At 41.5% G+C, this 72,089-nt stretch overlaps 1 protein-coding gene across 1 annotated transcript; it reads right to left on the bottom strand.

Moving 5' to 3' along the window:
- Positions 1–37,137: 37,137 nt before the first annotated feature.
- STMND1 (stathmin domain containing 1) lies at positions 37,138–59,901 on the bottom strand. The gene is made up of 5 exons (XM_003788374.3): positions 59,821–59,901; positions 51,550–51,715; positions 46,686–46,837; positions 38,240–38,371; positions 37,138–37,566 (listed from the first exon to the last, which is right to left on the bottom strand). Exons 1-5 carry the CDS (start codon positions 59,899–59,901, stop codon positions 37,306–37,308), a joined length of 792 nt encoding a protein of 263 aa, XP_003788422.1. The 3' UTR covers positions 37,138–37,305.
- Between the last annotated feature and the right edge of the window lie 12,188 nt (positions 59,902–72,089).

Here is a 72,089-nt window from a genome sequence, read left to right as displayed (position 1 = left end):
GGCCAGCGAGTGAAGCTTCATCTACATTTACCCATTGCTCAGATCACTGCCTGAACTTTGCCTCCTGTCAGATCAGAGGTGGCGTTAGATTCTCATAGAAGCACAAATCCTACTGTAAACTGTGCCTGGGAGGGTTCTAGGTTACAGGCTCCGTACGAGAATCTAATGCCTGCTGATCTGAGGGGGAGCTGAGGTTGTGATGCGCTCTGGGGAGCAGCTGCAAATACAGATGGCACCGTCTAGTTGCAGGAAAATAAGCTCAGGGCTCCCACTGATTCTGCACTATGGTGAATGGTATGATTATTTAGTTCTGTATTACAATGTAATAATAATAGCAATGAAGTGCACAAGAAATGTAACGCACTTGAATCATCCCCAAACCCCCACCTGGGGTCCATGGAAAAATTGTCTTCTATGAAACTGATACCTGGTGCCAAAAAGATTAGGGATGGCTGATGTATACCAGGTGTCTTATCATATGCAGCTCCAGGAAGCCAACCGATACTTCCAGCATGTTGTGTCGACGTCTTAGCCACAACTGTAAGTGCATCTAAGGGAGGTCTATTTTTCCTCTACAGTTATTGCAGACAACAGTATTGCCAGTTTGATATGGTCCAAATGTTTATGTCCCCCAAAACAGATGTTAGAATGCCAACTCCCAAAATGACGGTATTAGAGGGAGGGGATTTGGGGAGGTGATTAGGTCATGAGGTCATTAGCATACACATTAAAAAAAGCTACAGAGAGCCCCCTCACCTCTTGGCCATGTGGAGACTCAGTGAGAAGGTAGACACCTATGAACTAGAAAGCAGGCCCTCTCCAGGCCCTGAATCTGCTGGCACTTAGATCTTGGACTCCAGAACTGTAAGAAAAATAGCAGAGCAATTGTACTAATATGCAATTGTTTCACTACACAAAACAATGTCTACTTATTTAACAGCTCAAGTAAAAAAGTCCTCTCTGCCTTTCTAGGCTCCACAAATGGTTTGTTTGACATACCTCCAGGCTTCCAGTTTTCAACCTCCACCCCCTCCAAAGCCAATGCGATACATTTAGATGGAGTTTGGGTTTTTTGTTTGTTTTTACACTGAGGTTTTTTATTAAGGCAACACTCCATTTCTAGGTACCAGTTTCTGTTTCAGTGACCTGTTACTAAGATGATGACACAGCATGCCGAAAGTATCAGTTGCCTTCCTGCCGCATATGATAAGCCACTAAGTTGGGGGTATATAACTAGTCACCCCAAAATTTAGTGGCTTAACACAACAATAATTCATTGTTATTGTTTTCTATAATTCTATAGATTGGCTAAAAGATTCTTTTGTTGGTTTTACTTGGGTTCACTTATTTGACTATTTAAGTGACTTGACCGGAAGATGGGCTCAACCCTGATGCCTGGGACAGTCTCTCTTCATATGGGGGAAATACTAGGAGCTGTGTGTATTCCATAGAGCTATTAATGTTCCATCCATCCACCTTAAGGACCAGCATTACTGACAATAGGCTTTTCAATAGTAAAGGAGAAGCCAGATGCCAGAGGTTAGTAAAATGATATCGTCAATGCATTAAAGCAAACAAGAAAACCCCCATCAGCCTAGAATTCTATACCTGATGAAAATATCGGTGAAGAATGAGAACAAGAAAAAATACACACACACACATATATATATATATATATTTTTTTTTTTTTAGATAGAGTCTCACTCTGTCTCCCCTGGTAGAGTGTCATGGCATCATAGTCCACAGCAACCTCAAACTCTTCAGCTTGAGAGATCCTCTTGCTTCAGCCTCCCAAGTAGCTGGGACTACAGGCATCTGCCACAATGCCTGGCTAGTATTTTTCTATTTTTAGTAGAGATGGAGTCTCGCTCTTGCTCAGGCTGGTCTCAAACCCCTGAGCTCAAGCAATCCACCTGCCTCAGCCTCCCAGAGTGCTAGGATTACAGGCATGAGCTGCTGTACTCAGCCATAAATATATTTTTAGATAAGTAAAACTGGGCAAATTTGCCACAAGCCATTGCCCACTAAAGGAAATTATACAGGGTGGACTTCCTATAGATGGAAAGTAATATCAGATAGAAAATTTGAGATGTAAGATGAAACAAATAACACATAAAACAAGAAAGCAATATCTTAAGGGGTTGAAAAATAAAACAGATTTCAAATGTGCTCACAATGACATCTAAGTTAGAAACAGGATAAACGGAGCTAAAGGTGGTCTAAGTTTCCTGAGGTTTTCCTTTTTCTTTTTTTGTGCTCAGAAGGATTAACTTTAGCCTTTGTTAAGTAGGTGTGTCAGGATTTAAAAAAAAAAAAGAAATATATAATTGATTGAGCAAATATAAAGCATAAAATTATAATATATGGTTGATATAAATCAAAATATACAACTAATTACATCAAATATAAATGAACCAAATGTTCAAATTAAAAGGCAATAATTTTAGAAGGTACAACTTAATCATCTAATCTCAAAATATAGAAAGCATAGATCGCCAGTTTGAAATGTAAGGAGACAAAACAGATCAATAGCCATCGCAGAAGGTTTTAACATAGAACTCTGAGGAACAGCATATTAGAATTCAACAGACTATAGAAGGTTTTAATAACATGATTAATAAGCAATTAGGCCAGGTGCAGTGGCTCATGCCTGTAATCCTAGCACTCTGGGAGGCCAAGGTGGGTGGATTGCCCTGAGCTCATAGGCTCGAGACCAGCCTGAGCAACAGCGAGACCCCATCTCTAAAAATAGCTGGGCATTGTGGTGGGTACCTGTAGTCTCAGCTACTTGGGAGGCTGAGGCAAGAGAATGGCTTGAGCCCAAGAGTTTGAGGTTGCTGTGAGCTATGATGCCACGGCATTCTCTCTACCAAGGATGACAAGTGATTCTGTCTTCAAAAAAAAAAAAATTAATAAGCAATTAACGTAGATAAAAACTGTACCCAGTAACATTTTTTCCTAGCACACACACAGAACATTTATGGCAAAGGACAAAACAAGATGATATGGTAGCCCTAACATATTTTGAAGAATGAGATTTTACAGAGTTTAGTTCAATAGCAATGTAAGTAAGATAAAAATCAATAACAAACATAAATAGGAAAGCCCATATTTTTAAAAATTAAAAAATATACCTCAACACAACACATGGGTCAAAGAAGAAACCATATTAGAAATTAGATAATATTTTGAACGGAAAACTAACACATATTTAGCTGCTAGTGGAACACAGCTAACACGATTCACAAAGATAATTTTAAATCTTAAAAATATATTAGATACAATTCACACCTACAAACAAAGGCTATTATAGCAAGTCCCTGATTTGCAAACATCCAACTGATATGTGACTTGCACTTATGAATGGAGGCTATTACAGGTTAATTACATACAAATTCAATTTAGGATTGAATCTACTGAACCTATCTCGTTTGTAACCTGGGAACTCCCTGTATTACAAAGAAAATTGCTATAAACATCCACGTACAGGTTTTTACATGAACACATTGTGAATTTGCTTGGGATGAATGCCCAAGAGCATCATTGCTGAGATTAATTTTAATATAAAAAAATTAAAATTAGATAAGAAGAGAGGATAATAATTAGAAGTTAGAAAACAGCGAAATAAGCTCCCTAAAAAGACAAGAAATAAAGTGCAATACATGAAGGAAAAAGAACAGAAAAATAAAGTAAAAATCACCAATAACAGAAATGAAAATGAGTTTCCATAGTGTATAGTTATTTTATGAGTAAAAAAGAGGATAATGTAAACTAATTTGTTTTAAAGTTTTTGAAACTTTATGAGGGGTGTGCAACCTGTGACTGCTTGCAGATTATTTGAGGACTGTGTTGCTTATCTGAGGTGTAGGATATCATGAAAAGTATGTGTGCTCATCAGCTTTCATTACTGTTTGTGTACTTACTGTGTGGCCTAAGACAACTCTTAGTCTTCCACAGTGCAGCAGAAAAGAAAAAAGGCTGGACACCCCTGCAAGTCCAGATCTTAAGTTGATGCCCTTATTTCTTACTTTGCCAAGAAACTTGAAACAATCCGAACTTCTAGACTTCTACAGCACAACCTGCTCCCATATGAGAACCCTCTTCTGCCACCATATCCTCCCTGCCTGCTAACATAATACATTTTAGCCTGAGCATTGTGGTGGGCACCTGTGGTCCCAGCTACTTGGGAGGCTGAGGCAAGAGAATCTCTTGAGCCCAAGAGTTTGAGGTTGCTGTGAGCTATGAGACCATAGCACTCTACCGAGGGCAAAAAAGCAAGACCCTGTCTCAATAAATACACAAATAAATAAAAACAAAAATAAATTCAAAAAATAAATAAATAAAAATAGAAAAACTAGCCAGGCATTATGATAGGTGCCTGTAGTCCAGAGCTACTTGGGAGGCTGAGGTGAGAAGATGGCTTGAGCCCAAGAGTTTGAAATTGCTGTGAACTAAGATTATGCCATGGCACTCTACCCAGGATGACAGAGTGAGATTCTGTTTCAAAAATAAAGAAATAAATACAAAACACAATAAATTTACCCATGCTGCTTGCTATTTAATTCCTCCACTTGTGCACTAGATCCCATCCCTCTGTCTTACTGAGGACTTTGTTTACCAATTTTCTCCTCTTGTAACCTATTCACTTTTTTTTTTTTTTTTTGAGACAGTTTCACTTTTTGCTCAGGCTAGAGTGCTATGGCATCAGTCTAGCTCACAGCAACCTCCAACTCCTGGGTTCAAGTGGTCCTCCTGCCACAGGCACCCACTACTATGCCCAGAGATTTTTAGAGATGGAGTTTTGCTCTTGCTCAGGTTGGTCTCGAACCCCTGAGCTCAAGCGATCCTCCTACCTCAGCCTCCCAGAGTATGAGGATTTTAGATTTGAGCCACCATGCTCTACCTCTATTTTATCTTTTAAAAAACTCAGTTCTTTAGTTCTGTCTGTGGAAATACTGAGACAATAATGATTAAGCTCATAGCAATGTATATCCCCAGCAGCCAGACTGTGATTATGTAATACCATTTCCCACTAAAAAGAAATAGTTACTTGAAGAAATGACTGATTCTAGGCCTGGGTGGGGAAATGTATAGGAAGAGCCTGAAATAACTTTCTGAATCAGAGAGCAAAGATGAAAGGAAGAGATTAAAGAGTACTAAGCCATGTCAAAAGGACTCGTGAGTCAACCTGAAACGGCTGCTCTGGCTAAAGTTTGAACAATTTTAACATTATTAAGGATAACAACTTATCCTTAATAAGTTGGATTGAGGGCAGCACTTGTAGCTCAAAGGAGCAGGGCACTGGCCCCATATACTGGAGGTGGTGAGTTCAAACCCGGCCCCGGCCAAAAACTGCAAAAAAAAAAAAAAAATGTGTATCAGATTGAAACATATAAAATATGTTATAATCCACAAATTCATCGTAATACAAAGGAAAAAAGAAGTGATTCAAATTATTGACAATTGGTTACCTGTGAAGAATGCTGCTAAATCAACTAACTCATTAATGTAAAAACCAGTAGACAAAGGAAAATAATCAAGCATTTATCCTGATGTGTCCATATGACCTATACCACTGGGTAACTAAATGTTAGTTGAGAGTGCTATAGACTGAATGTTTGTATCCCTGCCATCCCCATAAAATTCATATGTTAAAATCCTAATTCCCTAATATAATGGCCTTTGGTAGGTGATTTGGTCGTGAGGGTGGGGCCCTCATGAATGGGATTAGTGTCCTTATAAAAGAGAATCCAGAAAGCTCCCTTGTCCTCTGCCATGTGAGGACAAACTGAGGTGAAGGCCATTTATGAATCAGGAATCAGGCCCTTGTCAGACATGGAGTCTGGGGCCCCTTGACCTATGACTTCCCACTCTCGTAGAGAAATCACCACACATGTGAAAGAGATGTCATTCATTTCAGCTAAGTTTCCTTCTTTCACCATTTCTATCCTCTAGAAGCCAGAGTTTATTGATTCATGGATGAACAAGCTGAGTCCCATAGCAGGTGGAACTTCAGTAGGAGCTGAGAGCAGGCTGGGTGGAAATTGTTTCAGCTGTTTTAGTCTTGTCTCTGATCATGTGGCTCTGACACTACACCAGCTATATCAGGCTGGGCTGACATACAAGTTTCTACAGACTGGGTGGTTTAAACCAGTTGTCCCCAACCCTTTTTCGCACCAGGGGGCTAGTTTCATGGAAGACAACTTTTCCACAGACCAAGCCGGGGGTGGGTGGGTGAATAGTTTCTCGATGATTCAAGTACATTACATTTAGTGTACTTTATTACAATTATTATTACATTGTAATATATACTGGAATAATTATACAACTTGCCATAAGGCAGAATCAGTGGGAGCCCTGAGCTTATTCTCCTGCAACTAGATGGACCCATCTGAGGGTGATGGGTAGGCTGACATCAAAGTGTATTGCTGCTATAAAGCCTGCCATCAGATGCAGCTCAATAGTCACTTCCACTTGCTGATAGGATTTTGATATGAGTCTGCAAGCAATTGATTTATTGTGGTCTCTGTGCAGTCAAACCTCTCTGCTAATGATAATCTGTATTTGCAGCTGCTCCCCAGCTAGCATCACCACCTCAACTCCACCTCAGATCATCAGATTCTCATAAAGAGAAGGCCAGGTAGGACATCTGAGCATGGAAGCTGGCTCTTTCACACCCCTCAACAGAGACACCTGAGAAGTGTCTTCTTCAACTACAATACAAATTAGAAAATGGGACCTTTACTTTCAATATCTTAAAAAACTTAAATACTTTCCTCCAAAAAAAAAAAAGGCAGATGGACCCAAATCCTCTGTCTTCAGGCCTTTCTCTGCCTCTATTCTTATCCCTCCCTATACAGATCATTGCTCCAACACCTTTCCCTCGATCTACTTTGGTCTTCCTCTCCATCTTCTCTCCTCCAGGGATTTTTCAAGTTCCTACTGCACCTCCACCTCCTAATCCATCCCTGCAGTCTCAAGGCCCTCCACTCTCCTCCACCCCATCCATCTGGGACTTTTCAATGATTCCACCCACCCCCAAGCCCCGCCCAACAGTCTCATCCCTCCCTCCAAAGCAGATGTCATCTTTGCACTGCCCAGGTGGGTCATCTTCCCCTTCCAATAAACCTGGCCTGTAGATGGATCACTTGAGCTTAGGAGTTGGTGACCAGTCTGAGCAACAGTAAGACTCCATCTCCAAAAATAGCCAGGTTTTGTGGCAGGTGCCTGTAGTTCCAGCTACTTGGGAGGCTGACACAAGAGGATCACTTGAGCTCAAGAGTTTGAAGTAACTGTGAGTTATGATACCACAGCACTGTAATGAAGGTGACAAAGTGAGACTCTGTCTCAATAAATAAATCAATAAATAGACCTGACTTGAACATCTCCTCTGCGGCCTCGTCACTGGGCGGCCCGATCACCAGGTGGCCTTGTCACCAGGCGCCACCTTTACACCTTTCATGGCTTAGTTCCTAGGTTCCTAACAGGCCATGGACTGGTCCTGGTAGTCTTACTGAATTACAGCCTCATCTTCATGACTTCCTTTAACCTAAATTACTCCCTTAAAGCCTCATTTCTAAATATAGTCACTTTGAGGGTTAAGGCTTCAATGTATGGATTTTGGAGGAATGCAACTCAGCCCATGGCACCCCACCCCCACCCCATGCCAGTTTCTCCTACTCAGTGCTGGGTCCAAGCCAGATCTCTGCGTTGATAGCCAAGTACCTGAGAGGTTCCAGCTACTTGAATATTTGCTGGTTTCATGACAGCCCATATGGCTTTGCACTGCCTGCCAGAGCTTGGCTGAATTAATTAGATCAAATCAAAGAAGAGAGCCTGAAAGGATATTGCTTTTTGCTAGTCCTTCCCATCACGTGACAAAACACTGGAAGTAATTAATCAGTCACGTGACAGAGAGGGGGAAGGTCGTTTGTGTGTGTGTCGTTTATTTAGTTTCATTTAATTTTGTAAAAGCTTTGTCCGTGAGGGCAATGCACAAAACATTTAACTCACCTACTTTTAAAGGTAAGGATAGTAAACATGGGAGCAAATCTAATGAAATAACAGATTCTGCCAAGGGTAGTTCAAATAGTAGGAGCAGTGGAGAGGCAGTGGGGAGAGGGAAGGGGCAAGAGACACTAAAGAAATAAGGAGTAAAGAACAATAACAGAAAAGAAAGTGCGGGGTCCAGACTGGGGGAAAGGGAGAGTAAAGAGGAAGGAGGAAGGAGCTCCATGGAGCAACAGACACAGGATTCAGGAATAGAACCAATAGTCCAGGGAGGCAGAGAACAGCTTAGAAGCCACTTAGGTTGGTGCTTCTTAAAATAAATACCTCTTTCTTCCCTCTGAGGCTGATGTGAGCTGAGAGCATGAAAGATAAAATCATAATCTTTTCTAATTGTTAGGTTGGCTAACTAGTGTTTCCACTTAGTTCTCCTTTAGCCCTAAATAATCAGTCTGTTCTATGTAGAAAAGCTACAATCCCCAAGGGCATGAAATTAGTTTTGGAGTTTCAGAACAATGCCAACCCAACTGTAGAATGAAATCAAATCAAGGACCAAAATACCTTCATCCCTGGGAGGAGAGCTTTTGGATCAGTGGGGCAAACGTGGCTGGTTGCCCACCCTTCCCTGCACCCCCAGCCTTTCTCCCTTCTAGTTTGCTGAGAAAAATGGTTTTATTTAAATGACAATTGTTCTTCCCAGCTGAGAGAATACATTTCCATAGGCAAGACCAGTTTTGGCAATCCTGCACCCTACTGGCAGTGACCACAGTAGGGGTGGGCAGTGAGGTGTGAGGCAAACCTATGTGAGGGCGTCTAAGGAAGATTTTCGTACAGATACTATAGAGAGTTCCTTCCTGCTCCGGGTGCTGTTATATTAGAGTGCACTCAGCCAGACTGTGACCAGAAGAGGTAGTTCGGGAGAACTACAGAGACGGGGGCCCGGTACCTTGCACCTGCTTTGGTTGTTGTACCATGGAACCAATTCTGACACTCTCCACCGCAAGACTTCTTATCAAGGGGGGGGCAATTAAATGTCTTATTGCTTAAATGCCCACTAGCCTGGTGTTTCTTTCTTGCAACTATGCACACTTAACTGAGAGATTAAATATAGATAAAGCTGGAGGACATTAGTAGGATTACACTCAATTATGAGGTACAGGAACCCCAAAATAGCAGTAGGTCAAAGGAGACAGAAGTTTGTTTCTGACTCATGTAGGCGTCTGGAGGCAAGCAGGCCAGTTGATGCAGTCACAAATGGTCAGTCTAGCTGTTAGCAGCAGCCCATGGCCTTCTTTCCCAAGGTCGCCTTATCATCTAAGGTGGTTGCTCCAGTTCCAGCCACGGGTTCCTTTTCCATCCATCAGAAAGAAACAAAGGGCAAGAAGGGACATAGACATATGGCGATGTCTGTGTGCTCAAGAAACAAACGTCTTCAGGGATCGATCCCAAATGCCTGGTGTATCTGAGGGTCTCTGTGTAATGCGTGGAAGGAGATTCTCCCCCGTCAGAGGTGTCCACAGTGCGACAGCTTTGGGGGTACTGACTGGAGGGAGGGACTGCCAAGCAGGGCCAATGCCAGCCTCAGCAGGTACAGCGGCAGCAGTAAGAAGCCCAGTCGCTTCCTCTTTCTTGCCAGCAGGGCCAGTAGAGAGGTGGAGTGTGTAAGGACTGGGGAAACACCTGGAGCGGAGGCTGGAGGTGGGAGGAGGGAGGAGGAGGCCCGGGAGGGAAGGGGCTGCAGAGACCGAAGAACATTCTTTATTCCTGTTAACGTGGCCTCTTTTTCCCTCTAGGCCAGTGTGAACTGGGAAATGTAGGCCACAAAACTCTGCAGTGTGAGTTATGAATGATCGAGACTGAGCGATGTGGGTGGGAGCGATGTGGGTGGGAGCACAAAGCGATGTGGGTGGTAGACAACAGCCCTGTTGACTTCTCAGCTCCTTGGAGCTCACCCTACTTCCAAAATTAATTCTGATTCTTTGAGGGGTCCTAACAAAGGCACCACTGAGGCTGTGACACTTCCCTGGTCACTAGGAGATAGCTAAGGAAGCAGAGGCCTAGGGCCAAGCTCTCTGGAGAGTCACAACAGGTAAAAATGGATTTGGGTTTGAAGCTGGTCCCTTGGCTAACCTCACCCAACTTCAGACACCTTGTGTATGACACAGGGTGGGCGATCACATCTACCTGTGGCAGGACGGGTTTTCTTTTGCTCTGCCTCTTCCTTCCCTCCTGTCCCTGACCAGCTGCAGTCTAGGTGATGAATGAGTCCATAGGAAGACAGGCCAAAGGCCAAGGCTGTGTTCCAGTGATAACAGTACTGAATGCTATGAACAGCAGTTCCGTTGGTGGGGGGAGTTTCTCCTGTAGGAGACTCACAGTGAACCTGGGCAAGTTCTTACACGGCTTTCCTAGGATGCATAGCGCTGACGTTCAGAGCACCCAGCACCAAGGGTGTCCCTGGGACCCTCCTCACCTGGGCAACCCACACACATAGGGGTAGAACATAGGGTGGGAAGGGCCAAAGGGTCCAGAGGAAGAGAGACCACCCCAGTGTCCGTAAGTACTAACCACTCTTAAGTGTTCACCCTGTGGTTGTGTCATTGAAGCTGTGCCCACCAAGGGACCCCTGACAGCAAGGCCTCCCTGAAGGCCTGGTACAAGCAGACTCCTTGGTCTGGCTTTCTTGTGGCTGCTGAGAACAGTATAAACACAGTTCTTAAAACTAGAAGTCCGAAACTAAGATGTTGGCAGGCCTGGGCTCCCTCTGAATGCTGAGGGGAGACCCCTTCCTGGCTCTTCCTAGCTCCTGATGGCTCCTAGCATTCCACACCCTGTGACAGCATCACTCTAATCTCTACTGCCCTCTTCTCGAGACCTTCTTCCCTGCCTGTGTCTCTTTGGGTCCCTTCCTCTTGTTATAAGGACACCCCTGTTAATAGATTTAAGGCCCACCCTAAAACTAGGATGATTTAATGTCAAGATTCTTGACATTGACATCTGCAAAGACCCTATTTCCAAACAAGGCCACTTCTGAGGTTCTGGTTGGACTTGAGCTTGGACATCACCCAACCTACTCCATAAGCATGGCAAGAGTGATGCTGAGCAGGAGATGAACAATCTGCAAAGTTCAGTGCTTTCTCTGGAATGGGTCCTTTCTCCTCCTGTCTTGCCAGGGGGGATGTGGCTTCTTCTTCTAAAAGTTCAGGCCCAAGGAGTCAGGGATGACAGCTGCAGGTGTCGGCCAGAGAGAGCTCTGGCCCATTCTCAGACGTTCTGTAACTGGGGAATATGCACCCCTTTTTGCTCCTCCCTTGCCCCTTCACCTCTGCCTAAGAAAGGACCTCATTCATTTATTATTATCATTGTTGTTGTTTAGTTTTTTTTTTAGAAACAGGATCTTGATTTCTTGCCCAGGCTAGAGTGCAGTGCTGCTATCTCAGCTCCCCAGAACCTTGAACTCCTGGGCTCCAGGGATCAGAGGGACCTGATTCTGAGGAGCCTGGGAAGGCTTCATTGAGATTATGCTGTAGGGCGTTTTCAATGTGGTAGCCTTGTGTTTGAAGTTTCTGCCCAGGAAGGAAATTACTAGTGGTGTTCACTCAAATGAACGACATTCTCAACTTGTCTAGGAGTTATTGTTAATCACTGATGTGACTTGTGTGTAATTGGATGACATACAACCTCTCTACTGAGTCCTGTTTTGAAGATTCCATCCCTACATTCAAAGGCTTGAATCGCACAGGCACATCACGGCAGCTCCTTTACAGGCAGCCCAGCGAGCCGAGGAGCAGAGAATGGGGTCCTTGTTAGCATTTCCCCCTAGCCAGGCAGCCTGCTCCTATGCAGATGTGCGGGTGCTTTCCTTTTATGTAAATGTCTGATGCACAACAGGGCTCTCCTCTGCCTGCTTTCATCTCCCTCAGATCTGGCAGAGCCCTTTTAAGGTAGGGATCATTTGGCAGCTCTATCAAAGAAGTTGGCCTCCTTATATCAAGAACTAAAAATTCTGACATAGCCCTGAAATTCCTTGAGACAAATAGTTCATATATTTTCAGTCTGATGGTGCATTAATCATGAGTTGTTTTTCTCTTTTTCTGAATGTGATAAAAGATCAACTCAAATTAGCTTAAGCACATGAAGGGATTTAATAGGATACTAGAGTTTTTTATATAATCAAAAGAAGGGCTGAACGAACAACCAAACAGCAAGCGAGGCAGGAACGCAGCTCAACTCAAGGAAAACTGGTCAGAGACCTGACTGTCAGAAGGTGAACCTCTGTTTCTGCGTTTCTCTCTCAGGATCACTAAAGACTGGCCCCAATTTTACATCTTTCCATAACCAGAACTGGATTGGCTCCCTCTCGCTCTAGTCCTGAGGTCCTAAGGTAAAATAAAATGCCAGGACGTGCTGTGACTGCCTCACCTCAACCAACAACTCACTTGTGGATCTGAAGTCCTCACACATCCGGAGAAGTCGTTTCCTTCAAACAGTTCATCAGATTATGTTGAGATCTTTGAATGTGACGATTGTCTTCTCTTTTGTGTAATGCAAATTTAGGTGATTTTACTGTGTGCATGTCTTTTTGAACGTGTCATTTACTTCCTTTGAAGCCCTTTTGGAATGAATGGAAATACTGACCTCAGCAAGAAAGTCTTCTGCTGCACGTCTATTAAAACGGGTTATATATTGTGTTCAGTGCTATTGTGGAAAGGATATATAGTGCTGTGGGCAATCTATGTACATTTAATAAATGCTGTAATACTCTATCAAGCATGAAGAGCTCTGTTCTGTTACACTTTTCATTTGTTGAGGAACTATACTAAAGTTTTAGAGAGGGGAGGAGTCGGTAAAAGTAGCCCTGAACTATGTTCTCATATTTTAAAAATAAGAGTGAGCTTGGTAGTATGTGTCATTTGCCTTTGAGAAAACAAATGTTGGCGGCAACGGAAAAGCGACCAACATTTGTACCCTCAGACTTGGCTTTGTTTAGCTGTTAATCATCCTCTAAGGAGCAACGTCCTTCTCTTCCCTTGCCTTCTCCTTCCCAGTTCCCTGGGGTCACCAAACTTCATTCGAGAATATTTATTTGCCCCTTTTAAAAGATGAAGACAAGGCAGGGAGACGGAGCAGGTAAACCTAAGGCAGCGAGGCAGAAAGGCCTAGATCCACATTTAGTCTTGGCTACTTACTGTGTGATGCTGAACACAACTCTGGGTGTTTGAGAGTTTTAATTTTCTCATTTGTAAAATGGAGATGGCACTACGTAGTATCACACAAGAGTTGTTGGGAGCCTTAAAGGAGATTATCTATATCAAGCGTTTGGCACAGGATTCCTCGGGGCCCAACCACACTCTCTTTGCCCCTTTCAATCCCCATAGGATAAGGAAGAGCCGCACCCACACACCAGCAGTAAAATTAAAGCCCTTTACCCCACAGCTTCCTTCTCTCCGTTGCTCTATAGGAATGGGGACTCCTTGTCGGTTGGCTGGCCTCCTGCGGGGAGCGTACTCATCGCACAGGGAGGGTCCACCTGTCTTCTGTGCCCAGATTGAAGGTGAGAATTTTGTCTTCTCCCTTCTCTTATCTTCCATATTTGTGTGTGTGTTCTAAGCACCGCAGTTTTCTTTGAAGAAACTATCCTAGTGAGAGGAAAGCGTGTGTGCGTAAAAACACCAGCACAGGTGGAGGGCACAGCTCTTTGGAGTTAGGGAGCTGACTAGCCCTGTCCAGGGCTGGCTTGGCCCCTCATGGGTGACAGGAAAGAGAACGGACTGCAATCAGAAATAGTGCCACTCCAGCACCAATCGCCTCACCCAAGAAACCACTCTGAAGGTCCAGTGCATTCTGTTTGCAGAGGCAAGACCAGAGGAGCCAAGCTCCAGGCGGTGCCAGTGAAAGGATGAAGTGTTACTGTGCTTTTTCCTGCTCATTAATATCCAGTTTTTTGGAGGTGACATTTTCCCTAGTGCTAGATGGAAACAAATGTGTCTTTGGCCTCCTCTGGCTCTTGGGTATTGAGCTTGTTTTTTTACAATGGAAGAACTCAAAATTATTCTAAACTCAAAGTTATTCTAATAGTCTGTCTATATCAATGTAAATTCCAGAAAGAAAAATCCTTGAGTCAGGGCCCACAGTTAGGTGAGGATGAACACAGAGCACAATTTGGCATTTACACCTCCTGGATGGTCATGAATCCTGCCCTTTCCAGGGACGTTGAAGGCATGGCTGCGACCAGCTGCCTGTGGAAATTCTGATCTAGCTTCCCGAGAATTTGCACAACCCGCGATGGGCCGCAACTCCTCCCTGGGTGACTCCTCTGAGCTCAACCTGTCTTTTGCTGAATACTGTATATTATTCTAGCTGAGAACTCAGCCACCAGGCCCAGGGCCAGTGATGATCCTATTTCTGTTGAGAAGAGTCAGGAACACTTTCCATTTAATCCTGTCTCAGATAACATTCAGATGCTTTAACCCATAAAAATAAATCCAATTCTTTGAGGCCTAATGTGTGTCTGGGTGTTTATATATAGACAATTGGAGCTATATTTCATTATTGGCTTTAACAGAAAATGCAAGGACTAACTGTCTGTGAGACAAAGCCTGTGAAGGCATTTTAAAGCCTATAATTGTCTTGACAATTGGAGGAAAATGCCGTAGGTTTCAACAAAATAAAAAGGTGGTTTTTAAAAAAATTTCAGATACAAATATTTGGATCTATAGCTGTTCATGCTGTTCGAGAAGGACTACCTTTATTTCTCATTAGTGAGAGGTGAGATAACTGTTTCCGGCTGCTTTTGATTGAGATCTTGAATGAATAGTCTGTCTGTCACAGAATGGGCCTTGAGTGTGTCTAAAGAGATAGTGTAAGGCCATTTACTGTGACAAAAGCAAAAATTTATGAATTTGTCCAGAGCACCACCTAGTGAATAGGTAAATACTGCCGCAGCAGCCTCGGGAACAGACAGTGCATGAGCTCAATTCCTTGTTAAGAGAAGTGGAAACTTTTTTATGTCTAGTTTCTAAATGGTTTTTCTAATTTGCATATGCATTTTTTTTTTGCCTCAGTAAATATAGTGGAGTGAACATGAGTAATCATTTCTTAGGCAAGTCAGAATCTGAAGAAAGCGTTTTAAGGTCATCCTTTAAAAAAAAAAATCAGCTCCCTAGGTGGAGAATCAACCCTGCAGGTTAGTGGTAGTAAGGTAGTGGCTGAAAGTTTCGAGATCTTCACATGCTCTAGTCTTTGTTACCTGTGGGTTTTTTAACAAGTCTCTGTTTTTACACAAGTTAACTCCTAATGACAAAAACGGAGTACAGAAAAATTCCATTAAGTTGATGGCCCTGGTTGATCAAGTTACAGTTAGTAAAAGTACACAAATGTACACTTACAAGGACTCCTTTTTAAAAATCTCAGAGGGGCCCTTTCTATCCAGACCTTTCATTCTCACCATTGTGAGGCTGTGGGCCCTGAGCACCTAGCACTGTGCGCCTTGGGACTATGGGTTTAAAGCAGGGGCCTCCACCGTGGCTGCACACTGGAGTCTTCCAATGAGCTTTCAAAAACACTGATGTCCAGTTCCCACCCAGTTTGATGACTAATAGCGAACATTTACTAACATTTACTAAAATGTTTGATTTTAGTAATAATTGTATCAGTGCAAATTAACATTTCCTCCTGCTTAATTGTAATAAAAATTATTTTAATAAAATCGAGGGTTAATAGTGATAGAGTGAAACTGACCTTCAGTTGTCTGAATCCACTGGGCAACCTGGATCAAAGACGACAGAGTGTTCTTATTCTTCGACTCTATAAATCCCTTTCTGAGAGTCTGTTATAAGGAAACAATTCACAATGTGGGAAAATCTACACAGACAAAGATATTCATCATAGTTATCTCTCACTGTGCAATATCAGAAGCAAAGTATTCAACAATGTGAGAAAAGTTAAAAAATACAAATTATATCCACTGGGTGGAATATTATGAAGTGATTATGAAAACTGATAGAAATGAAGATTGGTTACCCATAGAAATGTTTATGCTCTAGTGCCAAGCAAATTAAGACATAGTGCTATTGGGCAGCGCCTGTGGCTCAGAGGAGTACATATGTAAGTGTACATATGCTGGAGGTGGCAGGTTCAAACCCAGCCCCCCCACAAAAAAAAAACTGCAAAAAAAAAAAGACATAGTGCTGTTTGTAAACTATTATTACATATATATAATATAGCTACATATATAGGATATATATATACCATATATAGTACATACACCATACCATTTTATGGTAAAATATATATAATGGTTATATATATATGATGGTTATATATATATATATATAAAATATATATATATGATGGTTATATGTATAATGGTATGGTGTCTATAATATATATGGTATATCTACCCTTCTCCTGGAAGAATTGCTGCTCTGACACACACACATTGCATTCTCTGCTGGTTGTCCTACAAGAGCTTTAGCTCTTTCATCTAATCTGTCTATCCTTGGAAATAGCTGTTGGTCCTTTTCAATCAGAGGTTGCTATGGGTATGGATGCTTTTTAATTTTTTAACTACCTATCTTGTACTCCTTTATAAGAGCCAGATATCAAGGAGAGGAAGAGCCATTGAATCCAATGACAGTTCTCTCTGTATATTGCACAGGGGAGAAGTGAGGAAGCCATTCAATTCATCTTCAGGTGATCTATTCCTAGGGTCCCATCCCTTCAACTTGAGATTGCCGAATGTTCTTAAAAGAGCTTCGCCAACCACCTCAGAAAGCAGTTTGAGGGTGAAGCTCATTACAGACAGAGAAGAATCTCCAGCTTGAGTAACGCTACCAATGACCAAACAGGATGTACACAAGGAGAATAGCTACCAAGTGAAAAGGAATTATCTTGAAAATTCATGTGTGAGCATTCCAGAACTGGTACTGATACTGGCACTTTAGGATAGGTTATGTCTGAGAAAGCAAAGCTTTTGTTCAATACAGAGGCTGTGGTTCATTCTGTGGCTAAGGATCCCAGCTGGGACCTTCAGATAGTGCCCTAAGCTAGGTCACCGCAGTCCACAGCCCGTTAATTAATACTGATGGAGATAAGTACATGCATTAAGTTGTGGTAGGGAACTTGTTGTCTATTACTAACTTATTATTTAAAATTGTTAAACTATTATTTAAAAAATGATTTAGTCCTAGTTATTTTCTATGTTGTGGCCTGAAGGTTACAGTAAAAGTCAGCCTGGCTCCAGTAGGGCCCCTTTCCATCAGAGTGGGTGGAAATTGTTCTACACAATGAGAAGCAGCCCTCGGAGTGAAGAGATGAAAGGTTACCACTCAGACCTTAAGACTCTCCATTATTGGCTCGGTGCCTGTGGCTCAAGCGGCTAAGGCACCAGCCACATACACCTAAGGTGGCAGGTTCGAATCCCCAGCCCAGGCCCGCCAAACAACAATGATGGCTGCAACCAAAAACCAGCCGGGCGTTGTGGTGGGCGCCTGTGGTCCCAGCTACTTGGGAGGCAGAGGCAGGAGACTCGCTTGAGCCCAGGAGTTGGAGGTTGCTGTGAGCTGTGATGCCACGGCACTCTACCCAGGGGGATAGCTTGAGGCTCCTTCTCAAAAAAAAAAAAAAGACTCTCCATTATTTATTTATTTATTTAAACTATGGTTAAAACACACATACACATGCAATATAAAATTTACTATCTTAAACATTTAATCCTTCCAGGTGGAGAATTTTCTGGAATTGAATACATCCCAGGTGGTCTTTTAATAAACCCAATATGGTAGCCATAAAGTTCATGTGCAATTTAAAATTGACTACTATTGTAAATAAACTTTATGGGCACCCTGGATACCATCATTTACAAACAGCATCGTGTCTTAATTTATTTAGCATTAGGGCATACATATTTCTGTGGGTAACACAATCTTTGTTTCTATCACTTTCCATAATTGCTGCATAATATTCCACCCAGAGGACATAATGACTGTATTTTTTTTAAAGGTTTCTCATGTGGTCTTATACTTTGCTTCTGATATTGCACTTGACCGTGATTGTACGATAGTGTTAAGTATATTCATGCAGATCTCTAGGACTTTTTCTGTCTTGCAAAACTGAAACTTTGTACCCACTGAACAACTCCCTGTTTCCCATCACCCCCTGGGAAACACCATTTTGCTGTCTGTTTCAGTGGCTGTCCGACTACTGTGGACACCTCATATGTATGGATGTCACTCAGCACAACGTCTTCAAGCTTTATCCAGGTGGTAACGTGTGACTGAATTTCCTTCTTTTTAAAGAATAATAGAAGTAAGACTATTTTTCATTACTTGTTTTCTTGGGCCTGTAAACATGCTGAATGAGTCCATCTCATAATAAAAAATAACAAAAATAATAACAATCCCTCTTTTCTCAGATAAACCCTCTAACTACCATTTTTCCTTAGCTCTCATTACCCTACTAAAGCCCTACTTTGACTCATTGTGATCTGGTTTCTGCCTCACCAACTCTTCTAAAACTATTTTCTCTAAGAGTATTAGAATCTTCTAGAATAAAAAACAAATTACTTTTACAAGTGAAGTTTTTCTCCCGCATGAGGCACTCCTAGGAAATCTATGTCTTGGTCATGTTTTCTTCCAGACTTGGTTCCTTGGCCACTTTCTTCATGCCCTCTCCTTTTCACCTTTAATTTTCTTTCAGCTTAGCTTTGTTCTTAGCCAGAGAATCCCTGGACAGAGGACAGAAATGACTCCTAAAGGGGTGGTTCTGCCCTGATGTCTAATTGCTCTCACGTAGGGTAATGCGTTCTACTTGACATGTTCTGCATTTTATTTTGGGACCAGTTAGTCGAATGTGCCTTTCCAGTTTTAAGACTAGGTGTTGCTGTTAGTTCACAATGATATGCACATTGCTGATGTGAATAGGGGGAGGCAGAGCCAGGCTGACTTCTGAAAGTTCTCTGAGATCGTGTCACATGTGATGGGCCCACTCCATCCAGCCAGGGGTACATGCAGCTTCCATGAGATTTGGCCCATGACCCCGGCTCAGCAGGGTAGATGTCTAGGAGGGTTGGAAATGCTGGGTCTTTTTAGCATCTTCCAAAGGCCCCTGAGGTGAGAAGGGCTTCTAATCTAGAAGACTTTTCTACAATTTTTCCCAAGGATGCCAATCCAGGCCCTGGCTCCACTTCTCTGCGAATCAGAAGGCATTATTAGTGAGGAGGCTCAAATTTTGTAAAGGTGCCGCTTTGCTCAGTGACATTTCTGGGGAGGAGAAAGCCGGCAGAAGCCAGACCATGTTGCACCACTCCAGAATCTTTTTTTTTCTTCCCTTGGGGCCTCTTTTTCAAAGTGTACACCATGAAGTTGTCTCTTTTTTCTTGTTTAATTGCAACTGGTAAATTTTTATTGTTTCCTTTTGGCATTTGCGTTTGTTTACAGTATTGTGCTCACTGTGTTAGCTAACAGGGAGAGAATCTATGAGCTGGCTTTGTTCTGCCATTTGTGCCTGGCAGTCCAACAGTACCACCCCTGTCACTGAATTTAATGACTTTTTCTTGGTACTCATCCCTCTCCACCTCTTAACCATTTCAATAACAGTTGACTGTGATCTTACTGGGCCCAAGTTACATGACACGCCTTTGCCCCTTGATCCTGGGATCTCTTTTCTGAGTCCTTCTTCTCACAGACACGAAGGGATTTAAACTGGGTCCAGTCTTCGGTGCTGGCTACACATTAGAATCCCTAAGGGAGCATTCTAGTAATACCTCATTCCCAAGAATTGTAATTCAGCCTGAACATCAATATTTTTTTAAAAAACTCTCCAAAGGATCTGATGAGTGGCCAGAATGAAGAGCCACAGCCCCCCCCACCCCCCCGTGTGGTGACAGCCTGTCCCAGCTTTAAAGCCATAAGGCTACACCTCTCCAGAAAGAATGCGGTGGGAGTTGGCAGACAAGGGGTGAGCAACTTTAACAAGAGGGAAGACTCTGTGAATAACCCCACAAGAGTCACAGAAGGTGTAGGAACTGCAGAGGAAGAGGAGCCCAAAACAGACATGTTGATTCTGTTTGTTAAATTGAGAGTGGGGCTCAGAAGTTATATTCTTTAAAGCCACTGAATTAATTTTGGTAATCAATAAGAGTTCAGAACTGGTACTCCAGATGTCCTTTGCTTGTCTCTTGCCAAACACAAGGTCTCAGAAAGGTTACCTGAACCCATCCTGCCTGCCCCAACTCATGCCCTGGCTTCCCCCCCACTCCAGGGCTGAGCTGCTTGGGACAATCCACAGCGCTTCCATCTGCCTTCACCCACTTCCTCGTCTAGTCTGCGACCCGGGCAGTGCTTATCAAACCTGAGTGTGCATCACAGTCACCTGGGTGCTTTGTGATAGCGCACACAGGCCCCACGCCTAGAATTGTGGATTCTGAAGCGTGGGGCTGGGGCCAGGCATTTGGATTTCCATTGAGCTCCCAGGTACAGCTGCTGCCTCTGGTCTGGAGCCACATTTTGAGAAGCTCTGTACTAGAGAGATTATCCCCAGACAGATGGGTGCATTTGTCCATTGCCTGAAATCCTTTAATGTTTACAGCACGACGCCCCCCGCTGAGCAGGGCACAGCAGGCACTTGAGTTTTGCCAGCAGCACGGCCATCCACGGCTCGGATCTGTGCGAGCACACAGGCATCTCCCTGTTCTGCTGCCCAGCCGTGTTCTTTCACACCTTCAGCCTTTGCATGTACAATTCTCTCCCTAGAGCCTTTTCCTCCTGTTTCTATATCGGGCAGACTCCCACGCATCAGTCAAGATCCTGCTTAAATGTCACTTTCTCCATGAAACCTTCACAGAACCTTTCTCTCTCTCTCCTCTGCAGTCTCATTTAGAGCATGTCCTGATGCATTCTGATGACTTGTTTGGATCTGTCTCTCCTCCCCTAATATGCCCTGAGCCCCAGGGATAAAGCCAAGTTTTATTCATTTTGTCCTTGTGTTCTCTGCGTCCCTCAGACCTAGCACAGTGCCTGGTGCATGACACATGCAGAATACACATTTATTGCATGAAAGAGTGGACAGTTGAGAGCAAACTTTATAACAAAAACATTGTTTTTTTCACTTAGAGTGAAAAGGCAGACTCATCCTTCCGATGGTGGTTGGGCATATCACTTTAGCAGGACCTGGAAACTGATTTCAAGGCTGGGCACTATGGAAGAGATAAAGATTTACAAAAAGAGTTTTCTTAGGCCACTGTACTCTTTGCGTAAGAATTATTACCATTGTTTCCCTCATTCCCCACAGTGTTATCCCCAAAGGGCTTCACATTGTAAATCCTATTAATACAAAAGAAGAGTTTGAGTGTGGTGCCACTCTTCTGAGCAAATCCACTACAAATTATGTTGCCTGACCAACAGCCAGGTAAAAGACCCAGGAAAACTCTTCACAGTGGAAATAAAGGATATGCTGTAATTTGCAATATGGCGACCCAAAGTCCTTCTTGTTTATTAAGATAAACACAAATATCTTAGGGCTTAAAGATACTTAAATGATCACAGGAGAAATTTAGCATGGTTAAAAGAAAATTACAACCATCTATTCTTATGTTGCTAAGATAGTGGCAAGGCTGAGGAAACCCTACGTTGATAAATGATTCAGAGGGTAAGGGGGGTTTTCTGTCCCTGGCTGGTATTTTATAAAACATGCCATTGGGTTCAACCTTGTAGAATTTATGCCATTAGGTGTTGTACATTCAGATAAAAGCTGGCTCGAGAAGAGGAAATTGTTGGCAGAGCTTATCTTGGTGAATGATTTACAAAAGTGTATGAGTCAGTTTGTTCTGAGAGTTTTAAACTTCCCTTCAATAAAACATGAACCAGGGACTTGGAGCTCTACCTCTGCCTATATGTAGTTCAGAGAGCAAAGCATTGTATGTCAGGAGTGAAACACTGCAGGAGTCAGCTGCTGATTCAATGCTGAGAAGTCATTCATTTATTCATTTACTCAATAAGTTTGTATTGAGGGCCAGGCATGTGCCAGGCACTCTGCTGGGCCCCAAGGATACAGCAGATAACCAAACAACGCAAGCCACCGCCCACACAGATCTTTACCCCAGTTGGGCGAGAGGGTCAGTAACCCAATAAATCACTATGGAGAAAAATAAAGCTAGAAGCAGGTTAGAGAATGGTGGGAATGACAAGGCTATGGATTCTAACCAGGTGGTCAGAAAAGAGCTCACTGGTCTGTGGGAGGTGGAAGAGTGACGGAGCAGCTATCCAGGCAGAGGAAACAAGAGGGACACAGGCTAATGGGTGGGACCCCCACCTGCCATGTGTGAGAACTAGCACTAAAGTCACCGAGAATTAACACAAGGGAAGTGTTGAAGAATGTAATAGCAAGCTAGGATGTGCTGGAGTGAGTGAGTGAGTGGGAGAGCAGTTGAAGATGAAGTCCAAGAGAACCTGAGGGGGCCTGTCCATGTATGGACTTGGATTCTGGTCATGTATGATGATTCTGGCTTTTACTTGGTGTTAAATGGGAAATCTTTGTGATGTTAATTAGAAAAGCGATAGGAATGACATGATATCCTAATGGGATTGCCCCAGATACTGTCTGTCTTCAGCACAGACTGAAGGGAGATACTAGTGGTGTATTAACATGAATAGAAGGGTATGCCAATTATCCAGTGAGAGATGGTTGTGGCTTGGAGTGCTTAGGTGGCAAAGAGTCGTCAGATTCTGATGTACAGTAGAACCTCCACAGTTGACCAACTCCCTACAGTGACCACCTGTTTAAGTTGATCTAATTTTCATAGACCAGACATGTACCACATGTAAGTGTTAGTACAGTAGGCCTAGTTCCTTATCTTGACTGCCTCTGTATGTTGACCAGTTTGTTACAGTCCCTGGGGTGGTCAACTTATAGAAGTTCTACTGTATTTTGAAAAGAATGTGCTGCTGATGGGATCTACTAAAAGACTGGGTAGAAAATGTGAGAGCAAGAGAGACATCAAGGACAACTTCTAAGCCTTTGGCCTAAACTATGGAGAAGGTGTATGTACCGTTCGCTGAGATGGGAAGGCTTCTAGAGAAGCAGAGAGAGCTGGATTGGGGGCATAGCAAGCTGGGATGCTGATGAGACATCCAAGTAGAGCCTGGACTTAGGATGTTTGTGTTGAACACAAAACTTGGGGATTCATCTGCATGTAAATGGTATTTTATCCACCAGACGGGATGTGATCACCAAAGATGAGTACATATTATAGAGAAGAGCAGACATCTGAAATCCAAAGTAAAACGTTCTATGTACCCCAGTGTGTAGTCATCACGGATGAAACTCCAAAGGAGTAGCCATCATGGTGGGAGGGAGCCCAGGGAGCATGGCCAGCTGGAGGGAAGTGAAGGGAGTGTTTTGAGGAAGAGGGACAATCACCCATGTCAATTGATTGATGGTGATAAGAATGGAGAATTGTCCAGTTGATTTAGCAAGCATCGACCTTAACAAGAACAGTTTCAGTGGAATAGTGAGGGTGAAGCCACCACTGGAGTGGGTTAAAGGGAGAACAAGCAGGAGAGAAGTTGGCATAGTGGGCATAGGCGACAACTCTTTCAATACACTTGGCTGTAAAAGGAAGGAAAGAAATGGGGTGGTACCTAAAGGGGGAAGGAAATCGTGTCAGGGAAGCTCCACCATTCAAGAATAAGAGCTTATTTACATGAAGTTGGGAACAGTCCAGTAGATCCGGAAAATTGTTGATGTAGAGGATGGGGAGACTCACAGGACTAACGTCCTGGAGTAGCTGAGAAGGAATGGGCTTTAATCAGGGGTGTGGATATGTCTGGGTGAGGACCCAAGAAGGAAAGTACCAACTATGGGAATGATGGCAGGTAGGGAGGTGGATGCCTGAGTGTGGTCGTCATGTTGGAGTGTGTTGTGAAAATACTCTTTGGATTGCTTCTATTTTCTCAATGAACTTTGAAGCCAGATCATCATTTTGATGTCTAGTTGGTCTAAGGAGAGTGAGGTCTTTTAGTTTATACGGAGGAAAAGATCTTTCCAGAGTCATCCGGGGTAGAATTGATGAATAGATTAGGGAACATGCTGGGCCTCCTTGAGGGACCACTTGATATTAGTAACCATGAACTTAATGTGAGATCAGCACAGAGTGGCACTTTAGAGTAGATCCCTAGAGGAACGGAAGTTAAGGAACTGAGAGGTAAGGAAGGACTTGGGAAAAATAGCATACCTGGATATTGAAGTTACCAAGAATTAATACAAGAGAAATGCTAGAGTATGTAATAGTGAGCCAGGAGCTAAAATACTTGATGTATGGACTATTCAAAGTTTTGACTATTGTGCAACAAGTAGAAAGTCTCAAATGCCTTAAAACTCCACCACCAGTTTTGAGTCTATTCCCTACCAAGGCAAGTATTGATTTCTATTAACTATCCTTTGGCGCCACCTGCTGGACACAGACCAAAGCAAACACCAATACGAAGGACGACGCCAAACAGGGAAAGTCCTCGTGATTTAGTAAATTTTCATGGCAGGTGGAGGAAAAACCTAATGGAGAAACGTGATTAATTATTATAGAAAAATCGCCTTGGAATTTCATCAGGAGCAGTAAATTTTACAAATCTTGGTTCCCAAAAGATTTAGGGAAGACATTGAAAAAACAAGAACAAACAAGAAATAGAAGAAAAAGGAATCAAAGGAGATAAAAGGAAGCAGGAATGAGCTGGCAGAATTGTCTCCTCATTCTGTAACTTGTTTTTTTGGGAAATACACCGTCAAATTTGTAATTTTGTTTCCTTGTACGTGTGTTCTGTCCCCCATCTTAAAAATTGTGACACACACACCCAACCACCTTGAAGCGTAGATGCTACATACTTACAAGGATTGGAGCGAGAAGAGGTACTTGAAAGTAAAGATGGTTGTACAACAAGATGGTTATACATAACCCTACTGAGCTGTATGCTTAAAACTACTGAGGTGGTAAATTTTACCTTACATGGTTTTTAGCAATTATAAATAAAAAATAATTTAAAAAGGCAATAAGTGTGAGCCTTGTGGTGATGGAAATAATCTATATCCTGAGTATGTCGATGTCAGTATCCTGGTTATATTATCACACTATAGTTTTTCAAGAAGTTGCCACTGAGGGAAGCTGGATAAAGGGAACATGAGATCTCTATTATTTCTTATACTGCCTGATTAAACATTTTATTTTAAGAAAGAATAAAGATATGTCTTGGTATTAAAAATAAACTGATCAAAGACCAGAAGCATGAAGAAATTAGATATTGGGAATTGAAAGGATGATCATCAGTGCAGCTTTCTCAAATTGAGCAAAGTTATTGACAAGTTGTTCAAATCCCTTGATGATTAATAGTTGGCAGGAGCAATACACCTATGAAGAGACCATCAGATCCACATTCAGCAGTTTTGGGGAAGGCTGGCATACCTTTAAGTCTCTGGTAGAAAACTTCTAATTTTCTTTCTTTCTTTCTTTCTTTCTTTCTTTCTTTCTTTCTTTCTTTCTTTCCTTTCTTTCCTTTCTTTCCTTTCTTTCCTTTCTTTCCTTTCTTTTTTTTTTTTTGCCGTTTTTAGCCAGGGCTGGGTTTGAACCCACCACCTCTGGCAAATGGGGCTGGCACCCTACTGCCTTAAGCCACAGGCACCGCCCTAATTTTCATTTTTTTTTAGAACATAAAATATAAGTTTATTTTATATTAGAGAAAGGGAAGAAAGTGGGGAGAAGAGATGAGAAAGAGAAGAGAGCAGAAGCAGGGAGTGAGAGAAGGGAAGATGGGGGGGTCTCTAATTTTCATTCTTACGAGAAATGACCATCAAGAGGAAAATCATGTACCAGTGATGCAAAACTCAAAGTAAGATGTCAGCAAAATAAACCCAGCATTATGTTAAAGTAACAACACCCAATGGTTGTGTTTACATTGTTACATGCCATCCAATATCATCTGTCCTCCTCCTTTCTGAATGGAACTCAATTTCATTCAGGCATGCATCTCTTACCAACTTGCCTCAGGGAAGGTTAGCCTATCCCCAACTCCAGAGGAAGGTTAGCTGGTCTAAGAACAACTCTCACTTCTTCATCAGTGACTGGTTTAGGACCTGGTCTGGACACAGTTCAGACACAAGGAATGCAAAGAGACACTTTCAGAGTCCCTTTGGAAAATTTCTTTTTGCTTTTACTGGAGAGATTCCTGAGTTGAATATCTTCTGCTAGATCTAAGTGAGGAAGGATGTAGAACCACCTGCCACCAAAAGCCACCCTGTGGCCACAGGGATACTTACCTCAGAAGGGAGCCGATACTGTGGGCAGAAGAGCCAGTTGAGCCCTGGATCAGTCAATCATAAAACTCTTTGTGTTCTAGTTAAATACATCGATATATTTCTTTATTGTTTAAATTTCTGTGAGTTGGGTTTTTTATTATTTTTAGGAGAAAGCATCCTAACTGATAAAATGACTCGGTCATGATATTTTTCTATATTGGCAAAAATGGTGACTTAATTCCATTAATAGGTCATGAAAGAAAAGAGTGTCTGGATATATATTGAAGAACTATAGTAGAACCTCCATAGTTGACCACCTTCCTACATCGACCATCTCCTTAGTCCTGAAATTGTCCTAATTTCCATAGACCAGACATGCATCCCATGTACATATCAGTACAGTAAGCCTAGTTCCTTATGTTGACCACCTCTGTATGTTGACCAGTTTGTTATAGTCCCTTGAGTGGTCAACTTACAGAGGTTTTACTGTATTTGAAAAACTCAAAATTTCTTTTTTTTCTTTGCAGTTTTGGCCAGGGCTGGGCTTGAACTTGTCACCCCTAGTATATGGAGCCAGCGCCCTACTCCTTGAGCCACAGGCACTGCCCCCAAATAATTTCTTTTATTACACAATGCAGAGAAAAATACTTCTAAGTCCTCTGCAGGAAGGCAGAAGCATTTGGGGGATGTAGCTACCTGAAAGTGGCCCTCTCTTCTCCTTTACTACCAAATCCAACTCATGTGGGTCTCTGGGGACAACACCTGCTGAGGTCTCTAGCAAGCTGCATAAAAGCAATGTCTTAGGGTAAGCTGGATTCTAGCAGAGAGAACCGGCATAGGGCTTTCTCTCCCAGAGGCTGGATGATGGCCTGGAAACTCATTTCAGGGAACTTGAGATTGACAGTGGTGGATACGGGGATGCACGCAGACTTTACAGCTAAAAGGAGGCTCTGGAGAAAATCACCATGTATCCTGACGAAGGTGCCTGGACTAGAACTGCTGCCTTTAGGGTATTTAGACAGTCTTACTCAGATACTCCCACCAAACATCCAATGATAACAAATCCTACCTACCATCCCTAGCAAAGACAGATGCTAAGTTTTAATGAATAGAATATATGCCCACAGAAATGAGGCTGCTGGAGGAGATAAATGACAATTTAGAGGGGGAAAGAAGATCCAATAAGAGGAGTCATTGGCACTACAGAAAAGAATTTCTGAAATTAAAAAATATAACTTACCAATTAGGTGATTCCAAAGATAAGTACAAGAGAAATATACTGTGAAGATCCAAACTGGTTACCAGTTGCCTGGAAAAGCAAGTTCCCAAAACATCCCAATGACCAGAGGAAAAAAGGGTATGTAAATAGAGAGGATAAGAGCCTTGGGGAATAAGCCTGAAAACAGTTCTCCTTCAGAAGGAGGAGAGGCAACACTTTAAAATAATAATAAAAGAAAAGTTGAATAGATACTGGAGGCTGTAGACTGGAAGGGTGTACTGATTTCCAGACTACATTGATGGGAAAAGACTCATATCCAGGCAAATCTCAATAAAATTCCAGAGTTCAAAAAAGGAAAAAAAAAAATCATGAAATTTTTAGTCAATAAACTCCAAAATACTTCCCAAGGAAGAGGAGTCTGAGTGGCAGTGGACTTGTTATATGGAATGATAGAAGCTAGTAGAATTGAATCTGTAGACTTCTGAGAGGTAAAAACTGTAAGCCTCAATTTTATACCCAGCCAAGTTACCCCATCTCACAAGGTAAAGAAAGGAATTTGAGGTATGTAAGAATTCAGGGATTATGCACCTAAGTGTTCCCAAATGAAGGATTTTTCTCAAAGAAATACTCTAAACAAACCACAAATGAACCAAACACACATTAAGATAGGGCAAGAAGATGAGAAGAAACTTACTATCTTTACATCTATAACCTATTCTTATCTATCCACCTAAATGAATAAGGGTAGATTGTCATTAAATCTATTAACATAAGTGCAAATATGGACTCTAGAAATAAAACAGCATACTTCTTGAGTAATTTAATATGAAAATAAAAGTATTAAATTATCTCAGAAAAACTGAGGATTGGAGATGGTAACTGAAATCATTCCAAAACTTTCAACTTAAGAGCAGGGGAAGAAGGGGAAAAAATATATTGAAAAATATTTACTGATCTTCTTGAGGTGAAGGGGAACAGGAGAAACAGTTAATTAACAATGATCTGGGAGGGTTCCAGGTGGCTGTTCCCTTTTGGGGAAACCAAGCTTGCTCCCCTCTTCTGACTATCCTTGCCCTTGCCTGGGTGCTGCCCATGCAGATCCTAAAATGCTCCTTGATCATATGAAATAACAAGCTTTGGGAGGACAAGTGAAATAAAATTGCCAACCAGTGTGAAAAATAATACATACTTTAACCAAGCCGGTAGTCCAAGGCCATCTTTGAAGGGCATCACTTTGTTCCTTTGCCGTACAAAGTATTATACCAGAGATGTTGGTCTTTCTAGCAGCTGTTTGCAGGCCAGCAATGACTGAGGACTCAAGCAAAATGAATTTCTCTACCTCGGCTGCGACTAGTGATTATACTTGTTTTTTCTGTTTATAAGGTTCCAGCCTTTCAAGCTGCACAGATTTCCTCAGGTTTGGAGGGACAAAGAATAAACAGTTCCTTTTTGGAGAATTCAAACAAATTGTTCCAAGTCATCCGGGATAATCAATTAGCCACTCATTGTCACACATTTCTGTGGAAAGGGCAGTTCCCCGGCATTGTCAAGTTCCCTGCAATATCAGACACAAGATCCATAATGAAATTTTTTATTTCATTTAACCTATGAGATGAAATTTTATTCAATAAAACAGCTTTTTATGTTGACTGTAGATTATTTACCACAATATATACTATTGATAAATTGAAAATAATCAGAAACTGCCAACAACAGGGGTCCGTTAAATAAATAATGGCAGCATCTTCCAACTTTTTTAGAATTACAAATCTTCTTAAGCAGTTTCTAAAATACTGTCAGCAATTTTGAATGGCACTGAGGAAAAAACTGATTTTCAAGAAAAATGTTATTTTTTTAAACTTTTTATTATGGCAAATTCTAAGTAACAAAGGTAGACAGAATATAGAAGAAGATTTCAAGCATCTAAAAAGGTACTTATCACTCAGCTTCAACAGCTATGAAGTCCAATATTCTGTTACATACATCACTACTCACCTCCTCCACCCATCTGAATTATTTTGAAGCAAATTCCAAACATCCTATAATTTCTTCTGTCAACAGTTCTGTATGAATTTCTAAAAGAGGACCCTATTTTGAAAACATAGTCACAACACCTTTATTGCATTAGCAAAAATAACAAATCCTTGATATCATCAAATATCTAGCCAGTGTTCAAATTTCAAATTGTGTCATAAATGTCACAATTAATAAAAATGCTTTTTAAACTTGGAGCACTATATTAAAGATGGTATTATAAAAGTTCATTAAAGTGGAAATATATACAACTGGGTGTGAGAAATTTTTGGTTGAAAAGTAGTTGTGAAATAATAAGAAACAGGCATATTAGTCTCTGCCCCCAGTCCTGGGCATAGAGTTGGGATGGCCCTTGGAATTTCCTGAGTGATGGGGTACTAGAAAAATCTATTGTTCTAATGTTTGGTCTCTGCCCTAGTTCCTGACACAGATCTCCTAAATCCTTTGGGATTTCCTGGGTAATGAGAGGAGCTTTTGTTCTAATAAGACAACTTTTGGTGGGTTCCTGGGTGGAGCTGAATACTAGAACCAAGCCAGGATTAGAAGCTTGTAACCTTCATCCTCCTCCTGCCCCTCCTGTTCTTGGAGAAAATAGAGGGTCTGGAAATGAAGTTAATAATCCATTTCATCTACCCAATGAGGTCTCCATAAAAAGTCCTAAACTATAGAGTTCAGAGAGTTTCCAGGTGGACAGGCAAACACATTCATGTGCTGGGAGGGAGGCACACCCCAAATTTACTGGGACAGAAGCTCCTGCCTACCTTTGGGACTTTTTTCACACCTTGTTCCATACATCTCTTTCATCTGGCCATTCTTATGTTGCCTTAGTAATAAACTTTATAGAAATTGGGTAATGTAAGTAAAGTGTTTCCCTGAGTTCTGTGAGCTGCCTAGAATATTAATTGACCCTGAGAAGGGGGCTGTGGGATTCCTGACTTATAACCAGTTGGTCAACAGTACAGATGACAACTTACTACGTGTGACTGGCATCTGACGTGGGGGTTGGTGTTGAGGGACTGAGCCTTTAGCCTGTGGAATCTGACCCTATCTCCAGGGAGATGGTGTTGAACTGAACTAGAGGACACCTTGGTCGTCTCCAGTAAAGAATTGCTAGATTGTTGGTGGGGGGAAATCCCACACACTTTATGAGATTGGGATGAAGTGGTATAAAGGGCCTGAGGGTAGGAAAAATACCTTTGTTTTCCCCATCCAATAATAGAGAATTAGTAACAATGCATATATATACTAAATATTTTATTTTATTTTGAAAATTTTTTTATTATCAAATCATAGCTGTGTACCTTAATGCAGTCTGGGGTACAACGTGCTGGTTTTATATACAATTTAAAATATTTTCATCAAACTGGTTAACGTAGCCTTCATGGCATTTTCTTAGTTATTGTGTTAAGACATTTATAGTCTACATTTAGTAAGTTTCACATGTACCCTTGTAAGATGCACCATAGGTGTGGTCCCACCAATTACCCTCCCTCCACCAATCCTCCCTCCAAATTTTATTTTAACTTAAACCATTTTAAATACACTTTCATTTGAAAATACTTTGATGTGATATCAATCCATGATTAAAATTATTGCATAAACCACATCCTCAATGCAATACCTGTAATTACAGTTTTGGTCCCCTTAAAATAGGGGTGAAATTTGGACATTTACAAAATAATATGCGTGCAGAATCCTTCAAAGATTTTTTTGTATAAAATTTGTCTATTCCATGTTTTAAAAAGTTACACAAAATTAAATATACTAGCTAACACACATAGCACTGACAGGTCTTAGGATAAACATAAGTGGCTCGATAAATATTCAACTTGACTCTTGGGGGCAGGGGTACCTGGGAATGCTGAAAACATACCTTTTAGTCTAGAATGTGCTATTACTGTGGGCATTGCTTGGTGCCTTTACAAAGTGAACAGCAAGCATAGAGCAAGCTAGGGGGCTTGTGAGAACCCATATTGGTGGCCCATGATCTGATATAGAAGGTCTAGGCTGGGGTCTGAGAATGTGTATTTATGTCACGTTCTCAGGTGAAGCTGATGCCCCCAGTTAGGGATCACTCTCTGAGAACTGTTGGCACAGGCCATGCCAGCAAAGAGGTAAATGGAGGTTGATTAAGTGATAATCCTCTGCACAGTCTTTCTTCCATTTAACAAGTTAGCACTGCTGTTTATTTTAGATTAAGCAGGAGAAAGCATGAATTTTTGTCATATACATTTTCTCATGATACATCATCTTTGAGTTAGGGATTGACCTGTAAAGCATAGAGAGGAAATTTATGTATTAATTACTAGACCTTCCTAGGAATTGAATTACTGCTTTCACGACCCTGATATTTGGGATGATTTCATTTTGTGCTTAAAATAGCTGATCACTTGATGTTATGAATAATTTCTTGCTTTGCTACAGACAAGAGAAGGTTTCAGACTCTTACCTGCAAACACTTTTCTGCCAACAACACTTTGCACATGTGGCTAGTTTTTAGTCCTAATTGTTAAAAAGCCAACTTGGATATAAGGATATCATAGTCACTCTTTTTTCCCCCACTCTGTCTATCAGATGAACTTTTGAAGTGCTTAGGATCTCAGTGTGCTGAATAAAAAGTGTGGTGAGATGAATTCAACTTCCTGAACCAGAGAAGAGTCGGGAGGTGGATCTGAAGACTGGCGACATCTGACCTTCATTGTTTGTTTGCACTCGCAGTCTCTGATGGAGAAGCAGTGATCAAGCTACGGGGGTGCAGCAAGGGTGGCATCTTCTCCCCTCCATGGGGTTTAGACTATGCTGCTTTGATGGGAAAAGTTCAATTATACTTATTTACCAACATTCTCAAAACGGAAATGGAAACACAGGTTTTGGCTGTCTTTATCTATGGAAACCCTTCAAAACACAGCAGGAAAACCAAACAATGTTACATCATCAAGAATGAAACTGTGGAGGCAGATTGAGTTACGTGGAAAGAGATCCTACTATTGACCAAAAAAAGCAAGGTACAAACAGCTTATATAGGATGAGTCCATTCTTGTAAGGTAAATGCATTGATGTCCCTGTGACAAAATGTGGCCAGCAGGTGTTTTTTGGGGTTTTTTTTTTTGAGACAGAGTCTAAGTATTTCACTCTCGGTAGAGTGCCGTAACATCACAGCTCACAGTTAACTCAAACTCTTGGGCTTAAGTGATTCTCTTGCCTCAGCCCAAGTAGCTGGGACTGCAGGCGCCCACCATAATGCCTGGCTATTTTTTGTTGCAGTTGTTTAGCTGGCCTGGGCTGGGTTCAAACCCGCCACTCTCAGCATATGTGGCTGGCACTACGGGCGCCGAGCCTGGCCAGCAGGTATTTTAAGGGAAGAGGAAAGTGTTGGGTTCCTAGAAGCTTTTTGCTTCTTCCTATTACATATTACTCATGGAATTAAAAAAAGAATACCCAGAGAGGTAGCTCTTATTGGTAAAAGGCAAATATAGGTGACACAGAGGGAACATAACTGTCATCTTCCATAGTTTATTTAAAAATAATGCCCTTTCTTGACCAGCCGGAGTCATAGGCTCCACTGTGCCCTACGTGAAGATTTCCCATATACAGAGTATGGGGATGTGAAAGTGATCCCTATGCTGATACAATTTAGCATTACATATCCTTAGAATTTGGTGTTTACTGTATCATTACCTCTTCAAATACTAGCTGTTTACTGATAATGAAATAACAAACACAGAAATAGGCACAGTCATAAATTACTGGTAGTCTCTATAGCAACACTCTGTGATAAATTCTATTTTTGTCCCTGTGATTACAAAATTACTTTCACAAACATTAGTACCTTATAACGTGCATTATTTAAAATGTATGGGAAAGATTTAAAAATATAGCTCTTAAATACCGTTTAAAATGTTGTACCTTAAATATTATTTAAAATATACCTTAACTATTAGTTATCCATGAGTTTTATTTTCACCCTCTAAGTTTACAGAATTATTAAATACCCAAGTCACTTCTATTAGATACAGCAAGGTCATTTTTCACCAAAAAAAAAAAAAACAAAAAACCGTACAGGCATTTGTCAGTTGGCCACCAATCAAGAGGATTACAGAGACGTTTATAATCATGTGTTCCCTGGCCTGTATCTTCCTGAAAATTGCGGTTTGATTTAGTTGAAATGCCCTGGTGGTTGTTCAAAGTTTTGTGTTTTAAGAATGAGAAAACCAATTATGTTATTTTTTTTTTTTTTTTTTTTTTTTTTTTTTTTGAGACAGAGCCTCAAGCTGTCCCCCTGGGTAGAGTGCCGTGGCATTACAGCTCACAGCAACCTCCAACTCCTGGGCTCAAGCGAGTCTCCTGCCTCCGCCTCCCAAGTAGCTGGGACCACAGGCGCCCGCCACAACGCCCGGCTATTTTTTGGTTGCAGCCGTCATTATTGTTTGGCGGGTCCGGGCTGGGGATTCGAACCCGCCACCTTAGGTGTACGTGGCTGGCGCCTTAGCCGGGTGAGCTATAGGCGCCGAGCCCAATTATGTTATTTTAATACATGAAATTAACATTATCCCAGAGACTGTATTTTGGAAATCTCAGTTTTTCTTTTTGATTACTCATCCATACAAAACTTTCTTTAAAGAAAGAGGAAAAAAGAAAGATGATCCTGGGGATAAAAAGAAAGATGATCCTGGGCAAAAGCCAAATTCATATGTGAAGTTTTTGAAAGCACATTGCAGGGATGGAGTTAGTGCTTTGGAGGCAAAGATTCAAATACAAGCTGCATCCCGAGTTGAGGGGAGTGGCTCTGTGACTGCGGATGTTGCTCAGAGTCTCCAAGTCTCTGTCTTCTCACCTGCAAACCCTGAGATGATTTCTGTGGGTCGTGATATACTTAGAACTTTACAGAAGTTCCTGGGAACTTCCCGCTACCCTATGTTCTAATTGTTTCTCTTTCCATCCTTTTAAAGTGGAGGGGCTCCCTAAGAAAATACACCAATTATCTTTAGGATGTGTTACTCTTTTGCATGTTTATGTGTATAGCGAGGTTTTCAGGCCAACATACCAGTGATAATGTTCACATTTATACCACATGTATTTTAACTCAATAAACATGCCATCTGAGCCCCTACCATTAGCATGGTCAAGAGCGTAAGGTTTCAAGAGAAAATATTATGTCGGCTCGGCGCCTGTGGCTCAAGTGGTTAAGGCACCAGGCACACACACCTAAGGTGGCAGGTTTGAATCCAGCCTGGGCCCGCCAAACAACAATGATGGCTGCAACCGGAAAAAAAAAATAGCCAAGCGTTGTGGCAGGCACCTGTGGTCCCAGGAACTTGGGAGGCAGAAGCAGGAGACTCGCTTGAGCCCAGGAGTTGGAGGTTGCTGTGAGCTATGCCACGGCACTCTACCCAGGAGGGCAGCTTGAGCCTCTCCCTCAAAAAAAAAAAAAAAAAGAAAAGAAAAGAAAATAGTATGTCAGTATTGATCAAATTTGAGAATTTAATTCATGACATAACTTTATGTTGAAAGTATTTGGTGGTCATTTAGATTTTTATTGTTTGCAGAGATATGAATGATACCCAAATCTTTTTCTGAAGGCTCCTTATACAATTATTTTAGCTACTCTGTGATTTTATAAGACTGGCTCATGCCACTCTGAGGACACTTACATAGAAAAACCTTGGGACGGATGAAAAACATCATATTGCTTACATGGGATTTTATATAACTAATGTGCTATAAATACTGTGTGTTATTCTACTATACACAGTACTTCAACACATTATTTTGTTTGCTACAGCTCTGTGTTGGTGGTTATTCCAAGCTGACACTGAAGTGATTGAGACACACAGAGCCTACTACACGCCTTTCCACAGTGACAGTGTAAGAAGTAGACTCTGACTCTACAACATGCTTCTTCAGGGAATTTTGAAGAAGAGCCCCACTGGTTCCATCACTATCATCATTCGCCACTGGCTGTAAGAGTCTGAAGTCCTGCAGATTATGAACACACAAGGTATCCATATGCAAGTTCACCGAGGGGATGTATACACAGAAGATGATGAGTGGTCCTCAAGTCAAATTGCCCCTGCCCTCAGCCACTTGTTTTTCTGCTTGTTCCCAGGAAAACAAGCCATGTCTAGGGGCTGTCCTCCTGGGTCTAGAGGACATAGAGGCATGATTCACTGACTGAAGCAATATTCACACAGCACTTATGATGTGCCTTTTGCTTTCAGTGGTATAAAAAATGCAACCATAATCACAATGGATCCATGCCTTTGCCCCACAGAAAGTGTAAATACCTAACATTAGGTAGATGGAAACATATCAGGTAACTCCTACACAGGGTGATAAATGCAGAGAGGAGCAGTCCCAGGTGCCAGAATGCGACTCAGAGATAGGGGTACCAGCCTCAACTGAGGGGCTTAGAGGAAGTGACATCTGAGTTGAGCCATGAAAAACAGGAAGGCATTCTTCAAGTCAAGGAGTAAGACAGGGAGAGGGGAAGGTGGGAACAGCATGTGCAGAGACCAGAGGCTAAGGAAGGGTGTGGGGTTTGAGGAACTGGAACAGGTTACAGTTTGGGTGAATTGTGAAAGCTGAGATCTTTACCAAGAAGTCTGAGCTTTATCTTGATTATATAAAGGGGACCAGCAAGGGTTTTAAACAGACAACTACCATGTAGAGATTGAGAAAACTGTTGTAGTAACTCAGCTGGATGATGATGGGTGGTCTAAACTAAATAGTGACAGAACAAAAGTATGAAGATGGATGCAAGAGACCTTCAGAATATAGACCCATGAGACCTGACAACTGACTGGATGGTGAGGGGGGAAAGAAACAAGGTGTAATTCCCATAAGATGAGGGCCAGCAAATTCCTCAGCTCAGATGCCTGGAGGGAAGAAAGAAACAGGAAATAGGGCTGACTCTTAATCTACTTCCTATCTCCCCAACTTCCTTCCCCCCTCACCCCGTCTGAAGTTTTCCTGTTTTTACATGACCAGGACTCCATTACTGTGCATAATTCTAAGAACTGGATATTGCTTACTGAAACTATATGGATGAAACTGGTTAATTCAACCAACTTTAAGATCTTGCTTTGTTCCTTTGTAACACAAAGAAATTTAAAAAAATAGATGTACAGCATAAGAAGTATGCAGATTATGAAAATACTTCATATAAATCCAAGTAATTTTTCTTAAAGGATCAGCAGAATGTGGATGGTGGACACAGCCACAGGTTCTGAAAAGGAAGGATTTTCTTTGGCACAAACATCTAGGGTTGTCCAATCTTTTTTCTTTTCCATTGCACATTGGGAGAATAAGAGTGGTCTTGGGCCACACATTAAACACACAAACACTAACTACAGCTGATGAGCAAAAAAAAAGTTCTGTGCACACTTTTCATGATATCTAACACCTGACACCACAGGTAAGTGAAAGAATTTTCAAACAATCTGCACGTATCCCGTAGGGCATCAGCTGGGACAGCCCTGAATGAAAATACTCATAAAATAAAGATATCTTTACAACGTTTAAAGCACATGAAAGAGAATACCAATCTTATAACATCTAAGCTGGTCAACTCTCTCTCCTTTTTACTTATTAGCTAGCATGGCCATTTAATTTACTCAACTAACCTTCAGCTCACACAATCATTCCTAAGCCCAAGGCTGAAATCCCAACACAGTGAGGTCAGGCAGGCAAAGAACACGACACACACTAAGAATGTCACAACTGGGGAGAATGGATCCCCTCCTAAGAAATTCACAGAAAATGGCCTACTAGAATATGTCATCTGCTTGATTGTAGGACACGTCTGACTCCACAACCACAATACTTCCATAATTGTAGCTTCTATCAAGTGAAGTTACGTCACTTTTACTGTTCTTCCTCTTCAGGGGCTCTCCTTCCTGCAGGGCGGACAGGTCAAACCCAGAACTCACTGTTTGAAGTCCTTTACTCAGTTCAGCTGACCCCGAATGACTGGCTGAGGGCAAAAGTCGGTCTCTCCGTAACCTTTTTCTTATTTTGTCTTCTTTACTCTAAAAAGCAGTATTGAAGAGTGAAACAGAGCCTGAACAACTGTCCACAAGTTCTTATCAAGACTGCTTGTTAATCAATACTGATGGGTCTGTCTATTAATCAACCCTGATGGCTCTGTCTATTTCATTATTCAGTCATGTAACCAAAGCTTGTTGAGAAATTCCTGGTGATGAAGGCAGACACAGAGCCTACCCTCATGGAGCTTGGCATCTGGTTCTTGCTCTGAAAGGCCAAATAGAGAGCTGGGAAGTGAAGGCTATGGACCCAAAACAAAGGCTGGGTCGAGACAGAATGGCAGGGAGAGGGTTCTGGGGGCACATGGACAAATGCTGCTGGTGTTGTCTGAGGCTCTGCAAGGGCTCTTTTCAGCTTAACACCACACCCCACTATACCTCTCCTATCCCTACACCAAATTAAACTTATTATTTTATTTGAGGAAAACTCCATACTTCACTTAATTTTGAGAATTGGATACTTCTTACTTAGGCCTTACAGACAAAACTATAATCTTCAACCAACTTCAAGATATTGCTTTATTCCTCTAAATGGAAATTTTTAAAAAAACACTAAATATATAGTATACGAAGCACTCAGATCATGTAAAATATGGACATAAGCTCATTTTAGGGTGCAGCGAGCTCCTCAGGCTCTGTGGGTTGGAGAGCTCAGTACCTTCCTGCGCTCCTCTGCCGCCTGCATCTTCTCCTCGATGTCCCTTATTGTGAAATCCTTTACTTCCTTTTTGATCTTGAGTTTTTTCAGCCTGGCTGGTGGCTTTCTCAGTGGCTTCTCAGTTGTGTTCACCTGGAACAAGACACTTTGTAAAGTGAAGAAAACCATATTGTCCTACTGACAGAGGACAAAGTCAGGGAAATTGGAATAAACACAGTTTAAAATGTCAATCCTAGGCCAGCACGGTGGCTCACACTTGGAATCTTGTCACTCAAGGAGGTCTAGACGGGAGGATCACTTCGAGCTCAGGAGTTTGAGACCAGCCTGAGCAGGAGCAAGACCCTGCTTCTACCAAAAAATAAGAAAAATTGGCCGGATGTTGTGGCAGACACCTGTAGTCCCAGCCAGTGGGGAGGCTGAGCCAGGAGGATCACTTGATCCCAGGAGTTTGAGGTTGCAGTGAGCAGTGAAGATGCCACTGCAATCTACTGGGGTGATGGAGTGAGACTGTCTCGTAAAAGAAATAAAAAGGAAAAGTGAATCCTCAACAGCTGGACGTTCTAGAGGCAGATTAAACAAGCAACAATGTGATAGCTATTAACAACGGAATAAATTTGTAAATATAAAATCTCTTAGATCCCTTAAAAACCTAGGCTACTCCAGAAAAGGTGCTGGGAATGCAAGGTGCTCTGAGCCTAAATAGAAGAAGGGAAAGATGAGGAATGAGGGATGAGTCTGCAGTTCAAGGTGAAAAGTGCAACCTGATGATTTTATAATATTCCACAAGCTACAAATTACTTTCATTTGTCCCAGAGATTAGTTTTTACTGCTTTTTGTTTTGAGCTGGGAAGAGCTAATTAACAATTACTGTGCAACAGCTCTGGGCTGGGCTTTGCTGTTGGAACTTTACAAATATTTTCATGCCAGGAGAAAAAATAATCTCATTTCCTATGATCAAATGCCCTTTGGACAATTCAAAGCAGCATAATGACTTTCTAATTATCATTTCTAGTTACAAGAAAAGTAAAATTTTTGTAATGGGTCTATGAGAAAGTTTAAATTTATGTTTTCCTTTTTTAAACTAATGTTTTATAATGTACATTTATTATGAAAAATTAAAATGATATATAATCACCCAATTCTTTCCCAATTCTCTTAACCACCTGGCCCCCCCAATCCCACTTCTTATTTATTTTATTATTTTATTATTATTTTTTTGAGACAGAGTCTCACTATGTTGCCTTGGTACAGTGCCGTGGTGTTACAGCTCATAGCAACCTCAAACTCTGGGGCTCAAGCAATTTTCTTGTCTAAGCCTCCTGAGTAGCTAGGACTACAGGTGCCTGCCACAAAGCCCAGCTATTTTTTTGCTGCAGTTGTCATTATTGTTTAGCAGGCCCGGGCTGAGTTCGAACCTGCCAGCCTAGGTGTATGTGGCTGGCACCCTAACCACTGTGCTACGGGTACCAAACCCCACTTCTTAGTATGAACCTTTTTAAAGGTTTTGGTGTCTGTCTTTTCAGATATCTTCTATGCACAGATATTTTTATATCTGAGTCATTACTTAAGTTTTAAGATGCATAAAAATCAAGAAATGTAAAATCTGCATGGACAGAAACAAATGCAGCCCTTCCAGCAGCACCTATAAGCCGAGCAAGTTGAAACTTGCATGGGTGAATCAGAAAAGATGCTGGTGACTATGTTTCTTGGAAGTGAAATAATAGACCATAACACAGTCTGTTTCAAAACTTCTGTAGTGACGACCCACAGACATAATACGCATTTAAGACATCTGTAATGTTAACTAGACCCTACGTGGAATTACATCATACACACTGCTTTGCAATTTGCTTTCGCCAATTAATTTAATATAGGCGTCTCTCTAGGTCAGTTATGTACAGATTTATTACAACTGGGGGCGGGAGAGGTTTAATGAACTCCAAGCTTTCACGATAAAATGAATTGAATGCTGTTCTAGATAATTTCTCTAAAGACTTTTTAAAAACAACAGAGCTATTAATATTCATCATAATTTCTAAGACACTGGCTCTTCAGACCGTTAATGTTGTAGATATTGAGAAATAAACAAACAAACAAGGACAAGCAGTTTAGTCTAGTAGAAAAAAGGCACCCGATTCTGGGACTCAGACAGGTCTTGGTTTGGATCCCGGCTTGGCTATGACTTTCCATGAGTCCTGAACTCTGCAAGTTCATTGCCCACTGCTCGAGATGGAGCCGATACACTGAGACAGCAGGGGAGACAGCAGGGAGAGAGTTCAGTGCGTTCACAGGTGCCGTGTGAGGAGATGGGAGGAATTTTTCAAATCCACCTCCCCCAAAATTTGGAAAAAAGGGATTTTAATGATAGTTTTGCGGGGGGGGGGGGCAAATCCTAAGCAATTGGGTCTTCTGGTTGGCTGGGTTTGGGATGGAACCATAGGGGGGTAGACACTGTCTTCTTTGCTGAGTTGGTTCTTGGGTGGGGGTGGCCATACTCCTTAAATCAATTCCTCATAGTGGGGCCACTGGTCTGGGTGGGTCAGTCCTTCTACCTTCTAACCAGAAAGCAGGGCCTGGAAGATATCTCAAAAACTAGCCTTAGGTTTCACAAGAGTAATGTTATCTATGGAGAAAGTTAAGAATCGCTATGGTCATCAGGTATACAACTCCCGAGTAACAATTATAGCAAAACAAACTAGAGGACAGTGGCTGGTTATTTTCATTACTTTCAGCGATGCCTGTGCCTCTGACCTCAGGCCCTTACCACAGTTCTGGTCTTATTCCCCCTTTCTGTTTTATTTTATTTTACTTTATTTAGCTTATTTTTTATTTCAAATTAATATGAGCGTACACATTTTTTAGGTTACATTATCCTCACTTCCAGAGTAAATTTCCAGTTGTAAAAGAGCCCCTCACCCAGGGGGGGGGTTATACATCCTCACAACCAATTTTACAATTGTAAACGGTGGTTTCACTTTCCTCATTTGTAAAATAGGTTTAATAATACTTAATTCACAGGACCGGGGGGAAATGGAAGGAAGAAGGAAGAGGAAAGTATATACAACCACTCAGTAAATTGTTTTCATTCTGTAAAAGCAGTGACTTTTGCAATGATAGCACAGAAAATCCTAACCCGGGTGCAGTGCCATCACTCACCAGGCCAGCTGGTGCACAGGCAGGCCAGCTGCAGGAGGCCTGAGATTCCACCCAGGGTGACCACAGACACCCCAAGCGGGGCTGAAGTACCTCTTTTCTTCAGGCTCCACTTTCTCAACTGTGAAATAGTGAGGACACTGAGGACGGCTAAATCTCCTTCCTGCTTTGAAATCTCTGATTCTAAGAGGCTTCTAAAGGGAAAACATTTAGTGACGTTCTGGCTCCCTAGAGCCATCCGTTTTATGCAGTGAGAAGTTTTTCACCACATGAAAACTGTGGGATGTTCTCAAAGCAAATTCCCTCCCCACTGCCACCATTTGTATTATTTTTATGACAATTGGCTTCTAGGCTTCCTGCTGGCAGGAGCCATCTGCTAAAAAGAGGGACATGGTGGCTCAACTAGAGATACTGTGAAATGACTATGAAAATGGTTTTTTAAGGAATGTTCACTTGTAGAGGGTGAAAATGGAAGTAATAATCCAAGATCCAATAAAGAAAAGCAGGGTTTGCTTTGTGTAGGAGTCTGAACCTCAACTAAAGTGATGAGATCAGTAGTTCTGAGAGAACTTGGGATTTTCCCGTTGGGGTGGCTTAATCCCAAAATGACGTCCGTGATCTTATGTTCTTCCTTCCCCTTGAGGAAGTTAATCCTATCTAGGCAGCCCTGGTTTTTCTTGAGCTCAACATTTTAAGTTAAAGGAATTGAGAAATGTATAGAATGACAATTGCGTTCCTTACCACTGAATTTTATGAAATCATTATTGTCAAATGTTGGCACTTAAAAATGATAACAATGATCATATTTTACTTGGAGAGATGCTGCAGCAGAAATTTAAAGTAAAAAAAGAAAAGAAAAGAGAAGAAGGGAAGAGAAAAAACGTCAAATTTGAAGCCTATAAGTTACCAGTTCAATTAATTTTCTTCAAGAATACTAGTAGAGGGCTACCATGTCCAGAGATTGGAGTCTTGTTTCTGGACAACTTAATTTGTAATTATTACTTTTTACATGCACTGTGTATTCCTTAGATCTTTCTTAACTATTTTTTTTTTTTGGCCAGGGGCTGGGTTTGAACCCCACCACGTCTGGTATATGGGGCCAACGCCCTAACTCTCTGAGCCACAGGTGCCACCCAGCTTTCTTAACTATTGACCTGTAAGTGAACTTTGGCTTTGTTTCCTTCAAGGGAGTCTTGTACATAGGAAATGGACAAAGCTTCCTGCAAAAGATCTGGTCATTCCTGTTTTGTCACCGTTAGACCTCCAGGGGAAGGTCACTTGGATCCCTAACTGACGCTATTTAGTCCTACCCCAGTCAACTTCCTCCTCCTTAAAAACTCCACATGAGGTTCAGTAAATAACGTTAGAGACTCTGATGCAATGTGAACAAACCTCCTAACTACACTAAAGGTTACCAAGTACAGAAGTTTCACAGAGAAGGGAATAAACTCAGACCAGACATAGGCGTCCAAGGAAGAATTCACAGACCTTCCTGTAGGGAAACCCAGGATATGCTAAGAAGTAGGGGGAAGGGAGTTTGGGATAAATGACACTTAAACCCAATGCTAACCTTTGTGGATCAATGAAAGCCTAACATATCTCTCTACAGTGGTCCACAGCCCATACTCATAGACGTGGGTACATAAAACCAAGGCACATTATAACGTAGTCACCTAACTCTCATTGGAATGAACTACATTGAAAGATTCACTTAATATGCTATTTAGCTTCTTAAATATTATAATTTTTGCATACATTTTTAACTCTTAGTAAACACAAATTCTATTAGTAAGAACATTTCTGAAAGTTGATTATCCAGAGAGTGCTAGGGATTGCTGTAGTACTCGCTAGCGAGCAAGTGATAAATATAAGGAAAATGGACGCAAAAGGGCTGTATGGTGGATACAGAGACTGGCTCGCAGAGGATGCCCCCGATCCAGAAGATGAATGGAGGACCCATACATTTCAGCATGCTTTATTCCATTCCACTCAAACTAACTCAATGAAAGACACTGACCTGGTTAGGAAGGAAGGAGATAGACCTATGTCTAAAATTCTCTTGTATTTATTTATACTATTGGACCACACAGGAAGACTTATTTTTAAAGTAGTCTCACAAATTCTTCTATTTTCCTCATAATATTTTATTTAAAAGAATGTATTCTCCTAGCGCAATGAAGAAATGATATTTACATGTCTGATCGGATTCACCCCATTGTGGTAACTGCTGACATCAAAATCCTTTTTCTGACGCCTCCTTTGTATTTCTCTTGGCTCCTCGGTTTGTTTCTTAGCCAATTTTATCACACCTGGTCTTTTTAAAAAATTATGTATCAGATAGTTCAAAATAGTAATAGTTCCATTCTTAACACGCTCCCTCTCAGTCCTTCAGCACTCATTCTCATCTTTTTACATTGGCCTTATCACTTTTCCCAAAATATGCAAGACACCCGGAGTCTGACACACATAGATTCTCAGTGCACCTGCACTAAAACAGGCTTTATCTGTGACACCGAGCCACGGCAGCTCTTCTTCATCTCCACAGGCTTCCTGAGGATAATTTTACACCCTGTTCCCGAAATGTGATATTTTCAGGAATGTTTTAGAATTCTCTTTGACAATGAATAGGGAATGGACTACGATTTCAAAAGCTGTAACTTTTCCTGGCTGGGTAATGAATTTAACAGCTTTGTCTACAGCTCATTGAAACCGTAGGGCAGTGGTTCCAGGCCGGGGCTGCCCACAGAAATCACTTGGGAGCTTTCGAAAGAGTGAAAGCCGTGCCCCAGGCCTTGGCACTGGTGCGAGGGGTGAGACCCAGACATTGGGATTTTTGAAACCTCACTAGGTGACTCCAATGGACAGCCAGGTCAAGACTACTGTGTGGGGCTATAAAACAAAGGGCCGTGTGTTGCTGCTCTGGCCTGTTGCAAACCTGGCTTATGTTGATATCATGGCCTAGTACCAAAGCAAAAAGAGAGAGAGAACGAACTGAGTTATTCTTGCAGGCTGTTGCATTTAAATCCTTTTGAGAATGATCCAAACTCTGCTCCTAAAAACCATTCCCTGTCTCTATAATATGAAAGTCTTCATCTTTGTTTACTTAATTATGTTACTGAACGTCAAGCCCATAGTTTTCACTTCTTGTAATAAGTATATTGCTTTCACAAGGTAGCTTATATTGATTAACCTTGCCTGCTCCCTTGCAAGGTCTAAGTCAGAACTAATTCATGTCTGGCAATTGCATCGCTGAGAAATATTTTAATGTTATTCCTGCTGGTGTTAACACCAAGCTGTGTCTACAGCATTTCTCTTATGAAGGCGCTGCTTAGCTACTGAGTGTTTTCAAAATCCATCCTCTTCCACTTGGCCTGCTCTCCTGTCTTTTTCTTTTCACAGGCCTTCTTTTATCTCATCCCCAGAGACTCACCTAAAGCTAGAAAAATATCTTTCCACCTCCCTGACATTAAAAACCCCAATCTTTCTTGTAGTACTTTCAAATTTGATAAAATACTCCAAAATGTGGACAGCACTGTGCAAATGTGAATCGTCATCATGTTGGCATTATTGTTTTTATTATATGGTGCATTTTTACCTTCCTTTTCCCCCCACATCCTCTTATAATTGGCAGCCTGATAATATCACTCAGAAGGCTAAAAAATCTCCTCTCTTTTCCCCTAAAAACCTTCTGCAAGATTTATTTTCCTTTTTCAAAAGAAAATGCCGCTTTAGCTTTTATTCATGAGTTCTCAACATTCCCTACACACAGAGAAGGAAATTAACTTTATTCAAACATGAAGTGACTTGGTCTGGGTGGAAAACTTGATTTAAATAATGAGTCTTTTTATTCTCAATCAACTGTTTTCCCTAGGAAGAAGGGATAGGCAACCATTAAGGAGCATTTGGTGTAATTTCTGGGTTTTTTTTTTTAAGAGACGGAGTCCCACTTTGTCACCCTTGGTAGAGTGCCATAGCGTCACAGCTCACAGCAACCTCCAGCTCTTGGGCTCAGGTGATTCTCTTGCCTCAGCCTCCCGAGTAGCTGGGACTACAGGCACCCCCCACAATGCCCAGCTATATTTTTATTGCAGTTTGGCCAGGGCTGGGTTTCAACCCGCCACTCTCGGTATATGGGGCCAGCGCCCTACTCACTGAGCCACAGGCACCATCCTGATTTCTGGGCTTTATTTCTACTATTGCTCTTTCTTTCTTTTCCATTCATTTTCCTGCAGGTTCTTTTCTTTGTTATTATTTTTTTTTTCACCATCTTTTTTTTGCCTATGGATCAAGGATTACTGGTGGTACTTGAGAACACTGACTTGAAGAAAAATAAAACAAAAACCCAAACAAATGACAAAACATTGTTTGTAAGAATGACAACGACAAAACTCGCTATCTTCTTCATGGGTTTATATAGAACTTATTCAAAAATTTGGAACATTGGACTTTGGCCAAACCAGTTAAAATCCGAGTAAAAATATTACTCTCACTAAAGAAAAACAATGACAGGTTAGTCAAGGTGAATCAACAAAAACAAAAATAGTAGTATAACTATTTCTAGAATTGTCTTTATTTCCTCATGTTTGATTTTAGGGTGTGCATATGTATAAATACATAAGCGTATCTATTTTAGCTTTGGCATTTAGGTCCATTTTCTTTTCTTTCTTCTTTTTAACATTTTATTTTATTTTTAATTGAAACATAATTGTTCATATTCATAGGGTATAATATGATGTTTTGATACATGTATACATTCTAATGTTCAATAATTCATAATAATGACATAATTCATAATATTCAATAATATATACAATAATGGTGTTCAATAACATCATTAAGTAACATTTGAACATTATAATGTTCAACTCAGGGTAATTAGCAGGTAATTATCCATCACCTCAAACATTGTGTTGTTATAGGCTCATTTTCTTATTGGATAAAGCAGATTTTAGTTTTATATTCCCAATGCCCGGCATGACGCCTATGACATAGGCAATCCATAATAAAAATTACTGAAAAAATCAAGGCATGTTATTCAATGGGGCTTATTGTTTTTCAAACTTAGTAAAACCCAAGAAATATTTTATTGGATTGATTAATCATTAATAATTATGAGAATTTTTAAATCCATAAAAAAGGATGGTGTGGGAGGGTTTATGGAAGAAAAATCTGACATAGATAAATGCTTTTATCTGTATTATAATTTAAATATGCTGGAAATAATGGCCTATGATCAATCATGTTCTATTGCTACTTTTAAGTATAAGCTAATGTTAATTACAAAATTACTTGCCATGACATCATATGATTCTCCATTTCTAAATCCTTGGCTGTGGCTTTGTATTATTCCTTGAACAATTAGTTCCTCCAGGATGTCTGATGACTTCTGTCGCTCTTGATTCTGTAGGGGTTGGGGCTTACTGATTAATCCATTGGTCACTAGGTGTTCCAAAGGGAAAGATAAAAGAAAGCAAAATTTAAGACTGAAGATTTTTACCAATCAAATGCTAAATGGGTGTCTTATAAATCATGCAACTTAATTAGGGCCAGGGATGGTGGCTCATGCCTAATCCCCTGCATTTTGGGAGGACAACTCAGGAAGATCTGAGACTAGCCTGGGCAATATAGTGAGACACCATCTCTGAAAAAAAAAAAGCCAGGTGCTGTGGTGTGTATTTGTAGTTCCAGCGAGGAGGCTGAGGTGGAAGGATCACTTGAACCCAGGAGTTCAAGGCTACAGTGAATCATGATTACACCATTGCACTCCAGCCGGGGTGACAGAGTGAGACCCTGCCTCTAAATAAATAAACAAAAAAGAAAAGTGTTACTTAATTAAATCTTAGTCTCAGCATTCTTACCTACATATCTGTTTCTATTATAAATTGTTGCAATCCTTTGAAGTTCAAATTTTAATACTCTTACAGAGTATGCCAGTTACTCATCAGGTCACATATTAACATAACAGAAAGTCTTTCTGTGTGCTGCTATGTACTACCTTTTTGTTGTAACAACACTTATACACTTGGGTCTGACAACACGGGTTTGCTCAACTAATTATGTAGCTAAGCCACAGCTAAGACTCAGATATTCTTTTGGTGACTATTATGAGTTGCAGTTTGGTTTCTATGCTTTGTATACAGAGGATAAACAGCGTGATGTTGCCAAGAGACTTCTAGTTCTGCAACCCTGAGTTTAAAATTATACCATCTGGTAAATCTACATAAGTAAAAGTATGCCTTTTTGAAGAGTCTTTAAACCAAATAAGAATTGTAGTGATATCAACTAAATTTTTGTTAGTGATCTAAAAATGAGCACTGAAACAGTTTATGGGAGAGTCTTTACAAGTTGCACTAATGAGAGAGGCCCCCATTCCAAGTCACCGCACTGTATAAATAAGCAAATAAGCTGCTGCCTTTATGCCATCACATTATTAAATAAAGGCCCCTGGTCTGTTGGGCCAAAGGCAGTTTCGCTTCTCGTGTCAAAAAGGGTGCAATGGGGCATCCTCAGAAATGAGCTATCTTCTCTTTTGTAATTCCCTCGAAACCCTGATAGAAGCCAAATCCTAGGGCAGTGCCTGTGGCTCAAAATGGTAGGGTGCTGGCCCCATATGCCAGAGGTGGCGGGTTCAAGCCCAGCCCTGCCTGCCCCCCCCCCAAATAAAGCAAGTCCATTCCATTTTGTGGATGGAATCTTTTTATGAAAATTTCTAACCTCAGAGGTTAGCAAAGACAGTTTTCATGAATTTGTGCTGGGCAGACAGAAAACACACACTTACTAATCAGGCGTCTTTCATTTGACAATAGTAACCTCTCTGTTACGAGAGATTTCTCTAATTGACAATTGCAAGGAATTCCAATGAATCCCTTCCCATTTCAGTACCTTTCCGTGCGTGTCTTCTCCCCATGCAAGTGTAGCTAACTTATACAGAAATCCCTCAAGTCTATCAGTCATTTCAACTAGTTTTCTTGCTTTCTTTGGCTATTGGGGAATGTTGGAGGATGTTTAAATGACATTGTGCTATTATAAAAGTAATACATAGTTACTGTAATACGTTTAGAAAATACAGCAAAGAATAAATGGTAAAATAAAAATGAGCATGTTCTCACCACCCAGAGATTACCCTTGTTGGTTAGTAAACTTTTATCTTAATAAATTTGACATAATACTGGACATACCATTTTTTCCCATATAGTTAACATTTACATTAGTATTTTCTCATGTCATTTGAAATTATACAGGGAAACATGGGTGAATTTGTCTTTACTCTTGGCTTAGGGAAAGGCTTTCTAACTGTGACTAAAATTCCAAATGTAATTTTAAAAAATCAGTAAATTGCACTGGATTCAAAAAATAACTGTTCAAAGCAAAAAAAAAAAAAAAAAAATCCCTAATGGGTCAAATATAGGTCTCACATACTTCCTAATCTGATGTACTAAGAAAAACACAATATCAGTTAAGTATTTTTGATAGTAACAAAAATGTATAACTTGAATCTAATTATGAGGAAATCTCAGAAAAACTCAAATTGAGGAACATTCCAGAAAATAAATGGTCTACACTCTTCAAATATGTCAAGGGCATAAAACGAATAAAAAGCTGAGAAGTTCTTCTGGTTAAAGGAGACTGGTCACATCTGACAGCCAAATTAAACGTGTGATCTAGGATTAGATCCCAAACAGGAAATTTACCTACAAAGGACATTTGGGAGATAACTGACAACATTTGAGTATCTTTTTCTATATTCTGTCACCCAGGCTGGAGTACAATAGCATCATCATAATTCAACACAACCTCAAAGCCCTGGACTCAGCATTCCTCCTCTGTCAGCATCCCACGTGTCAGGGACTACAGGTGTGCACCACTCCTCCCAGTTTATTTTTCTACTTTTTGTAGCGATGGAGTCTCAGTCTTGCTCAGGCTGGTCTTAAACTCCTAAGCAGGGGTTCTCAAACTTTTAAAACAGGGGGCCAGTTTATTGTCCCTTAGACCATTGGAGGGCTGGACTGCGGGCCCCAGGATGAGTCAGCTGCTAAGCAAGACCCGCAATGGTGGCAAAAACATCCAGCAGGCCAGATAAATGTCCTAGGTGGGCTGCATGTGGCCCATGGGCCGTAGTTTGAGGACGCCTGCTCCTAACCATAAGGGATCCTCTGGCCGCAGCCTCCCAGAGTGCTAGGATTACAAGTGTGAGCCACCACACCTGTTCTGAATATGGTCTATTGATGAGATAATTGTACTGCATCAATGGCAATTTCCTGATTTCAATCCTTGTATGGAGAGTATGCAAAAAAAAGTCCTTGTTTTGGGTGGCACTTGTGGCTTAAAGGAGTAGGGTGCTGGCCCCATATGCTAGAGGTGGCTGGTTCAATCCCAGCCCCAGACAAAAACTGAAAAAAAAAAGTCCTTGTGTTAGCACATTAACATTTGGGAAATCTGGGTGAAAGAATACAGGTGTTCTTCGATTTTGGCACCTTTTCTTGGATCTGAAATTATTCTAAATAAAAAGCTTTTTAAAAAGGAAACACTTGGGAAATAGTGTGAAACCTGAGATTCTTAACAAATATACTCTGCACAGGTGAAGAACAGAGGCACAGAAAGGAGGACACCCAGAATTCGGAGGAAGAAAAGCAACTGGGCAGAGAGCAAACAGCAAGTCTAGGGTACACGGTCTTCTTCATTCTGCAGGAAGGTGCTTCCTGAACACTCAGTGACACCACATTTAAGAAACAGCTGCATTGGTGGCTGTCTCCCACCCCAGCTGCTCTGGCTCAGCACTCTCCTGCCTTCTGTATACAGTTTTAGCAGTGTGTATGTGGCTGGCAGGACTGACTGTGTTGGGGACAGCAGTCCCCAACCTTTTGGCACCAGGAACTGGGTTCATGGAAGAGAAATTTTTCCTTAGACAGGGGTTTGGGGGGTGCCATAGGGGGTGAGTATTTAATTCTCATAAAGACCATGAGGTCTAGATCCCTTGCATGCACCATTTACGGTAGGATTCGTGCTTCTATGAGAATCTAATGCCTCCTCTGATGTAACAGGAGGTGGAGCTCAGGTGGTGATGCTGGTGATGGGGACTGGCTGTAAACACAGATGAAGCGTGGCTCACTGGCTCACTCACAACCTCTTGCTGCACAGCTTGGTTCCTAACACACCTCAGAGCAGTGCTGGGGGTTGGAGGTCCTAGGACACACCTGGTCCCTGTCTGCCTGACAATCTGTGGTCTGTGACCAACACAGATATTTAGCAGTCATGTTGCCGTCTAGAGAGGGTCTCAACAGAATTATCAGAGGGTAAATAATGTCTGAGCTGGCCCAAGACAGAGAAGAAAAAGAGGGGCTGCTCCTGCCCTGCGTTCCCCAATCACCTACATCATCTCAGAGGTTTTGTTGACATATCAGAGCTGCAAGAGGAGAGAGAATATTAAAATCTGTGGTAACCAGAGTGTGCCAGCAAAGTCCAAGAAAAATAATCACATGTGTTAACTTGTTTTCCAGTCCTTACTTGTGGCTAGAGAAGAATAAAACGGAGCAGCTTTCCTTGAGGTCTCTGAAGTTCACTCTGTTGCAAAGGCTGACAACTACAAATAAGGTGAGTTAAATCAACACCAGGGGGGTAAGTCAAGTAAAGGGAAACCCGCCATAGGGAAAAAACCACCAATAGTTTCTAAAGACCACACTAGGGAGTAACCACCTCATTTAAATTACATCTTGAAAGATTCTTTAATTGTATATTTGCTGATAATTTGGGTGGGGAAAGCTGCAGAACACAGTTTGGTGTAGGTTTTATTTATTTTTGAAAATGTAGACTTTCCCTGGGAAAGATGTTAACATAGTGGGAGGTTAAATTCCTTTAAACTTTGCAAGAGCTGTTCCAAAGGTTTGTTCCCAACTCTCAAAAAGGCTCTTAGTTTTTTTTTTTTTTTAAGATGGTTTTAATTACTTCAGCAACAAGAAGATTAATATGTAGCATTATTTACTCACCTCATGAAAACCTAAGACTAAATTCTAACGTCTTGGGGATAAAAATCTTATCATTTAAAGTACTTCATGGTCCACAGAGCAGTGATAAAAGGTCTACCAAACGGACATTGTGTAATATATTTAGAGAAATAGTGCTCTGTAAAGACCAACGTGAATAGGGTGGAGGAAGGTTACCTGAATTTACTGTTCGATTTCTTTCACTGGGAGATGGAGAACTTTCTAGAATGGTTCCGGGTAAGTTTCCCATTGGGGCTTGTTTCAGGTCCTCTGCATTGTTCACAGTGTCCTTGGGCAGTGCAGTTTCCTTTTGGGGGCTGCAAGCCCCCTTGGCAACATCAGCCTGTGAAAAGGGAACAGCTTTATGACAGTCAAGACTTCTCGGAAAACATAAGCAAGGTTGCAGGGTCAGGTTTGTGCTCTGTAGCCAACCAGTGCCTGTGGTAGGCTGAGTAGTACCTAGAAACTAGATGTTATCATATATGGCAAAACAATTTGGCAGGTGTGATTAAGGTTCTTGGGATGGCAAGATTACCCTGAATTATCCAGTGTCCTTATAAAAAGGAGACAGAGATCTGACTACAGAAAAGGGGAAAATGATAAGGTGAGAGGTCCACAGATTGGAAAACGTTAGAGTACTGGAGCTGAAGGCGGAGGAAGCAAAGTCAGGAATTCAGCTCCAAGAAGCAGGACAAGGCAAGGAAGGACTCCTTCCCCAGAGCCTCTGAAAGGAGCCAGCCTTGCACCGCCCTGACATTAGCCCCATGGAACTGCTTTTGGATTTCTGACCTCCAGAGGTGTAACAGAATACGTCTGTGTTGTTTTAAGCTACTAAAGTTGTGTTAATTTATTTGAGCAGCAATAGAAAACTAATGTAGTACCTAACATGAATTTGCCAGATACAAGATACCATGCCAAGCGTGCTGAAGGATGCCAGATGAGCAAGTTCATAATCATCAGTATCACAGTAGAGGTACTAGGGTATTTTTTTTAAGTTTAAAGGAAAATGAAACTATATTGTTTTTGCTGATTAAAAACAGTAATATTGGCTAAGTATGGTGGCTCATGCAGTTTGGAGGCTAAAGCAAGTGGATCTCTTGAGCCCAGGAGTTGAAGGCTGCAGTGAGCTATGACTGCACCACTGCACTCCAGCCTGGGTGACAGACACCCTGTCTCTAAAAACCAAACGAAACAAAACAAACAAACAACAACTAAGTTTATTGTAAAATCAATCTCTTTCTCTCTCTCTCTTTTAGAAACAGTCTTGCTTCGCTTGGTTGCCAGGACTAGAGTGCCAGGAAGTCATCATAGCTCACTGCAACCTCAAACTCCTGGGCTCCAGTGATCTTCCTGCCTGATGGTTGTCAATTATACATTTCAAACGGATGCTATGGTTTGAATGTGTGCCCTTCAAAATTCAAATGTTACCAATGTGACAGTATTAAGAGGTGGGACATTTAAGAAATGACTAAGCCCTGAGGGCTCTTCCTTTCATAAGGGGATTAAGGCATTTATAAAAGTGACTTCACACAGCCTTGAACTGGCTTGCCTTCAAGTGAGAACATGGAAGAATGGCCCTTTCCAAACAACCAAATCTGTGTTCCCTTGATCTTGGACTTCCCAGCCTCTATAAGTGCAAGAGATTAATTTCTGTTCTTTTTAACTTACCCAGTCTGTGGTATTCTGCTACACTAGCACAGACTAAGACAGTGGGTAAATCATAGAGTATGTGAATTATATTTCAATAAAGCTATTTTAAAAAGTAAATAGAATTACACATTAATGACATATTTCTGTAACACGTTTTCCCCATTGACACATATCAGAGATGTTTCCTATGTCAGCATATATACGTCTACTTCATTCTATTTAATGGTGGTGGCACTGTAGTCCATTATATAATTATACCACACTTTATTTGACCAATTCCTACCGAAGGACATCTAAGTCATTTCTAACTTTTCAATTTCATAAGTGGTAGTGCTGGAATAATATCCACGCATATATATCGGTGTGAACCCTTCCTGTCATTCTGTGAGAATCGATTCCTAGATGCGGACATGCTGGGTCAAGGGTATGCACATTTTATATTTATCACGTGTTTCCAGAGGGCCCTCCGCAAATACTGCACTAATTTACAATCCAACCTTCTCCTTTCAAGGATGCCTATTTCTTCAAACCACGGTTCCACTGCTTGTACACAGGTCAAAACAAAGTGTAAAAATACGGCCTATGTGTGATTTAAGAAACCATTGAGGACAAAGTGATTATCCATGCCAAATTTTTCCTAGTTCCACAGCAAAAGAAAAGGAATAAGAAAAATGTGATGAGTTTTTCATGAAGTTAAATTAATTCAACTTGAAGAATTGTCCTTTATTTTGAGAGTAAGTACATTTTACATGTTAACATGTTCAGGAAGACTTTTCTCATACCTTCTCTAACTACCACAGCTCCTCTCTTCTGGTGCTGAGCAATCCTTCATCACTTGGGTGGCCACTTTTCCACGTCCCATTGTAGTGGGTGTTATCAACTTCTCCATCTGAGACACGTACCAGAGGAGGCCTCCTCAGTGTCTCCATAGGAGATAAGAATATAAGTATCTTCCATGGAGTACTGTCTTCTCGAGACTCTTCTTCTGTCTACTAATTTTATTTTTTGGGCCCATGGGTGCTTCTGCTCTGCTGAGTCTCTGAAGGACTTCAGGACTCTGTTTTCTACCTCTCTCTGTCTGCAGCACAGCCTTAGTATATGTGATACAAGCTTGTGTCTTGTTGGGGGTAGCAAAACGTGTTAAAGAGGAGAAGAAGCTTGAATTGGGTCTTGATGAATGTGTTTCCAGTGGACAAGGAGAGAAGGGCAATTTGGATGGAGGGAAAAGCATATACAAGAGAAGGATATGAAACCTATGGTGTGTCTAGAAATGTGAACTATCCCAGCGTAGTGGAAACAGGTTGAGGTAGAGAGTGGAAGATGTGAGGTGGGAAAAGGAAGTCTTTTGTGACAAGTTAGAGGAGACTGATTTATTCTGAATGCAACAGAAATCCTTCATGGGATTTTTATCCATGGAAGTAAAATAAATTCACCAGGTGTGTTTTTTTTTTAGAAAGATCACTTTTGGGTGAGTATAAGTGATGGAAGTGGAAGGAAGGGAAGGACAGAACAGGATTATCAGTTACAATTATTGCAGTTATCCAGGTGATATTTGATTAAACGTCAACTAGCACATTGGCCGTGAAAATAGGGGAAAGAAGTAGGTCCAGAAATATTAGAAAGGTAGAGAATTGACATCTTAGGGCCTCAGTTTGAAGAAGGAAACTCCCTCTTGGCTCTAAAATTATGACTCTAAGAACTGGAGGAGACATTCCCTTTAGGAAAACTAAATAAAAAAATAGGATGTTGGTATGAAACTCTTGGTACCTTATAGTAAAATCATGTACACATTAGACTACTTTCTGGAATTACTCCAAAATTTGATGTCCGTTAGAGGCTAAGTAAATTGCAAAGGCTGGCTTATAGAAGCACTGGTCATGATCAGGTAGGTTTTCATAAGTCAGTTAGGGATTCTTGCGTGTTCATAGGAGGTCTTACATAGCTCCTATCACCTTGTGTAGACGAAATCATCACTTCAGCTAAACCAACATGAGGTCATTGTGTTTAGGGTTAATTAGTTCTGTGGGTCAAGACCGTATGTGAAAACATGAAAAACCAACCAACCAACCAACTAACCACACAAGTAAGCAAACAAAACCCCCATGTATCTGAAATAGGAATCAGAACAAGGAGAAGGCCTAAAAGCAAGTACATGCTTCTCTCTTTCTCCCTCTGTCTTTCTTCATAAACATGGTTACTACCCATGTGACCCCTGTAGAGTCAGTGGGCCCAGGAAAAGTCTTTAAACATAACATATTACATGCAATGTAATACATAAATATATATACAGTAGAATATAAGTATACCACTCAAGGGAACTGTAACAAAGATCACTTTGGTCAACATATGGAGGTGTCAACATAGGGAACTAAGTCTACTGTACTGATATGTACACATGGTGAAGGCTGGTCTATGAAAATTAGGTCAATTTAAGAAGGGAGTGGTCAACTACGGAGGTTGGTTCTAATCTGTATGTGTATATATACACATACATATATATGTGTGTGTGTTTGTGTGTGTGTTTGTTATATATAACAAAGGAAAAGAAAATCCTGTCTGGGGCTTTTCTTCCAGAAACTCAGTTTATACTGAAGGTAAAGATGCAAATCATGTTAAGTGCTCTTTACTTTCTTTTAACTAAATGATTAAAAGCCAGTATCTGCAGTGATAGTAACATAAATATTTTCACAAGTTTATTTTGTTCAACAGACCCATCATTTTTGGATCCTAGTAAAGCACTGAGTTACACAGAAGGACAAAGTTTTTCATTTAACATTTCCAAATAAAGATCCTGAAAATTGTAATTGATTTAACAACAGCAGCAACAACAAAATGCCTACATTGGAGTTCAGAGCAAATCCGAATACGTTCAGTCTAAAAGGTGGTTATTCACAAAGATATTCTGTGATTCACAACTTGAAATAGATCTAAATGCTACCACCCCTGAATGATCTCACAATTGTTTCATCAAAGCCACTTGAACTGCTTGGAATTAGAATCCAGGCCTTAGCAAGGATCTCTACCTATTTATGCTTATTTAGAGACAGCCTCCCCTTGAGCCCTGTTAGTGACCAAAGCTTAATTGCAGTGGACAAAATACAATTTTTTTAGCATAAAACAACGTAAACCAGTCTTCTGTTTCCAAAGCAAAAGATTAAGGTTCTTCTTTTTTGAAAAATAAGAACATCTCTCAAATATCTTACCTCTATGCAGCATGTTCTGGAAGTTTTAACCCAATTTCATGATGTAGATTTGAGAATAGACAAAGCTCAAAACCAGACATATTTACAAATTAATTAGATCTATGCATCTCAGAAATCAGGTAAACAGTGTTCTGGTTCTAGATGTGTATGCAGTGTTTCCACACCAGTTAAGAAATACACCTCCATTGTACAAGCAATGGTACTGCAGCAGGGAACTGGGGGGAAGGTTTTATTTTTTCCTTCAGATGAAGTTGTAACAGAAAAACAGATTGAATGTGTTTTTTACAATTCGTATCAACATTGTGTTATACCTCAGAGACCTGGGGATAAAATGTTATCAATTTCAGACCGAATTAAAAAGTTGTCAATTACAAACTAACAGTTATGCAAATTAGGTCAATTTAAGAAGTATCCCTTTTAACTATAGACAGGTGGGGTTTTGTTTGTTGTTTTTTTTCAGCATGGATGTATTACACCTGTCCTGCAGCTCTGGGGGTACGTTATTTGCCAAACAGCTCTGAGGGGATAACTCCTTGAGGCTTCCTGGAGCTAAAACCTTTCTAAATTAAATTATTAGTATATGCAATTTATAAATATATTTGTCTCTGGACATCTGGGAAGAATCAATTCTTCAAAATTTGAGGTTTTTCCTAGTTTAATTCTAACAGATGGAATAATAAATAACAACTCTCCAAAACAGTCAGAACTATGATCATTTTATTTCATTTATTTATTTATTTTTAGACATAGTCCCATTCTGAGACCCTGGGTAGAGTGTCATAGTGTTATTGTAGCTCACAGGAGTATCTCCCTCTGGAATAGCTGGGACTACAGGCATCTACCATGATACCCTTCTAGTTTTCTTATTTTGGTAAAGACAGGGTTTCACTCTTGCTCAGGCTGGTCTTGAACTCCTGAGCTGAAGCAATCCACCCACCTCATCCTCTCACAGTGCTAAGATCACAGATGTGAGCCACTGCGCCCAGCCAGAAATATGATTGTTTTAAAAGTTGGACTTTAGGAAGTAATTGAGGTCTTTTTACTGACAATCAAGAATTTCCTTTTTCAGCCATTGGGAAAAATCTGTGCAGGGTCCTTGGAGACCATCTATGCCAATCTAGCCTGTCTCCTCTTATAACAGACAAGGAACTTTGAGTTATTCATATAGAAGGAGAGCATTTCTCCAGCTAAGAAAAGTTTTCTCATACTTTTCTTATTATTATGCATTATTTTATTACAGTGTCTTCTTGCCCTGTTAGATTAGACTAAGGTAGAAAGGAACAAAACATCTGTAGATAGGTCTCAAGAAGTTTAATTCAGAATATCTTGAAGTGGCACCTCTAAGAAACATAAATATTTCATGCAAGCAAAGATTCATTTCATCTTACAGACACTGCTGACCTACTAAGTAAGCTCTAAGCCTTTTATAGTTATGAAAGTAGGAAAAGCATTACTATTCTCATGGCTATAAAGTGGTTAATTAATAATAATCATACCTCTCCCAGATCAGATTTCCAATGTCAAGTACTTGGGACAGGGAAAGGTATATGCATCAGTTGACTCTGAGTCTATTTTCAGGATATGTTAATATTAAATTTTCTCCTTGCTGGCTGTTATTAAACTAGTTACGCTCCTATGAGACAAGAAGACACTGAGGAGTCTTAGAACCGGGAGGGACACGTAGCCGATCAAGAAGCATTCACTAGTGCCTGCTGCAGGTCAATCTGATGCCGTGTGGTAAGCATTGCAAATACAAAGATGAAACAATAACTGATCTCAAGGAGGAAACAGTGCAGGATAGGAGGCAGACATGGAAACAAATACAACAAAATGTTTTGAAATATGACAGGAGCAGATGTAAGATCAACCCTGCAGGCAGGGTGGCAGGGGCAGGGTGCAAAGGAAGGGCAGGCATGGAGGCCTGAGAAGCCTGAGAGAATGGAGCCCTGCAAGTCACTGGGCCTGGCAGCCTCACAAGAGACAGGCACTGGTCTTAGAGGAGAGGATGAGATTCAAGAGAAAGGATGGGACCAAATTGTAAAAGCTTTTGCACACTACAAAAATTTTCATGGGAAGATAGGTGACAGTGTGAGGAGTAGACTGGTGAGGGTGGTGACAGGAGAGGCACAAAGACCTGGTAAATGGTAATGGATCCATAAACACAGATCTGGTAGCTTTGGGATGGAAAGCAGAAAACTTTGTTAAGAAGGGTGGCCATTTTGGTGAAGGCTTCCGCCAGGGCCAGGAATGCAGCCTGGAGTCTCAGCCCTTACTAGACTCTGGTGTGCTTGTTTCTGAAACGTACTCCAAGAGGCCAGCAGATGTGCTCCATGTGCAGTGTTTGCTCTGAGTAGCATCTAATGGTCCTGCACAGCACCTGCAGAGACGCAGTGCATGCTGTTTAAACAGTCATTCCAAAAATGCCCTCTAGGAAATGTGGCCATAAGTCCCAGTTTGCTGGGCTTCAGCCAGATTGCCTGGGAGCATTTATTAATAGTGAGTTCTCTTTCACTCTTAACAGTATGATTTGATTATAAGCTACATGGTAGCTCTATCTTGGGGTAACTCCCCTGAAATGAACCCCTGAGGGCTCCTAGCTCTGTTTATAAAATCCTGATGGTGGTAAGAATGGAAAGAAGTCATGCCTTTGTTTTTGCCCCAACCAACCCATCCCTCCACGTCCCACTCTGTAGAAAAATCTCCTTAATGTCTCCAGAAGAATTAGAGGGGATGTAGCCTTGAGGGCAAATGGAAAGACTCTTGAACTCTAGATTCTACTTTTGCTCTGCCCCCAGAGAGGCTGTGCGGCCTTGGGCAAGATGTCCCCCCTCTTTGGGCCTCTCAACCCAGAGCACACAGATGACAGATCCGGAGACAGCGTCTGAGAGCCCTGAGATCTTGCCTAATTATAAGTAAGTAACTACCAAAGGACCATTTTCCATAAGCCAATAAAACAGGAAAGTTTCCAGGAACTCCCACCTTCCCCTGAGAATCACCGCAGGTCCCAGCTCTGAGCAGAAGGCCCTGCTCTTCCCCGCCTCTGCCCTGAGGTGTGGACCACCTTCACAGGCTCTTTAAACCACAAAAGAACTGGTCCTGTTAGAATAAATATATACACACGTGTGTATTTATCTACAGAGCATGCCAAAAATATATACACATTTTAAGAAAGAAAAATCTGTATAGTTTTTCTTTCAGCAAAAAAGTATTAAATACTTCTACAAAAGTGTATACTTTACTTTCAGCAAAAAAGTATTAAAATCGTTAATACTTGAGTCGCATTTGACTTCTGCAACGACCAGCGATACAAGATACAAGATAACAAATGTTATGGGTGTATTTTGAGCATTACGATTTTAATTCAGTTTTTTCCTTTCTTAAAATGAGTATACTTTTTTTTTTTTTTGGCATCTTCTGTATATTTCCTGGTGAAGAAAGCAGTTAACACGTGCAGAATAAAGTTACTCTCATCTGTCCTCTCCACTTCCCACCTAGTAGGGGAGCTGTGAACTTGGGTAGACCCTGCTCCAGGGAACCCCAGACGCCCCACACGCTTAAACGCTTTTATCTTTTTTAGTTTGTTTTTCGTTTTTACCTTGACTCCCTCTTCCCAGCCCTTCCTGGGCGCGGGGATGCGTGTTCTGTCTTCAGCGGGCTGGGAAGGGCGGCAGCCCATGCTGCTCCCGCCCTGCTCCTCCTCTGCCGGCTTCTCTGCCTGCGCCCCCGCGAGCGCTCCCCGCCGCGCCCCGGGGGTTCCCGAGCTCGGGCGGCCGCGCCCCTGGCCCTGCGCTGCGGTGCCCCTGCGTCCCGCGCCCCTGCACCTGCCCTCCGGTGCCTGCGCCCCGCGCCCCGCGCCCCTGCCCCTGCGTTGCGGTGCCCTGCGCCCCGCGCCCCTGCACCTGCGTTCCCCACCACCTGCTTCCCGCACTCTCTGCACTGCCACGCTCTGCAGGACGCGCTCGGCATCTGGGCAGCTGTCGGCGATGGTTGCCACAATAAACAGCGTCACTCAGACGCGGGACCTGGGCGGCGAAGAAGGGACTTTTGTAAACTGAAAACTAGAAGGCTGGAGGCGTCTACATCACGACTAGAATGCAAATTGCAGCCTTCTCCAGAGCTAGAGGAGGGGAGGAGACGGCCGGCTGTCTAGCCAAGTTCGTTTTAAAGGAACTGGAGTCGTAAGCATCTTGCGGTGACCTTATTTTTTTCCTTTGTGAGACTGCGTGGGACACGCCCCAACTCCCGGTGCCTCTGCCAAGCGCTTGAGCTGCTTTCAGATGCCGCTGGGACGTGTGGAAGGTTATGCGTGGAAGGCGACAGTCAGTGGAGAGCTCTCTTGAGGGCAGGTGGCCGGAGTAGAGGCAGTGGTACAGGACTTACCTCAGAAGGGACGGCCACACCAACGGAAACCCGCACGGTGACGAAAACCAGACACTTAGGACCATAAACAGCTTCGGCAGCCGCCCTATGGGTCACGCAAATCATTTTTACGGCAGGTGCTTTTTACGAGCCCTGACACTGTAAGGAAAAAGCGTGGCTAGTCATATTTCTCAGAGGATCAAATAAAAATGATGTAATTCATCAAAAAAAGACCAAAGACTGCTCAAATAAGCAACAAGTTTGTTTTCCCTGGATTTTTTCTCTTTATCTGTTTTCAATTGTTATTGTTATTTTTGTTTTATTTTGAGAATAATAATAATAATAATAATAAACCCGACAGGGATCTTAGGGATCGTGTACCAATGCTTGTTTGTACAGGCTGCAAACTTAGGCTCTGAGGATTTGAGTGATGGTCCCAGCACCTCTGGGAACTAGTTAATGAGGGAGCTGGGATGAGGACCAGGTGGTCGGATTCAGTCCTTTAAGCATCTACAACACCATGAAAATAGAACTAAGGATTCCTAAAAACGTAAAACTCTTTCCAAGGAAACCAGTGGTCAGCTCTGTTCTAGGAAGCTGATAACTTACGGTGTCTGAAAGTTTCATGCTCCCTCCGCCTTACTGGATGTTGCTGTCAATTTTTCTTTTACTAAAACTGAAGTCGAGGAAAGACGAGATGAAAGTCAAGGCAAAGCATTATAATTCTGGAGCAACAAACATTAAAGATTTATGAATGAATAGTTGAAACAAGGCTACAATGGTGTCTGTGGAACTTCTCTAAAAGTATTCGCTCATGGGTGTAATAAGTCAGGTGAAATGGTCTAACTGGAACCTGGAACATTCTCCACTAGAATAACCCAACACAAAGAACACCTATAAAGTGTTGCTGAGAAAGTCTAGTGGGTTTTTGTAGAACTGGAAGAATGATGTATTGCACAGAACTTTTTTTTTTTTGGCTTTTAAGGCTCTCTGTGAACAGAGGTTTGCTGTAAATGTATGCGATGGTCCCCAAATATGCGACAGTCCCCAAATATATTGTGCAGGAATTTTCTGGAGCATCCTAGGTGCCTCCAAAGATGTGAAAATGCCTTCTGTCTAGGGGAATAGTAGGGTCAGCTAGTATTGGCTGCTGAGAGCTCATTATCAGGAGTAATTGGACCCAGTTATTAAACACAGCCCTTATTAAAATTAAAGGATATAAACTTATAATTAAATTAATTACATTAAAAACGCAGGTAATAAATACAGCCACACTTTGTGTAGAAAGGCTGTAAAATGCCTCTGAATATTAAATCATTCTTTGAAAACAAGGTGAAAAGGAAAAGGGGCAGGAAGGAGAAAGAAGAGAGGGGGGAAATGACGGGGAAGAATTAAGATGAAGTCTATAAGACAACCAAATATAGAGGAAAAGGAACGCTGGCCTCTATTTATGAAGGTATTTTCAGTCTAGGAAGACTTTTATGCATAAAATTACAGTGGGGAGACCCAATGCTATACCAGCTTCTCATCCCTCTTCCTGAGTAGAGAAGGGATCTTCGTAAATTGGTGAAAGAGAAAAGAAATCCTTACTTGCCCTCTCGCAAGCTCTGGAGTCAGTGTCCCTGCCTTGTCTCTGCTCTGATGGAGAATTAACCTGTGCAGGATGCAGGATGCACCAGAGAGTAAAGAGCTCTCCCTGCACTACTGAGGTGTTGGTATGTTAGGGCAGGGTTGGTCACACGCAGCCCAGGAGCTTCAAATTCCATAGTGAATGCTTTCCTATTTCAGCTCAGACTCCAGGCTTTCCTGAGAAGTGCAAAGACACCTAGAGAAATCAGTTCTGATCCCAACACCAAAATCACTGAGTTTACCAGCATTCTTCCTACGAACAGAAAAATTATGTGCTGACTTTCATTCCCAAACATGTCCTAACTAACTTTTACAGTAACATTTTGAATGCTTGCTAAGGATTAGGTAGATGGGGGGAGCTGATGGCCGTTTGGGTATATCTACTTTATTGGTCTATTATTGGCTTAAATAATAAGGGTTAAAAACCTTTGACCCTGGGGCCAAATCCCGCCGCCTCTCTGCCTTGATGTGGTAGGTACATGAGCAAAGACTGGATTAGATGTTGTAAATGGTTGGAGAAAAATCAAAGAATATGATTAAGTGATTTGTGAGAATTATATGAAATTCTAGTTTCAGTGTTTGTGAACAGACATTTCCATGGTTTATGGATTATCTATGGCTGCTTTTGTGTTGCGACAGAGACGTACAGCCTGCAAAACCTAAAATATTTATCATTTAGCCTTTTACAGAAAATGTTGGCTGACCTCTGATTTAAAGTGATAAAGTAATTCCCACACTGCTATTAAATAGCTACATGGAACTATAATAGCTAGAAAGAGTTTGTGTCCTTTCCAGAAGGGCAAAAAACTGCAGGGTAACTGCCATAGAAGGGGAATTTATCTCATTAAGTGACAGAATCCCCAGGCCTGTAAAACATTTTGTTAAGTGGCTTCATTCAGCTGATAAAACCCACCCATCCTTCACTGGAGCACCCTGTTCCACAGGCGTCTGTAGAGTGAGGAACAAAACCTCTCTGTGCTGCCTGCTGGTTTGCATCTGAGCAGGCAGCGTTGTAGCTTCTGAAAAAAGACCAGAGAGCATCAGATTGTGAGCAACGAGTGGAATTTTGAGTGTCATCTTTAATTCAAAGACCTCATTTTAAAGTTTCATTTTGCTGTGGTTCTCCATGTCCCCTTTGTCAGACGTTTCAACCCAAATATTGTATTTCTGGAAAACAGTCACCTTCCCCTCTTTCATCCATGCACACCATATTGCTTTGACATGAGGGAGGAGGTCTCTGAAGTTTCCACTGGGGCAGGTTGCCTCAGTAACTGTATCAACTGTATTTAGCCAGTTCATGATTAATCTGTCTGTGAACAGTCGTGTGACAAAGCCAACTACTATACCTAAAGGAAACCGGTACCAGAATACTGTCATTAAAAAGCACACACACAACAACAACATTCGCATAATCAAGATTTTTGTAATTTGTGTGCCAATGCATGCCATCACACCAGCCACGAATTAATGATGTTGTCCCTCAAGTGCAGATTCCAACCTAATTTTAGGTGTCCCTTTAAGAGACTCGGTATGACAGATCCTTGCCGAGAACAACCAGAAATAAATAAATAAGCCCAGGAACAGGGGAACAATTGTTTGCTGAACCGTGGCATGAAGCCAACAATCTTGATGTTTGCTCATTCCACACAAACTGGGTAAATACAGAGAGAAAACACCACTCTCGGGGCGATAACTTAGAGAATGGCAGCTTAACAGCAAATGTAGCTGTAATAATCTCATAGACGTATAAGGCATCCATTTACATCTACCCTTAAGAATCTATCCTGATCCCCGTTTAGATATTATGTAGGTCTAATTCTGTGCTGAGAGTTTAATGGGGATGTGTAAGAGGAGAAACAATACTTGCTGAATGGCAGTTGGAAAAGGCAAGCTTGCTTTTTAGAAAGCTGTAACAACTCTTAAGGTTACACACGGCAATTTTCACACACTGATATTCTCACAATTAAAGAAAAGTAATATTTAAATGATTTTCACTGCTTCCAATTTTGGCAGTACGTGGGCACAAAGCACTGAGACTTTTCGAATTAGTGGTGTGATTTTTCCGTGCTGGCCTTGAACATATTGTTTGACGCTCCAGGGGAGTTTGGCTGCTTGAAGAACTGAAAAATGAGGGGAAGAACAAAGCTCCCTAAGAGACTTGCATTTTTTTTCTCTGTTGGAATGTGGTGGAAAGAATGCTGGGCCAGCTGGCTCCGTTCTGATCCCAGCCCTGTCATGGGCTAGTGGCCTGGCCTTGAGGAAGCCATTTCATGTCTGGGGGCTGGACTAGGGATGCCAGATACTTAATGATGCCTGGAGCTCTGCTCCTCAGACTGAGGTTCTAAGGCATCTATTTCAGAATAGCCTCTGCTGCTTGTCATCAATGCAGAGTCCCAGCAGCAGGAATAAGCATATGGGATCAGAATGTCCAGGACTGTCTGCATTTTAAACAAGTGTCTCAGGTTATCGGCATGTCAGGGATCACTGACATGGCAGAGAGCAGGGTAGAGAAGAATTTAGGCTTCAGAAGGAGACTGACCTGGTTTCACTTTTGACCTGGGGTAGTTACTTCACTCTCCCAAATCTCAGTTTCCTCTTTTCTTTTTTTTAAATTTCAGATTAATATGAGGGTATAAATGTTTAGGTTACATTGTTTTCATTTCTAAAATAAAGTTCAAGATGTAGTTGGGGGGGGGGGAGTGTGCTGAACACCCTCACATTGTGCACAGTAGGTGAGATCCCGGCAATCACCCTCCTGCCTCCCTCCCACTCTCCCTCCTCTCTCCGCCCCTTGCTAGACTGTGCTTGTGTTTTTCTTTTGTGTGGGTGTGTAGTTGTTTCTATCTTGGTTTTATGTGAGCAGTGAGTACATTGGATACTTTTCTTTTCCATTCTTGTGATATTTTGCTAAGAAGAATGTGGTTCAACTCCATCCAGGTAAACACAAAAGATGTAAAGTCTCTGTCTTACGGCTGAATAGTACTCCATATGGTATATGGTATACATATATCACAGTTTGTTAATCCATTCAAGGGTGGATGGGCACTTGGGTTGGTTCTATGGCTTGGCAGTTGTGAATTGAGCTGCAATAAATACTCTAGTGCAAATGTCCTTGTGGTAAAATGATTTTGTTGTTGTTGTTGTTCTGGGTAGATGTTTAGTAATAAGGGACAAGTGGAAGGTCCACTTTTAGTTCTTTGAGAATTCTCCACATTTCTTTCCAAAGAGGTTGTATTTGTTCATAATCCAAAATTTCCTCTTCTTTAAGAAAGAAGATAGTGTCTGGGCACAGTGGCTCACGCCTGTAATCCTAGTACTCTGGGAAGCAGAGGGGGGAGGATTCCTTAAACTTAGGAGTTCGAGACCAGTCTGAGCAAGAGGGAGACCCTGTCTCTACTAAAAGTAGAAAAAATTAGCTGGGCTTTGTGGTGTGCACCTGTAGGCCCAGCTACTCAGGAGGCTAAGGCAAGAGGATTGCTTGAACCTAGGAGTCTGAGATTACTATGAGTGAGGCCGACACCATGGCACTCTAATCTGGGTGACGGAGTGAGATTCTGTCTCAAAAGAAGGAGAAGAAGAAGGAGGAGGAGGAGGAGGAGGAGGAGAAGGAGAGGAGGAGGAGGAGGAAGAGGAAGAAGAAGAAGAAGAAGAAAGTAATGGTACTTACTTCCTATGGGATAATTATTGGGATAATTAAATTAAAAAAGAAAAGGCCCGGATAATGCTCACAGTAGTCAGGCAGTACATAGCAGCTGAGATGATTGCGATTATATTTTGACATTTAGGGACAATATATTTTCATTGTAAATAAAATTGTAAATTCTAGCCCAGAGCCCACAGATTTATCAAATTAGCCTCACTGCAAATGAATAAAATTTTTTCTTGTTAAGTAAGATGGTTTTTGAACAAGATTTATTTGTTTTGGGGTGTGGGGGACATGTATGTATGTGCATGTATTTGTATGTTTTAACCAGGAGCTCAATCCATCTCAATTTTATACTAACTGCCACAGGGCTTTAAGAACTTCAGGAAAGGGTGCAGGTGCTGTGCGTGGCTGAGGGCACTCAGGGGAAAGTCTCCGAGGGTCTCCAGGGACGCTTAGCCCCGCTGTTCTGGCTCCTGGCGCTCACACCCACCTTCCCTCTGTCTTCTCTTTTGGGCTCTACAATTATAGCAGCTACAGCAGCAAGCTGCCTGTTCTCTGTTCTCTTTCAGAACAAGCTGCAGTGAGGGCCTGATAGTCAAAATTACTCGAGGGAAATTATAGCTCTTCTCCCCTGGAAAGTCTGCTGAGTCTCGCTCTTACAGCGAGGCTGCTAACCAACCCCGCTCTCTCTCTGTGAGGACTGAGAAATTCAGGTACAACCTTCTTGTCGTGGGTAGGAGTGGGGAGGGAGGGAGTGAGAAAGGTGGGGAAAGGGAGAAAGGAGAGGGGAAAAGGGGAGGGGAAGGCCTGGATGGAGAGAGGTTGGGACATCTGCCCAGCCTCCACTGGGAGAGAGGGATTCAGTTCTTGAACTTGCCTGTGCCTGAATGGGCCTTATGCGCACACCAGGTGGCACCAATATCGCTGCCTGCAGAAATGGCTCTGCTACATTTAATTCCTCAAACATAGACTTGGCACCCCACATTAGTCCTTGATAACTTCTGACCCTCCTTTCAGCTGCATGGCAGCAGGTGAACTCTCATAGTAACAACCATTAAAGGAATAGAAGAGCCAGCCAGATGATGGACCGAGAATGAGAAAATGTTGTTCATTCTTTAATTTTTTTTTTCTTCCTGCCAGCTTGTAAGGGAAATGTGCTAATGCTAAACTCCAGCTTGGTTTCTTAAATGGCCCTGCGAGACTGCTGATGGTTTCTTTTGTATGTCATTAGGTACCTTGCCTCTGCACAATTTCAGTTGCTAATATTGAGTAACTGGGTGGGTCCAGAAAAGGCAGTATGTTGCACATTCTATAGGGTATACAGTTGGCCCTTTCTATCTGTAGGTTCCTCATCCTTGGATTCCAACCAAGTGTGAGTTGAAAATATTAAAAAAAATACAAAATAACAATGCTGCCACAAAAATGATGCAAATTTTAAAAAAAGTGGAGCATAACAACTATTTACATAGCATTTACCTTATATTGGTAGCTTATAAGTAATCTAGAGATGATTAAGGATATAGGAGGATGTACATAGGTTCTATGCAAATACCATGTTGTTTTATGGAAGGGACTTACACATCCTCAGAGTTTGGTATTCCAGGGTTTCCTGGAACCAGTCCCCTTGCTCGTGGGTATTTGTTGCATCCACAATGGAGGCCCTTCTTACTAAGTCTTTCTTGCGGGGATGTCTCAGATTTCTCATGCATCCTTCCTCATCTTCTCAGAGTGCTACCCTAGCATGCCAACTGACCCCATCCTGATGAACTCCAAAAGCATCTCCAACTATCTGATATACGAAATTATAACTTTATGGCCAAACAGCATTTGTTACTTACAGCTAATGGTGCATACATATTTATTTAGCTTGTGAGTTGTCCTACATATTTATTTATCCGTTCAGCAAATATTTTTTGAGTCCCTCATGTGTACCAGGTGCTATCCCAGATGTAGAGGATACAGGAGAGACCAAAGTAAAGTCCCTGACTTTAAAGACCTTATCATCTAGAGGGACAGTAGAATCAACAGATAAGTGGACATATGCCACGCAAGGAGGTGTAGAGTGCCAAGAGGAAATACAAAGGTTGGAAAGGATAGAAACTACTGGAGGGGTGGTGTGATTTTTAGACAGGGGAGTCAGGAAATGACCCTTACGGATGGATGTGGGTGGAGTACGTGAGAATGCCCTGTGGTAGAAGCATGCTCGGCACCTGTGAGGGAAGGCTGGGGGGCAGTGTGGCTGCACAGGAGTTTGGAGCCTGTAAGGACAAGGCAGAGGGGTAGATAGCATCAGTGCCACTCTTAGCAGGACCGTGTGGGACCCCAAGAGAAGTAGGACCATCTAGTTCTTGTTCCTGAGAAGGTTCTGTATTAACATACTCCTTGTATACTCCAGGGTCAAAAAGGGGATAGCGTATGAAGCTACCGACCCAGCATATGGTTGTTCCCAGTGCCCCGAAGCCTACTCCGCCTCCACAGATTCTGCTAGTTCTTACTCCCTTAGTAGAATTTCTCTAGCACTCAGCTGGGGATAATACTGTATTGTATGACAAAAGTCTTTCATTTTTTTCCAAATGTATTTTACTGCACAAACAGGTGGTGTTAGTAATGATACGGGTGTTGCTCAGACATTGATGTACTCCAGCAAACACTGAAGCAGGGAACATTCTTCTCCCCTGACAGATTTTATAGCTCACAGCACCATCGGTCCTTTTCAGCCCAGTCTCTGAAGACTTAAAAGAAGTCATTGAAGAAATATTGATAGTGGGCAGGCCTAAAACTTTCTTGCAGAGTTTCTTCTTGTCCTTGTAGAGTCAATCCCAACTGTCTAGTAATTTGATCAAATATTTACCAGATAAATGCTGATATTAGCAAAGACATGCACCTAGCAGGGAGAATCTTAATTTCAAAGGACACAATATGTAAGATGGCACTTTCAATTATTCAGAGCAGATGAGCTATCACGTCAAATGACTAATAGGAAATAGCTTGTTTCCTTCTTATTCGTTTAGCTTTTGCTGAATTAAATTTAGCAATAATTTCTAAATTCTTTTGTATCCCACCAGGTTAGGAAAAAAAATTAAAAATGCTTCCAAGTTGAGAGAGAGAGAGACAGCGGAAGAAGCATCTCACCTGTCCCCTTTCCTCGGTCTTCTTACATAAAAAGAAACAGAGGATGAAATAGAAAAGCTGTTCAGCCGAATGGTAACTCCTACCTGCTGCTCTTTCTTCTGCTGTAACATGGTCCAGATAGACTTCTGCTTCCAGTCCAGATGGAGTAACAAACAACAGATTTACTCTGTCAATGAAAAAAGTTAACAAAGAAACAAAATATGTGAAACAATGTTTGTTAATACCCTGGGCATCAGGCAGTGCAAGGTGGTGACCCCTGAGAAATGAAAAGCTGAGGGGCCTTATTACTGCCAGCTATGACCTTGAGAAAGTTTCCAGGCGGTGGTGTATGGTGCACAGAGCCCTGTAGACTGCTTGAATTGAGGAGAAGGAGCTGACAATCCAGGGAAGAAAGAAGTGGCTAGAGTTTGCAGGGCAAATACGTGAAAGGGGACAGAGGGAGAACTCTGGAAAACTTTGGAGGATCCCCTTAAGAATTCAGTGGAGGACTGATTAACACACATGAGAAGGCTACCCAAGGCTGGAGAAAGGAATATCCAAAAGGAATAGAAGGAATGGTGCCCAAAGCTTTCACAGTGCCTGTTTTCACCAACCAGACCAGAAGACCTTGTGTATGGAGCATAGATTACAGCACTCATAGGGTTTGGTCTCAGTGGTGGGGAAAAATTAGTCCCACATTAAACATTACTACGGTTGCACCTAACACATTGCAAAAGCAAGACCTCAAACTGTCCAAGTCATGGGACTACATCCCCAAACAAAGTTCAAGAATGTGTATAGGCTTACAAAAATTATCTGACACCTGGCAAGGTAAAGTTTGTAATGTCAGATGTCTATACAAAAGTTACCAGGCATGCAAATAAGCAGGAAAAAATGACCTACAATAATGAGAAAAACTAATCAATCAAAACTGACTCAGAACTGACACGGATGCTATATTTAGCAGAAATAGTCATTAAAATTTGTTGTTACTGGATTACATCTGTCCAAAGAGCTAAAGGGAAGAATAACCACTTTAAGTAGAAATGTGAAAGAGATTAAAAAGACCAAAATTTTGGAGATTAAAAACCGAGATTTAACAAATACACTGAATAGGTTTAATGACCAATTCCACTTTACAAAAGACTAGCAAACTTGAAGACAGAGCCAAAGAACCTATCTGAAATAAAATATATGGAGAGAAAAAAGACTAAAAGGAAAAAGGACCGTAGTGTCAGTGAACTGAAGGACAACTTTACACAGCCAAGGAACTGAAGAGGAGGGGAGGTGGGTACAGAAAAAAATACTTGAGAAAATAATGCCTCCCCCAAATTCCAAGTTTAATGAACACTAGAAAGATCCAAGCTACCCTAGGAACCCTGACATCAGAAACACTAACAAAACCTACGCCAAGGAATGCCTTAATCAAATGTCTCAAAACTGATGACAAAGGAGAATCCTTAAAAGGAGACAGTGAAAGAAACCATGCTTGGTGCAGAGAAACATGAAAGTACCCAGCACTTTAAAATATTGAAAGAAAGAGACAGCAATGTATAATTTTATACCCTGTGAAAATATCTCTCAAAAACCAAAGGACAATTTTGGACATTTTGGCAGACAAAAGCCTGAAAGAATTCATCACCAGCAGACCCACGTATAAGAAATGCTAAGTCCTGAACACAGGATGGAAACGGGGATTTATACAAATGGAAGAGCACTGGAAATGGCAAGTACATCCCTAAGGTTTTCTTACTATTTAAATGGCTTCAAAGATAACTGATTGTTTAAACAAAAATAATAACAACGCAGGTGGGTTTTATGATCCATGCGAAAGTACGATTGGTGTGACAACAGGGATAGCACAAAGGCTGGGAGGGGAGAAATGGAAGTACACCAGAAGTAGAATGAAGAAACCAATAATGTGGTCTCTGCCTAAGCTCCAAAATACTGAAATAAGAGTCTTGACAGCTGAGTTCTTTCCCCAGTTCTTGGGAAAGTAAAACACCAGCCAAGTATCATGTTAATATTTTTGGAGGTGTTGGAGAGTTCATTAGTTTTCTACACCTGTGTGACAAATTTCCACAAATTTAGTGGCTTAAAACAACACCCATGTATTATCTCACAGTTTCCATGGATCAGGATTCCAGGCATGACTTAGCTGGATCTACTGTTCAGGGTCTTACAAAGTTGCAATTAAGGCGTTGACTGGGTTCTCATCTGGGACTTCAAGATCCTTACCTCATCCAAAATCATGTGGTTATGGGCAGATTCATTTCCTTGCAGCTGCAGAACCCAAGGCAGCTTGCTTTTGCGAGGTCAGCAGGAGAGAGTTTCTGCTGCTGCTTCTCTCTCCAACCTCAAGACCCTTCTTTATAAGGTTCACCTGATTCGATCAGCCCAAGATAATTTGCCTTTTGATGAGCTCAAAGCCAACTGATGTGAAACCTTAAGTATATCTGAAGAATGCTTTTCCATTTACCACATGATATAACCTGCTCATGACTGTGACATCCCATCATAATCACAGGATCCACCCACATTCAAGAGGAAGGGATTATCTGGGGGTGTATACCAAGGGCCTGACATTTTAGAGGCCATCTTAGAATTCTGTTCACCACAGAGAGTCTGAATGGAAAGAGCAGAGAAAGGACATTATTTGTCTGTTCTTTGTTATTCATAATCTCTTCTAGTGACTAAATATTGTTCTCAGATGCAAACAATGAGCTTTGATTGGCTTTATGTTATTTTCTTCCTCAAGACCATTTGTAAGGTCTTGAATAACAATAAGAATAATTATAGAAATGACAGCTACTGTTTTGCAAATGCTGAATCTGTGTGTCTGGCACTTTGCAAACTTTACATATAATATTACGGAAGCTCTTCACAACAAGTGTATAAGGTAGATATTATTATACCCATTTTATGGATATGAAGAGAAGATCCAGAGGCTCAGAAATCCTTTAGTGACTTGCCTTCTGTGACAAGTAGGGAACAAGCTAAGAAGCAGAGACAGTGCTACCTGATTCTTAATCTGCTATAGAGGAAAAAAATGGGGATGAAGATTGTTTCCACTGCTAGTTCTGCTTTGTGACAACTAGTTATTTAACTGAATTGTTTCC

This window comes from Otolemur garnettii, unplaced genomic scaffold, assembly GCF_000181295.1.
Source record: "Otolemur garnettii isolate 467f Iridium unplaced genomic scaffold, OtoGar3 scaffold00026, whole genome shotgun sequence".
In the NCBI taxonomy this organism is placed as follows: Eukaryota; Metazoa; Chordata; class Mammalia; order Primates; family Galagidae; genus Otolemur; species Otolemur garnettii.
Note: the sequence above shows the minus strand (reverse complement) of the source record. Positions and strands in the feature narration are given on the sequence as shown.

Bases quoted from the DNA above. Each gene is read 5' to 3' on its own strand.
- STMND1 (XM_003788374.3), bottom strand. From the start codon at position 59,901: ATGGGCTGCCGCCCTTCCCAGCCCGCTGAAGACAGAACACGCATCCCC. The intron at 38,372-46,685 runs GCAAGTAATTTT...GTCTTGTTCCAG, and splicing joins GAGAATCATATGATGTCATG to GTGAACACAACTGAGAAGCC. The intron at 37,567-38,239 runs GTACTGAGCTCT...ACTGCTTTTTAG, and splicing joins CGGCAGAGGAGCGCAGGAAG to AGTAAAGAAGACAAAATAAG.